Source organism: Anoplophora glabripennis, unplaced genomic scaffold, assembly GCF_000390285.2.
Source record: "Anoplophora glabripennis isolate ALB-LARVAE unplaced genomic scaffold, Agla_2.0 scaffold103, whole genome shotgun sequence".
NCBI classification, from domain to species: domain Eukaryota; kingdom Metazoa; phylum Arthropoda; class Insecta; order Coleoptera; family Cerambycidae; genus Anoplophora; species Anoplophora glabripennis.
The window spans coordinates 849,477-913,457 of NW_019416259.1; the positions used below are offsets into that span (position 1 = coordinate 849,477).

A 63,981-nucleotide genomic window follows, 5' to 3' on the forward strand; every position below is an offset into this window, starting at 1 on the left:
CTCCCACCAAATGGCTGTAATGAGCAGGGGCACCATCGTGCATGAACCACATTTGTCGTCTAGTATTAATGGGTACTTCTTGGATAGCCCAGGAAGTTTAGAAATAATTTTTGCCGTTCAATCTTGCAGGTAGAGCGATAGGCCCCAAATTAAAATTTCCTATAATTCAGTGACAGACGTTAACTGAACATTCGTTTTGGAAGTGATGCTCTTTCGTTGCGTGTGGATTTTCCTCACTCCACACGTGAGAGTTTTTCCAGGTAAAAATACCTCTACGGGTAAAAACAGCTTCATCTGTAAAGGCAATTCTCGCGAGAAAAGTGTGATCCCTGTTATGTAAGTGGAGAAATTGCTCGCAAAATGTTAATCTCAGAGTGAAAATGGAACCATTGTAACTGCTGCGTGTGGAGTATAGTTGAAACGGTTTTGCGGCTAACTTCTGTGACTGCTGACAAACGTCGAATACTAATTGCGGGATTTTCTTCTACTCTTTCTAGCATTTGTTCTTCGTTTTGTACCCTTCTTTGAACGTACCTTCCACTTCGTGAATTAGACCGAAACTTTCCAGTTTCTCCTAATTTGATGAATAGAAGTAAACAATGTATGTAAGTTCTTCATATGTTCTCTTAGCAGCGCATCCACTAAAATGTTGCTGTACATATGCCACTAGCATGCCTTTCATTCAGCGCCGGACTGGCCATAGGGAAAAAAGGGAAAACTCCCGATGGGCCGCGGTACGAAAGGGCCGCTTGTCCCAACATTTAATTAGATATAATTCAAAAATTTGAAACTTTTTTAAAATGGAAAGCAAAAAAAATTCAAAAATTTAGTCGTTTAGTTGTATACTCTTAGGTTAATAGGTACATATGATTTAAAAATACGCTTTCTTTGGTTTTATTTTCGTACAAATAATTGTGGTTTATTCTAGAATTAAGTTCTTAGATTACAGCTCTAATATTTTCATGTCTTATTTAATATAGAATATAAAAACGTATTCTGTGGTTCAAGCTTGATGGATTTAGAAAAGTCTCTAGTAAAAAGTTACCGAGTAAAGCGCTTAAAAGTAGTCAAATGTCGAATGCAAGGTAAACTTATCCACTGAAAAAAAATAAAAGAAATCTTAAACTAATTGATGGATAAAATAAATAATACATTTAAAAATTTTCAATCTTCTCAAATTTGGAAAACTCGACATAAATAACGACTATTTCAAATTGTATACTAGTAAAACCTGTTTACTTTTTACTATAGCGAGCCAAGTCAGTTTAGAATTTTTTAGGGCCGCTAGTTTGAAAAATTCCCGGCCGCTTTTTTCTCCCAGTCCGGCGCTACTTTCTTTCCATAATTCGTAAATTCATTGTGACGACACATTTTTAGAAACAAACTTTTGCAAAATACAAACTTGACAGTGACTTTTCGATATTGTCATGTTGTTATGGATACGTAGTTATTTCCAAACAAATGGATCACTGCATACTTCATGAAAAAAAAACTAAGCAACAGCAAATTTTGCTCAAATCGGTTAACTGGGTTCTGAGTTAAGGAGAAAACAAGAAATAAAAAAATAAACTTTAACACCCATCCACCATCACCCTTTTCAAACCACTACATCCATGGGCAAAATTCAGAGGGGCTAATTATCCAAACTTGTGGCGGACTTCGCTATATAACCACTGCGAACCCATCAAGCAATGAGATCAAACGTCGACCCTGGTTTGTAGCACTTCATTAACCAGGATCGGAACCTAGCCAGTACATGTTGTACGACTCAACATTTGAAGCTGCGTTTTATAAAGCTCTTAAGAATTATGTACTTATTTGTTATAATAAGAGATTTTCAATAAATCCATTTTTAATCATTCAAAACATAGTTAAAAAATTTCACTATTTTTTGCGAACATATTGCTCCCAGCCTAGATCCCAGTTCTAGAGCCTCACCACTCAGGCATTGTCCAGTCCTACAATGAAGATTCCACGGGATACAGCTTCCAAACTCATAGGTACTCACAGGAGGCCTACACGAGCTTATAGAAGCTTCAGGACACCTCAAAACTAGTGTTAGGTAAGGCAAAGCCAAAAAGACAGTGATATAAACAGAAGATTAACCATATCGAAGGTGTCTACAAAACATAATTAGTGCAACTAGGCTCAATTGAAAACCTCCAAATCATCTCAAGGATGTACAAGAGTGGAAAAAGACAAAAATAAATTAAATCGTTGACCACATTTCCAGGAATGTACCTCGCCGATGGAGAGCAACCGGCCAGCGCGACGTCCACAACCCTAAGTGTCTGGTGATAGTGAGGTTGGCATGAAGGCGTTCGGATATCCTCTTTGCCTTTTTGGAAAGTGGAAAACGTAGCTAATACGCAAGGAGCTCGGCAGAAATGCCTGTTCTCCCCATATTAGAGACAAACGCTGTAATAATGATGACGCGAAACAGCATGGCGCCCAACGTGGGACTCGATTTTCCGAAACCAACTGCCCTAATTTTTAGAAAATATTGTATCATCGTCGCTTGGTGGTCTGCCTACCCAATATATTGTTACGGGCTACGGCTGCATTAAATAGCCCTCTCCATGTTTGCAAACACCCTGTATAAACATTTAATTTAGTTATTTTTAATAGTTTAGAAACTATCTTTTCCGCTTTGTTCAAACTTTCCATTTTATTTTGCCTTCCCCTATACCTGAACTGATGGAATCGATATAAATAAATTATGTGTATGTTAGAGTTTAGTGTTGTATTCATTCATTTAAAAGCCGAGTTTTTTTCATAAACGACCTAACCGTATCAGTCTCCACAGCCGCCGCGATACTCGTAGTTGTTCATTAACGTTCGTTTCACAAGACGCTTTTTAATACCAGTCGTCAGTCGATCGCAGTTTATTTCGAAATGACATCGCTTTTGAGAAAAAGTAAAATTAAAATAATTATAGCTGTAAGAATCTGGAAAAATTTAATCACGGTTTAAGGAATTTTCTTTTTAGCATCATTAGCTCGTCGAACATATTTGGCGTTTTATTGGCACGGAGCCGCATCATTAGTTTCCAATTGAATGTATAAGAATGCCATAATAATACATGAGTTAACGAGAATTCCTTGTTTTCCAGAGCCACTGATTGATTTTGTCGTATAACTTGTGCCATATCGGAGTCTGATTTCAATAATTAATTGCGTTGTACGCAACTAATTAATCATTAATAAATTCCTGATGGTAAACAATTATAGATATATGAGGTAGTGAAAGCAGGGAAGTGGTTTAGTCTTATTATTACCACGGTGTACATAATAAATTAGTTCCTTTTAATGAATAATTATAAAACGATAGTGAGAATTTTATTTTTCAAATATGTTTTCGGTCCCAATGTTAAAAGTTAATTACAGCACTTCATTTAAAAAAAACTTGCTATATTTTCATAGCACATAGCTAAATAAATTGAAAATCACTACTATTCGTTTTATAAAAAAAAAACTTATGCATTTTTTGTTCCAAACAGGATTTTAAATACAAGATAATGCGAAGTTAGAAAAAGGCTTAGAAATTTTAAATCTTTTCAGAGGAAAACTAATTTTTTGATATATTTTATTTGTATTTAAAACAGTAATTGTAATTCCCATATATATTTTTTATAAAATGTGCAGTTTTAGAATTATTTTCGACTTATTCCGTGTGCAGTAACTTTTTTTTATATAAAAGTTTACATATACCTACCTATTTCAAATGGGAGCACCTTTGTAAAGAGATATTTATTGGCCCATGTAATTCGGATTTTTTTTACGAAATAGCTTTAATCATCATTCTACGTCAGACGTCCGCAGAGGATCCATATTTTTTTTATTTCAACACCCTGTATCTCAAAAACAAAACGTTCCACACGTTGATATGAAATTTTTCCCTTAAAATTGTAGTTTTTAATTTTTAAGTACCTACTGTCTTATTGCAGGTTAAGTTAGGTGAGATTCATTATTTTATTTTGTCAAAATGGCAGACAATTTTCTCATTAAATGTAAGCGTAAAGTACATAAAATATTTAAATTATGGGGTAATGGTTCCCATAAAATATGTTTCATATTCAGTTACTTTTAAATTTCATAACTTTCTGTCGATTCATTGGAAATAATCTGTTTATTGTTATTTAAGATAAAGTAAGCTGCTGCCAAATACGTAATAATAACTTATGGATAATTAAATATTTCTTATTTATAATCATCTCATACATATTAAATTATAGCGTGTTGAATTTAATCAGAAAATTTTCCGCCATTTTGAAAATAAACTGACTGTCTAGTATTAGTAAACTTACTAATATTGCATATCTTGTAAAAACTTATCAATATTCGCAATTTTAATAAAATCATTACTTTATTCTTATCGGACATTTTATTTTTTCGCTCTGGTGACGTCATAACTCCATCGAAACTACACACTATGGTACCTGAAAGTGCACAAAGATGGGCTTTAAACAACAGTCAAAATATTTTTTCTGTATCTCCCTTGTGAAGGAAGTTGCGGCTCTATATTAAGTTGAAATGGAACACACTGTATACTTTGTGCTTTCCATGAAATTATATTAAAGGTTAAAATGTTTTCAAGCATTTTTCATTGTTTTATAGTAAATTTCCTTTTTGTTTTTCTATGAATACTTAATATTTTTCTCTATTATTCTGCATTTTACAGACGAGCAGTTAATTTTTAGAAAATTTTTATCCAATTACACACAATTATCTTTCATTTTTTCCCTACATTTTTCATTTATTAATTTTCAGATAAGCACTCAATCATTTCACATTATTGGGTGAAACGACCAAAACGACTAATAAAAATCTCGATATTCGCCGCATATTCATCCACCACCGGTATCCGCAACACTCAGATTTTATTCATAAACTCGAACTTCATCTGTAACCAGTGATCCAAACCAGTCATCTTTTTATACGAATTTATTTCATCGAATGCTCATTTTAAATGCCGCCAGCTGTAAGACTTCATTAAGTGGTTTCTTAGAGCTGTATTTTAAACTGAATTAAAACTGGTATTGAGTGACAGCCAGCATTTTACTTCACTTGATGAAATATATTTTAATGAATATAATGGTCGCAATATAATACTTTTCTCACTTTGTAGCAGAAGTAGATTTTTAATATCAATCATGACAGTAATAAAAATATGTTATCCAAAATATGAAATCTAAAACGTTTCTCAAGTCCAGCAAAGCTGAGATTTGATTTTTACATTTTATACTTTTCTGGACGAAAACCGTAAAGTAAGATTTTTCTCTCAAAATTGTTTTCTTAAAATAAAATTGTATTCTCCTTGTTACCTAGAAGACTTTTATTTAAGAAATCTGACTACATTAGAAATATACAGGGTGTTAAAAATAAAGACAAAAAATATTGAAAGTAAAGAGTAGACAGGTACATACTTCAAAAAATAAGAATAGAAGGTCATATATGTCCGGAAAATCTTTATTTCCGAAACACAGGATACGTAAGTTTTCGTAAAAACGTTGTTTTTGTTTATAATTTCCCAACGGTGAGCAACTCATTTATGAATCACAAACCACTTCTCGTAAAACTTTTACCGAAACGTTTAAATTGATGAATCAAGTTTCTGGTGATGAAGAACCCCAAAATTCAATGCAATATTGAATTCTGGAGTATATCTGCATAATAATACAATAATAAAATTTCTTTACTACATATACATTTCAATCTACCCAAGCAGAAACACTTAGATGATAATTTTATACAAATACTGGCAACATGTGTCTCCCAAGCAACATTATTATCCAATTGTATCCCCAGAAACTTTAGGTTTGCTACCTGCTTAACTGATATTCCATTTACTTTGACAAGATATGACTTCTTTAGTCTTGGGTGTAAAATTAAAAAAACAGTTTTACTTATATTTAAAAATAACTTGTTATCCAAGAACCATTTACTAAATACATATAACATACTTTGCTTTCATTAATAACCTGTGTTATATCATTTCTAGCGCACAAATAACTGTTATCATCAGGGCTGGAAAATCCACATGGTCCATCTGCCTTTACATGAGAGCGACAAAGTAAAGTAATGAAATCCGTGCGATAGACAAGGATGGCTATAGTGAAGACGTTTCATAATCTGAATAGTTACCGCCTGTTTCGGGTTAGAAGTGGGAGTGACTATTCAAATTATGAAACGTCTTCAATGTAACCATCCTTGTATATCGCACGGATTTCTGTTTTACTTTATCGCTCTCACGTAACGGACGATGTACCATGGGGACTTTCCGAACCTGTATAATTAACTCACGATCACCCACAGTTATCGGTAAATCATTAACAAAAAGAATGAACAATAAAGGTCCTAAGACAGAGCCTTGAGGAACATCGCAATTAATTATTAATTTATCCGATTTGACGTTGTCTATTTAAACAAACTGAAACCTGTTATCAAGATAACTTCTAACGAAATCATTAACTGGTCCTCTTAAACTGTAAGCATTCAATTTTATTAATAAGAGTTACTTAAGTCAATGAAAAGACCAACAGTTTTTTTCCATTTTCCAAATTATTATACAAATGTTCTAAGAAGTTTTGTATGGTTGTCTCTGTCTCTGTACTTTTGGAACATCGAAATTCATGCTGAGCGTCATGTAAAGGCCCCCACAGACACACGTTCTTTTTGTCAGTTTTGCCCGTACAGTTTTATCTGTACGGGTAAACACGAACAACGGTAACAGCCACACACTAGACGTGTTTTTTTGTTCAGTTTTTTTGAAATCGTGGTGTCATTAACATAAACCGTTCTGTGATGGAATGTACGACAACACTGGCAGTGGCGGCGGCAATTGCTATAAAATTTAAATCTAAAAAACAAAAAAAAACGTTCAAAATGAGTTAAAGAATGGTTACTTAAAAGAAAACAATTTTCACACGTAAATATTTTGCATGAATTACGACTAGCGCTGGGAGATTGGTTTAATTATTTGTGAATGGACGAAGAAACTTATTTAGAGCTGTTTACTTTAGTAACACGTACTATTAATTCAAAAACAAAAAACCTAAATGAGGCAAAGTATTACACCGCATGAGCGTCTTACCGCTACACTTAGATTTCTTGCTATTGGCAGAAGTTACGAAGACCTAAAAAAAAGACCAAAAGTGAAGTCGCAAAATACAAAAAATGCACTGCAAAAGACTTCTAGCACTTTACTGAAAAAAAAAAACGTCCTTTTTAACCGCGTCGTCACACACACGTACCGACTTGAACGAACACGTTCGAACCGGACGGTTTTAATCAAGCTGGGACATATTTACATATTTGTAAACGCGGAGAAGAACGACGGTTTTTAACCACACACCGGCAGTTTTACCTGTACAGATAAAACTGTACGGGTAAAACAGCCAAAAAGAACGTGTGTCTGTGGGGGCCTTAACATGTAATATATTTAGTCCGGTCAAATTAGACCAAAAAATAAGAGTGAAGGTACATAAATTTACAACAAGCTGAAAGTGAGTAAAATTGTTTAAAACATAATTAAAAATAACATATTAAAATTCCTCATCGTTCCGGTACTCAGAAAAAAAATTACTCGAGGTCGAAGGTAAAAAAAATGGGTTTTTCGCGATTTTCAGCTAAACGGTAAGTTTTAGCATAAAATTATTTCTGATAAAAATTGTAGAACATAAAATTATCTATAAAAAATGTATCAATACTTTTTTCCTAAGAGTCACCGTTTCTGAGATATAACGATTCAAAAAGTTGTAAAAGTTGTAATCGTCATAATATGCATAAGTACGCCACATACATACGTATATAGATACATCTCTGAAGCTGTAATATAAGTAAAAATATTTTTCCATCGGTGATTGTAACTTACACTTAAAATATAAAATATACATAAGTATAACTATGAGAATATCAGGTAAAATGAAACCCGACCATTATATATTACCATATTACCAAGTTCAAGTGGGGCTTGGTTATCAGCTAGACCCAAAAGACTGGGGTTGGAAATTGGTAGACAATACATTAGAACCAATTCAGACTTTACTCCCACCTGCGCGGAAAAACTTCTAAACACAATTTTTTGCAACTGTAAAAAGTGATGCTGTGCTAAAGTGGTTGCAAAAAAGTTGGACTGTTTTGTTCTCTGGCATGTACAAATTGTCAAGGCCGGTCGTTTTCTAATGTTGAATCACCAACAGTAGAGGATTCGTTTGATACCAACGAGGAGACATGTAATACATCACTATTGACGCAATTTACTTACACCCAGAATGAAGAAGAAGAGCAAGAATAAGTATTTGAAGGTTATGAATCAGACGAATAAATTCCTCTACTTTTTTTTAATTTCCATCGCTTTTATCATTTCCAACCCTTGCTAATATCTGTTATTATGCAATAGTTTCAAACTAAACAGAATCACAATGGACCTGTGGAATAGGCCTACTGGGGAAACCATGTTAAAAAAAACGCGCTAAGTATACTACCTCATAGGTGGCGTGGAAACGTGTGCATATTATGACGATTACAACTTTTACAACTTTTTGAATCGTTATATCTCAGAAAAGGTGGCTCTTAGGAAAAAAGTATTATACATTTTTTATAGGCAATTTTATGATCTACAATTTTTGTCCGAGGTAATTTTATGATAAAACTTACCGTTTAGCTGAAAATCGCGAAAAACCCATTTTTTTACCTTGGACCTCGAGTAAATTTTTTTCCGAGTACCGGAACTATGAGAAATTTTAATATGTTATTTTTAATTATGTTTTGAACAACTTTACTCACTTTCAGCTTGTTGTAAATGTATGTATCTTTGAATGTCTAGATTGACCGGACTAATTATATTTTGACAAAAAAGATATAATTCTGTTGGAAACCTTTTCTAATATTTTAGAAAGTATAGATAAAAAAGGAACAGGTCTATAGTTCTCGATAGTTTTAGGATCATTCTTTTTATGAAGAGGTTTAATTTTAGAAGTTTTTAATACGCCCAGGAGACACACCTTTAGACAATGACAGATTTATTAGGTATGTCAATGGCGGCAATATATAATCAATGCAACATTTTAAAATATTAGAACTAATGCCTTCTTCGCCGGCAGAACTTATTTTTTTTTAGATTTTTTATTAAATTATATATTTCTGCTTCATTTGTGGGTTGAATAAATAGTGTAGGATACGTTGTATTTAGATTTAAAACTGTATATGCTATATTATCGCCTAAATTTATTTCTACTTTTTTGTACACCTCATTAAAATATCTGTTAAAATGAGATACAATTTCTTTTTTATTCCTTATAACTGTATCATAATAATTGATCTCTGCAATTGAATAATACGTCGTCTCATCGATCGATACTTGTGACCGATTTTTTGACTAAAAATCGCATTTTAACTGACAATCCGTATTCGTCTGATTTGTCACTGCGAAATGCAGAACCCATCCAAAAGGTTTATACCGACATCCTGAAGGACATCCCTGTCGACGATCTAAAACACTCATTCGACATGCTTTTAGAACGTGCAAATTGCTGTATTGAGTCGGAAGACGACTATTTTGAATAAAATAAATCAGTTTTGCCAAAAAAATTTTGTTGTTCTTATTTTTAAAAAGTCCTGTTTTCTTTGGAACGCATCTTTTACTTACTTAGGTAATACCCTGTAATAAATATAAATTGATTTGCTAAACCTATTTGGAATAGAACCAACAAGAAATACGTTTACGAAAACTTTATCCATCTGCATCTTTTTTCTTTTCTGCGGTGCTTTTTACCCTCAAAATTTGTTTGCCCTTTTTTAACACTCTATAATTCTAAACTGTGAAAAATAGGGCACGTTTAACCAGTATTTGTTGTTTCAGTGCTCTTGGATGGAGATTGGGACTGCAAGTCGTTACTGGTGCCATCTCGGTAACGTTCATACTAGGAACGTTCTACCGATCAGCCTCGCTGTATCACCCCCAAAGACGGGCGATACTGCACATAAAAAACCAAAAACGAAAAATTAAGGATAAGAATAAAATCGAAGACAAAGTGCCATTTTTTGATTTCAGTACTTTAAAGAGTAAAACCGTCCGGATACTGCTCATATCGACTGGAATAAGTGCTTTCGGTATTAACACTCCCCTGTTCTATTTAGCCTACCAAGCTGAAGAAGAGGGGCTTGGCGACTCCACCGTCTTTCTCCAGATGTACCTGGGGCTGGCGTGGACCGTAGGATGCGTGGTGTTCAGCACTCTCGTCTTGCATAATTCTACGGAGTGCAGGATAGCGAGGCAGTACCTTTGCCAGACCGCGGTGTTTATGTGTGGTTTGTCGATATTAGCTTTCACTGTGGTCAGTGGCAACTACCACGCTTACGTCATGTTTGCCTGGATATACGGTAGGTCAAAATGTTAGGTGGCACTGGTCTCGTTTTTTCGTTACTAATTGAACTGACTTACACAGAAAAAAATTAGGTGTGAAAAATGCATTGTGATAAAATATTGAAGTGCAAGATTTTATACACGTGAATAAAACTAACAACTGAAGCTATAATAGTCATCTTTATAAGCGAATTCTACAAAAAATAAACTGAAACGTAGTCTGTTGTGTACATTTTTTAATTTGGTATCATTTTCTGTCAAAGTCAAAGAATACTCAACATGTCCGGAAACGCTTTATTTCTGATACATATTATCAAAGTTTTCGTAAAACAAATCCGTTCCCCCCATTTGTACCGACCAAATCGCGCGAACCAAGAAAGACAACGTATCTAAAGGGCCTCGCAGACGTTCCATTCGTGTGAACAGAACCGTATGGACCAAATCACGTGAACCAACAAGGTAACGTATCAAACCAAAACAGATTTTGTAGCGCTTTTTTCACCACACACTTCGTGTCTGGCACGTTCGTGCAGGCCCTTGCGGCACAATTCGCGTGAATTGAACAAAGTATGTGGGGCCCTTTAGTAGATGACATTTGTATGTTCGCATTTAACATAAAAAAGGTATATGTAAATGCCTAATAAAGAATTTCTAATACTTTTATACCTACTTAACTAAATCTTTTTGTATTCTTGTTTAATTTGTTATGATAACCCACACATTAACCCAAACCCAAAACCCAAGGAACGTATTTTTATTTTATATTGTTTTATTTAAATTTTTAGAGTTTATTGCCTATTTCCTGGTAGCTGATTCTGATGATATGAATAACGAAAAAATTGACTCATGTTCGCACATAATGACATTTGTCAAGTAAAATATCACTTTATTTTATTTTTTAATATTTTTAGTGATGTACACAAAGCATGAACTTGTATAAAACATGTTCCGTTCAAATTAAATTAATAATTAAATTGATGTTTTAATTCAGAAAATCACATATATGACATTTTGATTTTCATCTCTTAAGACGAAAATAGAATTCTTGGCTTCAGAGAAAAGCATTGCCACTCTGTACTTTTCTTGCAGGTATCTTTTGTGGAGGATATCATTACTCGCTGAAGATGTACACTTATGAAAGGGTTCGTGCGAGAAACTTTGCTAGGACTTGGGGTTTTGTCCAGTGTTCACAAGCTATACCAATAGTCATTGGAGTGCCATTTTCAGGTAAATATTTGTTGCATAGATTTTGGACACTTCCATATTTTAAAACAATTCCTTAGAAATTTTTGACAAAAATATTTTTTTCTACGAAAAATCTGAAAAAAATGTGCTAGATGAATTCGACCCGCTTATATTAAACTTGTTAAGTTTATGACTGGTTATTTTGATTCACAATCAGTTAATAATATGTGCATTACTAACCTTTCAAAATGTAAAATCACTTCCCAATTGCTAAAATGCTGCACGCATTTTGACACATCAATTTGTTAAGTTAAGAAAGAACATTTTATTTAATACATAAATACTTATACAGGGTGATTTTGAATAGAGTAGCACAAACGCTGCCAGTGCAATTAGATGAAAAAATAAGGCGGATGAACTAAATATACCTTAGACAAAAGTTGCACTCCTGAGGCATTACAGGGTCTTGAATGTTGTAGAGCCAGCCAATATTTCCTTCAATTTATCTTGAACGATGTGGCGTAAATCATTTATATTTGGTACAGACATTTGTCCAGTGCGGACACATACTTTCTATTAATATTGTTTAAATATATCCACCAGAGGTGCTGCTGTCGACTACATGCAACATATTACTCCAAAGAATTTTTCACCCTGTACGAAAATACATATCTTATTTACATTTTCGGACGTAACAACTAAAAACAAACATTTTTTCTCTCTTGCATTTTTCGATAAACGCGATAGTTTTTTTAAGATAATTTACGAAAAACAAACTTCGGAAATTTTACAGCGCCAATGGTTGCAGTAACAAACACATCAACACACCATTCTGTAATAGCAAAAAAACGCCTTTTTCGTAAAGTAATTTTAATAAATTTATTTAGGAGTATTCTTTATGTAACAAATAAAATTATTTTAAGTCTAATCTAACACGATTTATTTGAGGATTTCCTGCTTAAATTGATAAGTATGGGAATACTTGCCAACATCATAGTTGCTCCTGGTAAATGGAAACAAATTTGCTGAGTAAACAATTTGCTATTTTTGTGTTGATGTGTCAGTGTCATCAACGGTTTCAAATAATAGTTGTTTAATTATGGCAAATTTTACTAACAATGAGTATGTTAATATTCTCCAAGTATTTTTTGAATGTCACAAAAATTGTGCTGTCGCAACAAGATTGTACCATGAGAGATATCCAAATCGCCGGGTTCCCCACAGGCAAACTTTTTCAGCTGTGGAAAGAAGGTTGCGAGAAACTGGCCAAATTCAACCTAAGCGTGAGGGTAAAGAACAAAGACGGTATATCAGAAATGTAAACCTTGAAGAAGCTATACTTATCAATTTAGAAGAAAATCCTCAAACAAGTGCAAGAAGACTGGCTACACACTGTACAACGTTTCGCAAAGCCTTGTTTGGAACTTGATTCATTATAACCTTTTACGCCCTTTTCACTACCAGCCAGTTCAAGAATTAACTGCAAGGATTGTTTTTTGCCAGTGGTATCTTAACATGTCCAAAAACGACTTAAATTTTTTATCTCATATTTAGTTCACCGATGAGGCATGTTTTCAAAGACGTGGCTTAGTTAACCATCGTAATAGTCATACATGGTCTGATGAAAACCCCCATGAAATATGTCCATCAAGATTTCAGCACAATTTTAGTGTAAATGTATGGTCAGGAATTGTTGGAGATGCTCTAATAGGTCCATTTATTCTTCCCCGTCGACTGACAGCTCTTGAATATATTCGATTTTTAAATTAAAATCTCCCAATATTATTGGAGGATATACCACTATGTGTACGACAAGTTATGTGGTACATGCATGACGGGGCTCCGGCAGATAGTACCTTAGCTGTCAGGCAATGGTTGAATTTAAATTTTTCGGGACGTTGGATAGGTCGTGGTGTCGATGTACCTACCCGTTAGTTGGCCTCCCGTTCACCGGACATTACCCCACTTGATTATTTCTTATGGGGACAACTGAAAAGTCTTTTTTATGCTACTCCTGTTAATACTGTTGAAGAATTGCGTCAAAAAATCTTTCTCGCAGCTGACGATATTCGTACCAACCCAGAAATATTTGCAAGAGTACGTCATAATTTTAATCGTCGTGTTAGATTGTGTTTACAGAAAAATGGGAACTACTTTGAAAATATTCTTTAGAAACTTTTTACTTTAAAATAACGTTATGTTCCTTAGTATTACATTCGAGATTACAGTAGGTAGTTTTAAATTAAAATTTATTATTTAAATTAGACACTTAAAATAACTTGATTTGTTACATAACGAATACTTACTGTTCCTTCAAAATAAATTTATTAAAATTACTTTACCAGAAAAGCGTTTTCCTTTAGCTATTAATGAGTGGTGTGTTGATGTTTTTGTATTACTGCAACCTGACTGCAACCATTGGCGCTGTAAAATTTCCGAAGTTTGTTTTTCGTAAATTATCTAAAAAAACTATCGCGTTTATCGAAAAAATGCAAGAGAGAAAAAATGTTTGTTTTTAGTTGTTACGTCCGAAAATGTAAATAAGATATGTATTTTCATACAGGGTGAAAAATTCTTTGGAGTAATATGTTGCATGTAGTCGACAGCAGCGCCTCTGGTGGATATATTTAAACAATATTAATAGAAAGTATGTGTCCGCACTGGACAAATGTCTGTACCAAATATAAATGATTTACGCCACATCGTTCAAGATAAATTGAAGGAAATATTGGTTGGCTCTACAACATTCAAGACCCTGTAATGCCTCAGGAGTGCAACTTTTGTCTAAGGTATATTTAGTTCATTCGCCTTATTTTTTCATCTAGATGCACTGGTAGCGTTTGTGCTACTCTATTCAAAATCACCCTGTATATGCTCTAACTATGCATTAACTAATTATTACATTTGGTTACTAATGGTTACATTTTAGTATTCGTGACTTACTTTAGATGTTCTTTGATTACCTACATACATTTTATTTTGTGATGCTAGCAATTTTAAATGCCCTTCCAAATAGGCATGGCTACAGTAGTACAGTTTCTATTCCCTCATACTGAAAAATATCTCCTTCAGTTTACTAGCAAAGTAGCTACTGTCTGTCTAAGGGAATAGTTTGGACAATTTCCAATGACATTATATCTAAATAGCCGCTTTGTAATTTTACCAAACCTGACTTGCAGTCTGCCAGAATTCTTATATTGGCTTAAGATTTTTATCCATTCTGGTTTAGTTATCATTATAGTCGATGTATCGTCGTTTAAATCGCAGCATCCCTGCTATTTCAAAGCCTATTGTGGTTTAGCTATGGTTTATGCTTTATGGTTATCATCATAGATCTATGGTTATCACAAACAAACGGCGAGAGTAAGTTTTTGTGTCAAGAATCACTGTCACTAGTCTATTTTCTAAAAAAAAATCAGTGTAGCCGATCTTCATTTTAACATATCTCACTACACCTGCAGGACAGAAATTTCAATAAATAATTAAAGCAGTTTAAAATATGAATAGTTACAACATTCAAATCTAATTAACATAGACGTCAATTTTACATTTTAAGATGTTGCAGATGCCTTCACGATAAAATACACTCGACATTTTAGCCTTGCAACTAACATATTTTTCCAATAATGCTTCAATCTATCAAAACTACTAATATTAGTTTTCTGTGTAAGATTTAACATAGTCCACAATATTGAATATATTATAACCATAATGTGAAAGATTTCTCTTTTTGAGTTAATTATTTGGAATTTTTTTACTGTTTTAGTGGCGCATCAATTATAATGTTTCGTAATTTTTTCGTACCGTGACCTAGCTGACTTCAGTACTTATTACGACTGGGTCGGCAAGCTCGGTGCTCATCTGTAAATCAAGCACTTTTTTTTCTTTTATTTGCCATAGTTAATAAATTTGTATTAGTGAAGCAGTTAATATTTTTTCTTGTTATTTCAGGTTATATGAACGAAAAATGTGGGGATCGTGCAGGGTACTACTTTAGTTCAACGTGCGTTTTAGTGGGAAGTCTAACTCTATTCCTAATAGACCTACACAGAAGAAAAATTTCACGCCACAAGCATACCAGAGAGAATGGCACACGCCATCTTTGCGTTTCGGAGACTTGTCCACAGAGAAGAAAACTTTCATTTTCCCAGGAACCCGATAACAAAGATGGAGGCGTCACTCCTGGGGCAGCCGCGGCTGCTCTGGTGCTTGGCACCGACTTGGGGGCAACCCAAGGTAGCGGACTCATAGACAATATTGTTGTATCCAATGACAAGCCTGAGTTAACTTGTATTTCAGAAGAAGGTATGATATCACAATTTTAATTCCATTCTATTTGAACTCAAAATAAAATGTTTCAGGTCAAATTTTTCAGGATGTTATGTCCCTCTTTACCCCAAAATTCCTCCTAAAACATATACTATAATTTTCCAGTAATTTTTTTAGAAAAAAACACCAAAATTAGGAAAAATACAGGATTTTGCGTGTATGGCTAACTTTTGTCTTTCTCTCAGCTAAATATTTTGACTATTATTACTACATTGTTGGAAATTATTACGAATTTTAGCGGACGGCCATGTTTTCCGTGAAATTTAAAAAATTTTCTAAATATTTTGGCAATAATGTCACAACCCATTCAAAATCTAAAAATATATAAGGCATCTCATTTAAAAAAAAACGTATGCTTTTTAACCGCTACACTTTCATACATCACACTGTACTGGGTGCAACTTTGAATGTGGATCATATTTATATAGAAACCATCTATAACCTCTAAAAACACATCAGTTTATCCTCAAGTTTCGTCATAAAAACTTATTTTTGATTTTTTGTAATTTACCCGTCCCTGGACTAGCTAATGTACCTAACCTCAAACAGTAGTATAGATAGATCAGTAGGGGCAGTTGTACTTTCGCGCCATGCTAATTTCAGAATTCATTCATGCTACTCTTGATATATAATATATTTAAACAACCAATTGAAGTTAGAAAGGGAAATACTAGATGAGGACTCTCCAGTCGCGGATTTACGCAGGTCAGTTATCTCTCTTTCGTCATAGCCCCACGTTGGGCGCCGAATTCGACTAGCCTGCGGTGGAGGTGACCTACTTTCATCTCCCCCTTATCATCAGAACGCATTAGGCGTTCGCGGTCCCGTCGCATCGCGGTCCGTTCTGGGTTGAGATGCTCCGCTCCTGCTCCTGCTCGCGCTCTACTTTAAATAGTTGAGATATTGTTTTAGTAGTTAAAAAAATGAGTTATATGGATGAGGAAGCTCATCTCGATCGCATCGCGGTCTCAAGATCGGTGGAGAACGCGATACGAGCGAGACGAGCTCGGGAACGTCTAGTGCGAATGCATACATGGGAAGTAACTCCACTGCGCGCGATCGAGACTAGCACGGTCCGCGATGCAACGGAACCGCGACCGCGTTCTCTCCTTAAGAGTATTGGAAACCCTCATAATGGATTTGGGTGGAACGTTTCTGTCTGGATCCATTTTCACCTGCCTACGGTGCTAGGACGTTAGTCGTCTCGTGCGTTTGCCTTTTGGCGTTTGCCACGAAAGGAATGACGCGGAGAGAATTCTTATTTCATGCATCGGGTTGATGTTCCACACTCTAATTTATGTTTTTTGTTTAACCTAAGAGACACTGTAGGTAATATTACTTGATATTATCGAATTTGTATTACTGAAAATGTTTGGTAAACAGGATTTTTTTATTGAACCCTGTATACAGGGTGTCCCGAAATTCATGCAACAAAATTTGGTCATAGATTCTTAAGACATATTTAGGGGACTCGTATTTTTTCTTTTTGCCAACTGGCCCCCTATTTCGGAGTTACAGCCCCCTGAAATCTTCCCCTAAGAAGTCTTTTTTATGTCTTAAAACCATGTTGTACGAGAAACACTAAATTTGGTATACAGGGGTTTTATGAGATGTGGAATCTCACAGTGCTACGCTTTTTGATGAGAAATCCCTTAAGACACCGTTTCGTGGGCTTCCTTGTTTTGGACCAGAAAAATTTGGTCGCAAATTTGATTTTTTTTTTAATTAATAGTTAGCTAGAAAGACATTCAATTTAGAAACTTTTTTGTCTCTTGATATTTGTTTCGTAAAACGCAATGTTTTTGAAGAAAATGGCGAATCACGATATGCATTCGATCACATTTTGACATTTTTCTCGAAAACATTGGGATTTACGAAAAAAGTATAAAGAGACAAAAAGTTTCTAAATTTAATGGCTTTCTAGTGGCCTGATAATTTTTAAGAAATTTAAATATGCGACCAAATTTTTTTGGCTCTAAAGACAAGAGGGCCCTCGAAAAATTGTCTTAAAGCAGTTCCCCGCCAAAAAACGTTGCACCATCAGATTCCACATGTCATAAAACCCCTGTGTACCAAATTTAGTGATTCTCGTACAAGACGGTTCTGAGATATAAAAAAAGATTATACTTAGGGGCGGACTTCAGGGGGCTGTAACTCCGAAAGAGGGGGCCACTTGGCAAAAATAAAAAATACGGGTCCCCTAAATTTGTCCTAAGAATCTGTGACCAAATTTTGTTGCATGAATTTCGGGACACCCTGTATATCACTGGCAGGTATGTTACCGTAATATCTGAAATTCACTGTCTTTGCACTGGTTGGAAGCACTGTATTGTGCGGCCTCCGTAGAGTACTGATAAGTAAAGCTTTTAGAAACTTGATAATATTGCAGTGTGGAAGCTATGTACAAGAGCGTTGCGATAGCTTATAATTTTTTTGCAGAATTATAACTCGATATGCGGTTTTAAAATTAATAAGCTTGCGATGTGAGTTCTGTCTATCTGGCCAGGCATACATGCGCTGGTTAAGTAACTGCGAAAATTCGGGGTTGAGGTTCTGAAACTAATTTGTATTAATCCCGACCCTAAGGTATTTTAAGGGTGCGAATTTGAAGTTCTCTGAATGTTGGAATTTTCGCCACTTTTTTGGAAAGTCGGGTGAACATTTTTTATGCCCCTGGCTCTCAGCAGCGACCTCGGGGAAGTGGCACACGTTGTCGTCATCGGTTGAGGGAACGGAGGACTTTCAACAGCAATTTTCTCATTCGAAACGTCGGTGATTTTTAATAGAATGATTATGTAGTCAAACAAAATGTCCGCGGATGTTAACTTTGTTAATTTAAATTGAACACCCTGTATAGTTTTACACATTTGGATAGAACGTTCCCTACGTAAACAACAGTTTAAGTACTGTTTAAAAAACAAATTTTACTCGACTCTATGAAAAAAATAAGAATAATTCCAGATTACTATTCTGGGGAACACATACTATTACCCCTAAAAACTGCTTCACACCCCCCCTCCACTCCCAGTTACACCCTGCGCGTTAGAAATTAATTTCAAAATGGTTTCTTTTATCAATTCCAAATATTTTCTTGATTTTTCTTAGACAGAGCTATTTCTATACAGGGTAGGAAAGTACCGATGGGCTATCTGAAGTTATGTGAGAGCGATAAAGTAAGCCATAGAAATCCATGCGATAGAGAAGGATGGCTATAATGAAGGCGTCTCATAGTCACCGCCCGTTTCGCCCTTCCACAAATAAGATCAACTTCTTATTTGTGGAAGGGCGAAATGGGCGGTGACTATTAGATGCCTTCACTATACCCTTCCTTGTCTATCACATGGATTTCTATGGCTTACTTTATCGCTCTCATGTAACTTCAGATAGACCATCGGTACTTTCCTACCCTGTATATCAATATTTATATTGATCATTGCCTCATTTAGAAAGTATTTTAAATATATGTTTATATTTTAGGTATAGCAGACATGGATCTTCCAGATAACCTTTTAGATGATTTAGATTACATAGGAGACTGCATCACGTCGTGTAATAAAGTAGAAAACTATTTAATGCTTAGTGAATTCGAAAATAATTTAATAGCGGAAATGCCTGTGATATTAGACAGGAGGGGTAGGCGCTGGTCCCTTGCGAGACCAAAGCTCTCGCAAAACGAAGACGCCCCAGCCGAAGAAGAAAATGGCGTATCTAAGGGTAACGGAAAGTGGAAAGTTTTTCCGAATCGTGTAATTACTGTAATAGATGAATCGTCCGTTTAGAATTTTTTCTATATTTTACTGTTGAATATACTGCCATTAGGAACGTAAAGACTCTACCTCATAGATAACGTCATAGAGAACAGAGTACGTAAGTGGAAAGTACAATAATGAATTTTTGGTTTGTGTAACATTTGTAGTGAAAATGCTGTGTAATTAAATTGTAGTAATTTATATATTCTAAATATATATTATTATCCATTGTATGTCTTTCATTTTAAATGTTTAATTTTAATCAACTTATTTTGTTTTATCGACGTTAATTCATCTTTGAAAAATGAAAAGTTCGATATTATGCCAAAAACACCATTGAGAAAATAAAATTTTCAATATTTTATTGAAGGGGTTGGTATACATACAGGGTGGCACAAAAGTATGGAAACCCCTGAATAACTCGTCAGGAGTGCATTTTCTTGAAAAATGATAAATACATGTTTTAGGATTTTCTCTGGCTATTCAATGGCGCCCTTGTATTCCACCTTGACCCTGACCTTCGAGGTAATTTCAAGGTCAAAGCTGTTTTTTCAAATTTTTTATTACGGATTTGGAGAGCAGGAAATTTTACGTCCAAAAATGGTCTTGACCACGACTGTGACAATGACCTTGCTCTTTCCAAATCCGCAATAAAAAATAGGGGTTCCAATCTAAAAAACTTGACCTTCAAATGACCTTGAAGGTCAAAGTCAAGGTCAAATCCAAGGTCACAATCAGATAGCAAGGGAAAAATCCTTACACTTTTGTCTGAAACATTTTTCCCAAAATGCATTCTTCGAAAGTTCTGCCGTACCAGGACTTTTGGAAGTCGACCCACATTTCACCTTGAAGGTCATTGTCAAAATCATGGTCAAGACCATATTTGGACGTAAAATTTCCTAATCTTTCCAAATTCTCAATAAAAAATAGGGGTTCCCGTTTGAAAAATCAATTTTGACCTTGAAATGACTGAAGGTCAAGGTCGAATACAAGGGCGCCATTGAATAGCCAGGGAAAAATCCTAAAACTTTTGTATCTATCATTTTTCAAGAAAATGCACTGCTGACAAGTTATTCAGGGGTTTCCATACTTTTGTGCCACCCTGTACATACTTTAACAAGGGCACCTGCAAGAAAAATATAAATAAAAAAAAATGAAGATTAGAAAATTGTCAGACAGCCAGTTATCAAATTTTAAACATTCGACTAGATACCAATAAAATAAAAAAATCTATATTTTGTTGAAAGCACTAAGCAATTTTTTAAAAATTTTATATATTTTGCAGCCAGATAATACAATGGCGCATATGATGACCTATTTTATTTGTAATATTATACAGGATGATATATTTTTTTGGCAAATAATTATCGATGATGCCCACACCTCTGCCACTGGTAAGTTTCTAAAGCTGGTAATTTTTACTTCATACCTACTGTCATACTAAATATGCACACCGATTTGGTTAAATTATCTCAAACGGTTTAGAAATTAAAAATTAAAAATTGATTTTTTTTTTAATTTTTGACACGCTGTAGCTGGACAATAGCTGTCCTAAGACCCTACTTTTATTTAACAATCCTTATTTTTGACCACAAAATACTCCCCCTGGATTTTTGACCTCTACTTAAAAAACACCCTGTATATATTACATTGAGAAGAACTTCAACCTGTAGGAGATACGAGGAAGGAGGTACCTTTAAAACAAAATATATTTAAAAAGTTTATTTTTAAAAACTACAATTTTTTTATTTCTAGACCTTAAACCTAACTGTATTTTCCTAATGTCTAAGTCAACTTTGTACAAATTACAATGACACAATATGAAAATACTTTATTTTTGGTGTAAATAGTTACTGTACAGAAATTGCACAATCGTTTTTGTCATGAGATCAAAACACTTTCAGTGCAAATATACCTCAGTACAGTCTCTTTATAAAAATATCTCTGAAGTGGCAAATTATAGAGAGCAGGATAATACTGCTATTTAACTGTAAATATAGTGTTTTTTTATGACACAAAATTAATTAACATGAAATTTGTACTCTACATTGATATGGTATAATGATCTATAAATGGCATGAAATACATATGATTAAAATTATTGAGAAAATGCGTATCTGCATTAAAATCAACTAAATTGAATCACTGAAGCAAACACCCAAATGTATATTTGCTTACTTACCTACTCTTCACTGTAAAAGCAAATAAAGAGGTCCATGATTTACTATAAATCATGGATCTCATTTTAGGACCAAAAATAATGGCAAACATTTTTTTCATTTGTTTTGAAAAATAATAGTTTTTTTTTATTACTTCATTGATTATTTAGCCACACTACGAGGAAACAGAAAATCAACATTTTTAACACTAAAGTATCACTTAAGAATTTGCTTTTTTATGTATGTGATGATACAATCGACAACTTTATAATAATAAAGCTTTTTTTGCGAGTGAAGTCGTATGTTGTAGTATATGTAGCATGAGTGAGTGAAGAGATTTAAACTACCATATGACAACAAGATCAAATGAGATAGAAATAGTAACTACAAGTCAGATATTCCCTCGCAAAAAAAGCCTATAAAGTACCTACATTTCTGCCACAATAATCAAAATTGTTTACCAAGTGTCAGAAAATTACATATGTTGAACACAAAAATTAAGTCATATAAAAATACCCAGTATGGTTGCACTAACAGTCTGTATCTTTTTTTTTTTTGGAATTCGAGTTTAAATATACAGGGTCCATGCATTCCTTACAGGAGGTTATAGTATGTTCCGTCATTTTTGTTTTTGGCAAAGTTGGCAAAACTGCATTCAAGGTCAAGGTGTTGGGAGCAGAACACGTGCTCATTTGTCTCAGTCAGTTGAGAACTGTTATTGTAGTGGCGTGTTAAAATGAGTGCCATTATCCCTAATTCCGCCAGTTGCGAAGTGAAGAGCATAATCCGGTTTCTTCTTACAAAAGGAAATTCAAAACAGTTTATGGGAATGGTGTAATGAATTGTACTAATGTGTACAAGTGATGTCGTGAGTATAAAGCTGGCAGAAAGAATGTTCATGATGAACAAATGAGTGGGCGTCTCTCAATTGTGACTGACGAGATGATGAACGAGATCGAAGGAATGCTTCGTGGCGACCGTTAATTGACTTTGGACGAGATAAACGCAGTGTTTCCACAAATTTACAGATCTCTTCTGTATGAAATCATTACTGAAATAGTTGGTTATCAAAGACTGTGTGCGAGGTGGATACCAAAAAAGCTCACGGATCAACACAAAACTTTATAGAATCGCATCTTCACAGGAATTTCTCGAGCGTTTCGAACTGAAAGGTAAACAATTCCTTGACTGTATTGTAACTGGCGATGAAACGTGGGTGACCCACTACACCTCTGAGACAAAAATACAATCAATGCAATGACGACCATCAGTGAAAAAATTCAAAACAATTTTGGGTTAGTAAAGGCTCGCCGACTTTTGGCCCCAGAACTGCGCAATACTGTGAAAAACTGAAAAAACTACGGAGGGCGATACAGAACAAGGAAGGGGGAATGTTAACAAAGGGAATGTGCTTGTTGCATGACAATACACAGTCCCATACAGCCAACTCCACAAAGCAACTCTCGGATTCATTCGGTTGGAACATTATTAAATGCCCCGCTCACAGCCCTGACCTGGATATGCCTCATTCATTTCGCTAATCTGCACTGGGATCGAACAGTAATAAAATGGATGTTCGTGAAACTATATTGTTGGTTTGAAGTTCTAAAAGTGTAAAAGATATATTCAAATTCAAATTCCAAAAAAAAAAAAGGGGGATTACTGCAACCATACTGAGTATTTTTATGACCCATATTTTTTTTAATTTCTTTAAATGTAGTGACCCATGACTCATCAACATGTGAAATACTCTAACAAAACAAGTGAAGCCATGGTCCACTCAGTGAAAATTTGGAACTCCACCTCTCCGCCTTATTTTCGCACCAAAATGTCGAGCTTTAGTAATTTTTATAAATTTTTTTCTAGTGTGGCAAAATATGCTATTAAATAAAAAAAATACCATGTAATGCCATAAACAATTACAGAAAAATATATTATCAAATTATTACTAGCATATTAAAGTATAACAAATTATCAATACAATACAATGCCTACAAGATTACAAAATTGATAATATAGGTAATCACAGTTATGATAAACATTTTCATTAATTTTGTTACCTTTAAAAAATTTATTATTAGTATAACGACATTGAGCAATTTTTAATTACTAAAATTTTGAATAGTCAACAAGTTATCACCCATCAAATATTAATTATTTTCTATCTTATTCTGTTGATTATTTAATTTTTTATATTACATTTTTTAAATATTCATAGTAAATTTACTTGTTAGAAATAACTTTTTTCCACAAATACAGAAAAAAAAATCATAGTGTCATATCTTTCTTCACTCAAATCATGTTATAAATATACGATAATACCACATTTTCGTTATTTATAATACTTTCTATAAATTAGTTGAGTTTATTCATATAATTAAATTAGTATGATTGTCAGAATAAATTAATAAGTGATGTAATAAATTCTTACAAATATTTAATACCGAAATTTTTACATAAATATCAGACCACATTTTCTCAAAAAAAATATATGTGTAAATATTACACAATTACATATTAGATCTACACAATAAAATTTTATAAATCTTTGAGATAAATCAATAAAATAAAATATTTCAAAACTGATTATACTTCAATATAATTAAACGCTACATAAACATATAAGGTAGTAAAACAATCCATCTAAAAAGAACACTCTAAATATCTTCAATCCGTTCGTAAAAAACAGATAAAACATGAAAAGATGAAAAAATTGTACTCAATATGCTCTCTTCTAAATATATAAATAATTATATACCCAAATGTACAAATCATCTTTAAATGTTAATTACTTCAAGCAGATGTATTACGAACTAAAAAACCTTAGGTATAAGTACATGTTTCACCCTGTTACAGTATCTGTCCCAGGCAGCCCCGTACTTTAGTCTACACCGTGCATTATCTCTTACCGAGCGATGGATCAGTAGTAAAATCACACCGACTGGGTACAAAATCGGTGGGGCACACCAGACAAATGGGACAAAAGACAAGTGCATTAAAATGTCACCCAAGTAGTTAGGATGCCTAACGATGCCCCAAAATCCAGATATGAGAAGTTTTTTTCCTTGTGTTGTTGGGATCGTTTCCAAATCTGAAAACAATTTGATCATATTGCAGATAACCTCAAAATTTAATTGTAATAAAATTAAGACTGATAGTGACGATACATTGAGAACATTTATCACGTATCAAAAAGGAAAAAAAAAACACTAAATACCTTTTAACTTCAGTTTGAGATAAATATTGAAATTAATTTGTTATTATTATTTCAGTCAAAAGGCAACAATCTTTTTTTCAATAACATCTAGAGAAAACCTATAATCAGGGTATCCCAAAAGTTAACATCATGCCAACAAGGGGTGATAGGCCGACCCATGTCTAGCCAAAACAACTAAATTCCGCCATAGTAAAAATTTTGTTATTGTTCTATTATTGTGAATAAATCAAATGGGACTTTATTTCTCATGTTTATGTTGTATATGTGTATACAATTCCGATTTAATATACTCCCTTGGAACATGTTAACTTTAGTGATTTTTAGTGACTGTAGTTAATGACTAATTATAGTCACTAAAATTTTGATAAAGTTAATTAGAGTTTAAAATATTACTGAGAATGTATGCGTTGTTTACGAGACATCCATCAATAAGTTTTGACATAAGCCTACTTTGAGAAAAGTCACTAATTTTCTACACCATAATATTGTAAGAGTTCAATTAAAAGTCATTTTTCCTGAAAACTGTCCACATTAGGAAGTTCTAACATTATTTTTGGAAAATAAAATTGTACATTAGAAATTGGAGCCCGAATGGTAAAAACCATAACCTTAAAAAAATTAGAACTTAAAATGTAATACGAGTGTAACATAACTAGCGCCCTCTATGAAATATCCAAAAAATAATTAGACCAGCGTATTTGGCGTCCTTAAAAACCCCGGAGTACCAAATTTCATAAAAATATTTTGCACCGTTTAGAAATTTTCATAAAAATTCTATTTAAAAAATTTTATTTTATCGCTCTGTATCTCAAAAACAAGAGGAGATAGACATATAGTTCATATGAAAAAAAATCTTATTTTTTGTCGTACTATCACCCCCTGTATTTACTGGAGGTCTTTCTGAAACACCCTGTATAAGAGGTGGTCCAGGTATTAACAGGAAAACTTTGCTAGACTAGAAAACAAATTGTTTTAAGAAAGTTTCGTATGAACGTAGATCATGTTTCATTTTGTTTTTGAGATACAAGATGCCGAAATTAGAAAATTGTCACATTTTCTGAAATATATCTGAAGATGTTTGACATAGACTGATGAAACTTGTGCCTCCGATTTACCAATCAGAAGTAAAAATATACTAAGTCAACTTACAAATATTTCAAGCAGTATGGCATTTCTAGGAAAAAAAGGGTTTGTCTAAAGAATCAATTGTTTTAGAATTCTGATATTTTAAATTCATTTACCGCATTCAGTTAAACTGCTTTTGTAAAATGAATAGCTCTAGGTTCATTTTTGATTTACTTATTACGCTTATTTTAACATTCAGAAATAAAAATTCCAAAAGATTTTGTTAATTTTAAAATTAAACAAGTACAGGGTATCCCAAATTCGACGCCCCAATATTACTAAATAGCAGTCAATTCTAAAATAATTATTATTAGTCGTTTGTAATAATTATTTTTACTTCTACTTTTTATTGAAAATATGATGGAGAAAAATTTTTTAAATAAGTTTATCGGAAAAATATATTCTTATTAAATGTGAAAAAATAGTTCCTGGGAAAGAAATATTTCATGATGTCATCAACACAAGTTTCGAAATATTTAAAACTTTAATTGTTGGTGCAAAATGCACTTCAATCCATTGTGCTTGAACCCTGTTACCCTGTAATATCATTAGGGCATCGAGTTTGGAACATCCTGTACAATACCGCACATCTTGCTTGCCTTTGTTATTTTGCAAAAACATTTAAATTATTATTAAATATTTTTATATGTAATATACAGGGTGTTATATTTTTCAACTGTGTGTGTGTATAGATATTGTTTTTGAAATTAATATGGTATATTTTTTTTAAAGTAGTGAAGGAACGAGTTTAGTCTACAAAAAAATATGACAACTCTGTACAAAAACTTTTTTCTACAAATGACTAAAAATTTACGTATCATTTCCCAAATGTGACTTCACCCAAAAACCTAATTTAAAAGGTGTCAAAATAGCATTTTCTTATTTTATTTTTTTTAGTTTGCTCCATTTATTTTATTTATTGCTGTAAGTTCTTCATAATTGTATATAAACCACTAAAACCTAAGTTCGATATTTAAATTGACTTACGAGACAATGCCGGGCTATATGGATTCTTCCTGAAAGCGTCCTTCTGATTGTTGCTGGCTCTGTATAAAATGTAACCCAAAGAAAAAGTGAGAGATATTAGCACCAGTTTCCAAGAAGCCAGTTCCACTCCGTGACTAATTATATGTTTTGGTATTAACGACGAAATAAAAGGATATGTTAAAAAACCCATTACTGTCAAGTATCCAAATGCTTCCTGCCCAGCTTCAAATGAACTGACCCAAACCGATTCAAAAATGAGTATGTCTAGACCGATAATAGAATGCAATAAAACGTATATCAGTAACGTTTGTTGTAAATGAAGGAGTTTCGGATCAAATGCCTTATTCTCCGATATTTTTGTTGCTGAAGAAATGTCCAAACTGTTGTACAAAAATGCGAAATCAATGAAAATCTGTAAAAAAAAATAAGCTAATTGTAAAATTTTTTTCGTGAAATGTTTTGAAGAAAAATCAATAAAACTAAATATTAAATAGCTGCCTTAGCAATATAGAAAATTTTGTCACTGTTTGCTGGTTTTTCTATTTTTATAAACGATTATATAGTGTCCATAAATTTGAAAAAAAATTGGCAAATATTTTGAGACAGGTCGATTTTTACTTTTAGCAAATTTTTTGATAACTTTACCTACACAGGAATATCTCTGTAAGAGATATGACGTCATTGACAATTTTTTTAAACAGAAAATATGAGTATGAGTGTTGTCTTTTATATTTTGGGAATACACAACGTAAAAAATAATCGCACGGAAATGTTCACGACAATTCAATTTTTTGGCCGAGATGAATTATTCAATTCAAAATCAAACTTTAAGATAGGAAACTCGGTTGTCAGATGGCAGCACCAGGATCGTCCATTCCCGAAATATAAAAGGCTGCCCTCATATCTATTCCTTCAAAAAAATGTTTACTATTCTTATTCAAACATTATGAAATCTATCCACATTGTTATAATAATTAAAATATCTAGACTGTTATATGATTAATATTGTGCCAAGGTAGATAATATACCTCCCAAGAAGTGGTATCAACCAGACATTTTTATCCTATAACACCCATGATGCGTTCAACATTTAATCCTACAAGTCTGTTATTTAACTTAAAACAAATTGATAATTTCAAGATGTTACTAATAATTTATTTTGGTGATAGAATGTGTAAGCAAGAAGTTTGTACACTTTCTGTTTGTAGACAAAAAGTCATTCTGATTTTAGTTGTCCCAAATAATTACAATGAACTTTTGCATGGCAACCAAAATGATAGAAAATGTATCTTCTGGATTTTTTTACATTTGCTTTAAATCATCCTGTATATTGAGAACAGGATACATTAAACAAAACTGAAATATTTTCACGAAGACACTCCCTATTTGATAATGAAAATGAGAATGAAATGCAAGAAAGTCCAAGAATGTTGTTGCATGTTGCATATTATTCTCGATTTTGTCTTTAAGGTAATTACATATTGATTCATTACACAGGGTATAGGAAAAGTACCGAAACGGCAGAATAACTCGGCGGGAGAACATTTTAAAGAAAAATGTTAAACACAAAAGTTTCAGGATTTCTCCCTGGCTATCCGATGGTGGCCTTAACATTGACCTTGAAGGTCATTTCAAGGTCAAATGTGATTTTTCAAATGACGACCCTATAATTTTGACCCCAGAAATGAAAAAAGCGGAAAATTTCATGGTCAGATACGACCATTTTGACCTTGGAACCCCCACAAGGTCAAACTAACAAAAGTACAGGAACGGCAGAATAACTCGACGAGAGAGCATTTTAGAAAAAAATGTTAAATACAAAAATTTCAGGATTTCTCCCTGGGGGCCCCAAGGTCAAAAGGAAGGGGTCACTCAAGGTCAAAAGGGAGAGGTCACTCAAGGTCATATCTGAACGTAAAATTTTCCTCATTTCTGGAGTCAAAAGTATAGGGTTCCATTTGAAAAATCATATTTGACCTTGAAATGTCTTCAAGGTCAATGTCAAGGTCACTATCGGATAGCTGAAACTTTTATATTTAACATTTTTCTCTAAAATTCTCTCCTGCCGAGTTATTCTGCCGTTCTGGTAATTTTGCTATACCCTGTATATGAATATACTCATGTGCATCTCATTTTCAGTTTTTTTCTTAGTGACAACTTTCCTATTATTTCGTTCCGTTTATGAATTGGATAAAAGTCCTACTTACAGTTCCAAAAATGCAGCTTCTGAAGAACAGTAACTTTAAGTCGATTGTAGAAAATATCCTGGGGTTCACTTCTCTCCCCAAAAAAAATCCATAAACTCCAGGTTTTCCAATGACATAGGCATTGAGGGCGCTAACAGGAGCATAGAAACTTCTGACATAAGCATATACAGAAACTACAATGCCGCAAAAAATAGAGGCAACCAGTAAAGGCAAAGTATGTACAATCATGAAATCAGCAATGGGAACACGCCTCAACTCTAACGCACCACCTATCAATAGCAAAACAATGCAACTAAATAGACCATTCATTACATAACAAAATTTGCCGTGTTTATTTGGTAAAGCAGCAACTTTTAGCCCTCCAAATGGCAAGGCAGATAGTAAGGCCACCAAAGTCAGATATGCTACGAAGCATAAACTTGCAGTGGCATTAAAATAAGTCGACAATGATTTAATCCCCTTTAGGTCAGGTAACTTTGTAAAAGAGCAATGTTCCTCGTTACAAATAACGTTTAAAGCTATAACAAAAACAGGCAACGCAACTATCGATATCAAGGCACCATAAAGACCACCAAACTCCACTAAATTTTTGGTGTCGCTGAACTCCTGAAGTTCTGTCTGGGATTTTTTTATTAAAACATCATCTTCGTCTGAAAATTCACCAAGCCGTTTAGTAATCGTTACCGAATCGAAATGTTTTAAATGTACAACGCGTTCGATTTCACGGTTTTGTGAAGCACGTGTGAAACGATGAACCAGGCCTATTGAGTCTGCACCTTCTGTTTCTACTGCCTTCAATTCACCCTATAAAAAAAATTAAAGTTAATCCATACATTTTGTATAAGAAACTGACTATTCTACATTTTTTAAATATTAGGTTAATTTAAACTAACCTTGTCTTCAGGTTCAATTTCAAAATCTTTCCGCCTCGATCTGCCTCTTACCATAGCTTTTGGTTTTTCTAACTTCTCAGGTACACTTTCAGCATTATCTGAATCGGTGTCCGTATCAACAATAATTTTTTTTCTAGGACGCACCAAAGGAATATCTAAAAAATTATACATAGCGTAAGTGATAAAAAAATATACGTATATCAAAATTATTTACGATGTTTTCTTTAATTTTGTGCCTGAAAGTTAAAAGTTAATGTGTGCACTCTTGAAAACAAAAGTAAAAAAGTTTAATAGCGAAAACTGCATCTTTTTTTAATTCTTTTAAGAAATTTCCTTCTTTGGCTATTTTTCTGTAACATTGATGACATTTTTCTATAGTTTCTCAGTTACAACCCAAACTTATATACATATTTAAAGAAACGCCAACGTGTTTTTCTAATTTTGAATTCTGCGTAAAATTTCTTTTCTAATGATGCACCCTGTAATAACTATGCAAGACTAGAAGTTATAGAAAAAGATATGAATTCTATTAAAAAAACTGAATAAATGAATTATACAATTTTCACAAATAAAAAAGACAATCGGCATTACAGAAAAACATCCAAAAGTGTACGTATGTCAAACGAATATAGATATCGAAATGCAGTTTTCCCCTATTAATTTTTTTCGGAAACCGAAAATATTACTTCTTCACAAAATTTTTCTAACTTTTTGGATCATGTGAGAAACCTCCCTCCAAGTGTCGATTTTGGTTCAGCTTGTATAGCATATTCAGGAAAGGAAAAATAAATTGACCATATTTTTAACGACATGAAAAGATGTTGAAGAAAGTTGTTTACAATAATTACAATTTCAATTTGTGGGTTAATCATTCTACTTCAATTTTTCTAAACTAAAAAAACGACATCGGATAAACACTAAAGAAAAGAAAAAACCAGTAAAAAGCTAGCTAGCTTGTGTAGCAACAGTAACAAATATCTTTGATTTATCATTCCACTATGCTATGCAACGAAATGGAATCTTAAATTATCGTCTAATGGATCAGACAGTTCTTAGTTATTAAAAAATCACAAATTCAAATTATCTTAAAAGGGAGTAAAGTAATTATAAATCAATTTCCAACTGTCCTCTAGACTTTTGTTTTTTGAGTGTAGGCATGGACAAAGCGCAACTTTATACAAATGAAAAAATATTCATGCAGACACTAGTTATTAAATCATCATAAAATAGACCATCAAAAAAAAAACAAAAATTAAGTGCTATGAATTTCTTTTTCATAATTTATAAAATAAAAATGTGTTTTTTGCCAACCATTTTACCAAATAATTTTGTTATTTCAGAACTTTTTACTGATTTATTTACAGATTGAAATTCTGACATCTCTAAATAATTTCTGTATCTGTCATAAAATGTCTTCATGTCGATAATAAATTAAAAGCAAAAAAAAAATAATTTTTAAAACAAGCTTTTATTAAAATGAACTAAAAAGAAAATAATAAACCAAGGAGTTTATAAAACCCATAATGTTGTGTAAACCCCAAACCCACAGAAGGGTTGAATATGTCGGCTCTATATAAGTGTCATGAGCAGAAATATAATAATTAGACAAATACTATCAAAAACCTGTATGTTCATATTCTTATCCGATTTAAAAGCTTCTCACGGGGTTTATTTTTAAATGGAATTTTTATTTTAAGGGGTAGGAAATAAGGAAGTTACGCTACACAAGCTCTTAAATTGCATAAGAACATGAACATACCTACTGATTATAGATAGTACGTGTCTATTTATCATACTTTTGTTGATCAGCCATATTCCACTCTTTTGTAGGTTTGAGGTTTACACAACGTTATGGATTGTATGAACTCCTTGATATATTTTTTCTTTTTAGTGCATTTTAATAAAAGCTTGTTTTTAAAATATATTTTTTTTACTTTCCATTTATTTACACCTTTTTAGTTAGAAATATTTCTCAATCTACCCATTTCAAGTAAAGCCTCTACTACTAATCATTGAGGAGTACCCTCGTGAGGAGACAATCCTGACTGAACATCAGGTTACTTCTATCATCTTAGTGTATTGTCACTGAATAAGCATTAAAAATTTCAAAGTCGTAGGTTTAAAGAAAGTTCAAATTAGGTTTGCAAGTCATGAGAACTGAACAAGCATGCAAAATTTCAAAGTTGTAAGTTTAGAGGAAGTGATTCAAATTTATCTTGCAAGATTGTAAAAACAAGGCCATTTACTTCTAGACCATTTTCACATTTCTTTATTTCCTGAACACCCTGTACAGGGAAACTTAAAATTCCCTATGGCAATGTTATTTTAAAAACCAGAAAATCAAACATTACTTTTCTGATAAAATGAAGAATAAACATGTTTTCCCTCTTAGCCACTATAGCCATGAACATACTGTATATTAAATACCAGGAATAAAATAAGTCCAATAGAAAAAAACATCATTAAAAGCATGTCTAACAGTCTGGTGAACATGTGCGCTTGGCTTTCACTTTTTTTTTTACTGAAGTGCTGTGCTCAGCAACTGCTATTAGATTTATTAATACCGATTAATACCAACTCTACAATATATTGTAATTAACTTAACCTAGTGGACAATAACACTAAAGCAATTTTTAAGAATTTGGTTTTTAGTGGAATATGAATTTTTTATTGCAAAAATAAAAAAAGTTTACTAGTTCCACAGAGACGTCAATATGTAGCTAATATAGGGAGTTACTAAACTGCTTGACCAAACTTTAATGGCCGATTCTACATCACACATCAACAAAAAAAGTTTGTACAAAAAAAATATGTCCAAAACCTCTTAATTTTCAAGAAAAATTCATTACTAATAAAAAATTTGGCATACATCGACTATTTTCACTTGCACACATATACGTTTTAACCATACCAGAAGGTTGCATTAGTTTCAATGCTCCAATTAAAAAATGCTTAATGAATCATAAGAACTTTATCAGGATTTTTGGAATTTTCACTTAACAACATTAGGAGGTTCAAAAAATTGGATAAATTATTATTAGAACTCTTCAAGAATACGCTGACAAAATTTCAAAACAAAATTCCTATTCGTTCCGATTTTATGAATCTAAAACAAAACGCCCATCGGGTCAGCACTCGGGCGCACAGCGGGTAGAACGGAGCGCTTGTTCAGGTAATCTAGTCTCTTAGAACAGATGCAAGCTCAGAATGATGCCTATGAGGAAGAAGAAGGAGGACTGTTATATGGTGCTGGAATCAATTCAAATGCGTTTCTCTCGAAACAAAATTTTTTGAGTCACGGAAACTCTAACTCAAAAAGTTATGAACCGATCGTTATGAAAATTGAAAGTATATTTTTTATGAAATTACAGAGAACATGATCCAACAATTAGGATGAAATAATATTAAGGCTAAGTTTTTATTCAAAATAAGTGAAAAAGATGGTAAAAATCAATACATTTTTCTCAAACGTGTCAAAACTTCAATTTTCACAATTTTTACCTACAATGAGGTTCAATAATGCTGGAAGACAACCATTTTGCTTTCAGATCCGAATTGCGACCTCCACATTTCCCGTGAACAACCAACTCGGACAACGAACTTCGGTGGACAACAGCCCATAACTTCGGCATTTTCAGCCACAAGTGACTTGAAAAAATTTGTAAATGGAGTTCAAAATATTAATAAAATAATGTCTAAGTTTCATCAAATTCCAATCAATTTGTCCAACTCAAAAAAATGTATGAGAAACGCCGGAAAATCAGCTTCCTAATATGGTTTCCCCCTTAAATCCGAATCGCAATTACTCTATAAGTGTCTTCTTTTAATCATGTTGCAGCCCACCTATGCCTCGAAAACTAATTGCTTTCAATATAGACTATTTTATAAAACATATGGAGTATTTTACGTCATTTAAATCAAACTGTAGTTTTAAAGGTGGGATGCAAACACATACTGTAAGAATACTGTAGGCGAATGTATTCAAATTATCCGAAAAATGCCCTATAAAAATTAGCCACAAATTTATCTGTGATAACCAGTTAAGATATTATAAGGTTTTCATAGTCTATAACAAAAAGTAGATGTGACAAAATTTCATGTTTATTTTAAATTCAGATTCAAACTTCTACTTCAAATAAAATGTATTAGGCCTTCGTCATTTTCAACTTTAGAATTAAAAGTTAGTGCAACTTCAGTTCACCTTATGTACTTTTATATAGTTATCTAAAAATAGCACAAACTTACCTCTTTCTTTATCTTCAGAAGGTTCCTTCACAAGCCTTGCTGGAGATCTTCGAATGGGGCTCCTCCTGGATGGGGTAAGAATTGGGGTAGATCTTGGAGTGGATGTTGTTGGTGATGTATTTCTAAGTCTAGCTGGGCTTCTGGTTCTAGTGCTCGATCTTGTAGGGGTTTCAGAAGTTGCTTTTACAGTTTCGGGCCTAGTTCTACTAGGACTAGTCCTTGCTGGACTTTTCGTTCTCCCTGGGCTCTTCGGTCTGCCAGGACTTTTCGATCTTCCAGGACTTTTCGGTCTCCCAGGACTTTTCTTCGATTTTGCCACAGGATTGTCTTGGTCAGGGGAAGCCTTAGAGGTTGTTTTAGTTTTTCCCACCATTCTTTAAAGTAAAGTAGTAAACATAGATTAATATTTATTTACTTCTTCCCGATCACATTTTAAAATGTAAACAGACAGGTCAACAAAAGTTCACGAGGTTATTTTTTACTATTTACTTAACAAATGGCGCCAAAGCACATTCCCACATGCAAATGAAATATGAATTTGTTTATTTAAAACGCAAAATTGCACCAATTTCACTTACTTTTGGAAATTTAATTAAAATAGACTTTTCCGTCAAAAATAATTATAACAATCCACGCTCTCTTTTCTTTTACTAACGAAGCGACGCCGTCAACGACGTAGGTGGGGGGGATTGAAACGCCAGAAATAATTATCGTTTAAAATTCCTTTACGTGATTGGATAATTAGCACCACACAAATCGAAAAAGAAATAATAAAATTATATAGATACGTTCAAGAATAATTTAAATATACATATATTAGCTGGAAAATAATAAGTTTTTCCTTTAAAAAATTCTAATTCGTCTATGTTTTTCACAGTTGCTGATGAAGAGACTAAAAATACGTAGAAATGAAAATAGAAGGTCTGTACACTAGCACGTGGTAATATGTCAACAAAAATAATAATTTCAGAAATTTTTATCTTAATTTTGTAGTGGTTAAAATGGCACTGATTTTTAGGTAATGATAGTTATGTTAAAAAAAACAGTAACTAAAAAATAAACTGATTATCAATGTACAAATACGTAAATAATTTCATTATGTAATATTTTTAGGTTAGCTGGTAAAAGATGTGGATCCCAAATCTTAAATGCTGAAAAAACTGGTTTGTATAGTTTTATACGCCCTGTAGGGCTAAAGGCTCAACCAGCTACAACTGAACGAGAAGAAAGTCACGATGAAAGGAATATGAGATTGAAAAGACCTCAGTCCCCGCACCTGACTATTTATGCTCCTCAACTGACAAGCATGTTGTCAATTACTCACAGATTTACAGGTCTAATTTTTTTTGTATTTTGAAAATGAATTCAGTTCATTATACGATGATAGCATAGCTTATATAACCAACAGTAAATCTAAAATGAGTGGTGCCATTCCTAATTGAACCATTTTCAAATTTTGAAATTTGTTTAGTATCTCTGTTAAACATAGGAATAATTTTATAAATGAACAAAATTTTGTAGTCTTACTCTAGATGATTGACCATTGGGTGCCGGATACTAGTGGTGCATTTCTTATTAAAAATTTTTGTACCTTTTTAGGTATGACCCTTGCTAGCTATGCAATTGCTCTTGGATTGGGTGCTGTTGTTCTCCCAGAATCTATTCCATATTACATTGAAGAACTAGAGTGTGCTCAGTTGGGTTCAGCTTTCATATCTACTCTTAAATTTCTCTTAGCGTTTCCCTTAACCTACCATTTTTGGAATGGGATTAGACATCTTTTGTGGGACACTGGTAAATTTCTTACCATCAAAGAAGTATACATTACAGGATATGTAATGTTGGCTCTGGCCCTCTCATCGGCTATCGCACTTTCTGTTATGTAATTCATAATTTTTTTCTTTGTTAATTTATAAATTTATTTATTTTAATTTAAATTAAATTCTAGAAACAATATGTCTTTTATTTCATACTGAAATTTGAAATATTAGCTTTTTCAGCATATTTTATACCCTATCCTATTGTACCCATTTTATTGACAAATTCTCTAGTCAAAATTTGGAGAAATAAGTTAAATTTATCATAACAGGATAATAAAATTATTGAAATAAAACTACCCACAGTTCATACCACGATATTGCACCAACAAAATTGTGTGGGTAATGTTTATTTTTGTTATTAGTACACTTTTCCCAAATATTTAATATTAAATAACACGTGTCCCACAAAAATTATCAATCTGCCAAGGTCCACAAAATTTCAAGCAGTGTGATGTACATGAAAAATTTGTCAGCTTTAAAACGTAAAAAAAGAAAACAGTGAATTTTAAGGTATTCTTAACATAATGACGGATTAAATTAAATTTGGTGATGAATTTGTGGTTGCCATGCAAGCAGAAAAAATTTTCTTTTAATATTTATATGTGATTTGTTAATTTACATCACACTAATTGAAAAGAAAGTTAGCAAATCACACACAGGTTGTTTCTGAAATAAATGCATTGAGACAGTTGAATTGGGAAGGAGGCGAACACACAAATTCGCCTACCTTTCCAATCCAAACCGAAAACCCGCCACGGTTGCAAAATTAATCGCCGTCGGCCGGGTAAATCAAAAAAGCCTCCACGGTATCATTTCAGACATCGAACTCGATACCGTCTGAGAGCGATTTCCGCGACTCTGCATCCTAGTGCGGACGTCGCCCCATCACATGACATCAATCCTCCCGGCGATAGCGTCTCCGAAGACCAATTTCACCGATGTTTCTAATATTCCCACATCGCGGCCGATCTCCTGGGTCTGCCATCCCGGCGCTCATCAGTATTCACTGCAGCGACTCTCGCAACCTGCAGACGACCCCCCGGCGCGCTTCAGGGCGATATTTGGAAACAACCATCTAAATTTTTACTAACCTTTCGAATTGGTCCAAAGACGCTATCGTCAATAACTCGAAAAATTATTGAGCGATCGGTGCCAAAATTTAACGCAGCACTCCTCAAGTCCCTGGCATTATCTCCCTAAAATTCCGTTCGAATCGGATGAGCCAAAACGCCGTTATTAGTGATGGGCGGGTCGGGTCTGACCCGGATCAAAGATTCGGATCTTTACGATGATCTGACTGACCCGAATCCCGATATAAGTTCTGTCGGATCACTCGGGTCGCGGACCTCAGCTAATCTCGTATGGCCGTGCTGTGGCACTATGTAATGAAATTGATCGCAGAGGTTTACGGAGTACGCCGCCGCTCCCGAGACCCGTATGTAGTGATGGGAAGACTCGTGTATTTTAGTGACCCGGGTCATCTAGATCAATCATTATGATGACCCGTTCTGCCCATTCATGCGGCTGAGCCACCTGCAGTAGCGAGAGCGGTGACATCAGATGATTATGATATATTTTATTGGCTCGTTATTTCCATCAGCTGCTCGATTTTGTTTAGTAAAATAAAAACAGTTTTATTCTCTCATGTCAAGTGAATTATTATGTGAAAAATAATGTAGACTATAGGATTTAGTAGATATTTAGATACCTATCTTTCTACTAACTTACCTTGCAACCTTTAAGGATATATTTTATTTATTTAAATCGTTTTTTTATTTTTTGATAAGTGGATATAATAGCTATTTATGATATAATTTTGGATATATATTTTTCCTTTCATACCACCACAGCAATGGATCTTCATGTCTAACAACAACAACAACAATTTTTTTAGATTCAAAAGGTTCAAGAAAACATAAAATATACCTATATAACGGCCTTATGCTTATCTATAATGTAATATACTATTATATTTGATTTGTGTCAATTGTGTCAAATAAAATATTACTACTACTAAAGAACTGCTCTTTTTTGCGATGTATGCAAGTAACATCGAAAGGCAAACATCGATATTGGAATCGATGTTTCGAACTTTCTAACATCGATGACAATTGACAAACCATCGACAGAAAAACATCGATGCTTTCCAAACATCGGATATTATTGCCCAGCACTAATACCCCAGATTCTAATACAGTCCCACAACCAGAACCGTTCAGTCAACGTCGGATCCAGAACGAAGCGACCGACCCGACGACCCGGGATCCGGATCATAGATTCGGCTCATTGAAGAGACCCGGATCCGGTGACCCGAATCCTAAAAATGACCCGTTTTGCCCTTCACTAGCCGTTATACGGGGAAACGCGGATTTTACGTTTTCCGCGTTTTTAGCCGTTCTGCTAATTCGATCTCGGCCGAACCTCAAAATCACACTAGAGCATCCCTAGGTGGTTATCATATCCAAATTCGAGCCGAATCGTGCGACTACTAACGGCCAGCTAAAAGCCATAATAGAATTTCACGTTTTCCTAGCTGCCGCCGGAAGTGTCCGCGCGATCTCGGCCGAACCCTCCAACACGGTACTACTCCGTACCGTGCATCTACATACCACTTCTGAACCAGATCCATCCAGTATTAAGACCTCCGTAAGACCTTTTACGAAGACGGGGAAAATTTCACCGATGTTTCCAATTTCCCCGTCTTTGGGCCGAAAGAACCGTCTTCCGAGTGTTCCACCGCTCTAGTGGTCGAATGCGATGCTCGGTAGCCTTAAGCCGAGACCACAGGTAGATTTTTTTCAAAATGGGAAAAAGCTCCAAAATCTCCGATACCGACATCAACTATCCGAAGAGGCCAGAGTGGAACGAGATCTGACGTCGACGGCGACGAAGGGCGCTTTTTGCTGGAGATTTTAGAGGAAAGCGGTCGACCGTCTACTTGCGACATCTACAGTACTTTAGTGGGAGTGCATAGTGCGAAGAACGACATAAAGCGATATTGTAACAAGTATTATTCTATGGTAAATAACTTGTATATGTTAAGTTATAGCATTTATTGTCCGTTTTGACTATTCAATAAAACTTTTAACATATCTTCCACGGTTTGATTGAAAAAACCCTGTCATCAAACTCAAGAACTTTTGGAGCTCACAGCTCACAGGCTCGCTTCACGAGGCTCCCGTCAAGGCTGCCATTCCTTGACGCGGCCATTAATAGTGCTTAAGCGCCCCACACACTTTCGGGCTTCGTGACAGTTATATCCGAACTTGATTACACCGTACGGGTAAACATGAAAGTGTATGTGCATCCCGAATAAAATTGTCCTGAACGGGTAATCCCGAATAACATCAGGCGTCATTTGAAATTCGTCTGGACCGGACGCCGTGATTAACCGGCCTAACTTAACCTTAAAGCTGTACTACTACATATTTTTTGATATAGATACTCGCCAACTATCTAAAGATTTTGTATTGGAATTTTTGGAGATATATCGTTTCTAACCGCCGCCATTATTCCATGGCTAGAAATTGGCCTCAATGATTTGGGATCGAGGGGGATTATCCCTCTTTATCCTGCCTCATCTCGTGTAGGCCTGGACAGCCTTCGTAGGTGGGCCCCANTTCATTTCTATAGTATATAAGTACATTATTATGTAACAAATTACATAGTGTTATATTTTATAGGATGGTTTGCAGAATCTAGATTCTCTGCAAAACATGTCTGTGGCGACCCACCAATAACATCTGAAAAATCAATATTGCTGTCAATATGGTACCTGGCAAATAATGAAACATTCAGGCAAATATGTGATCGATTTGGAGTTAGCATAAGTTCTGCACATCGAGTACTTATTCGAGTCTTATATTTTTTATTAAGTTTAAAGCAAGAATATATAGTGTGGCCAAATAATGCTAGAAAAATAATTGTTTCGGAGAATTTCAAAAGTAAACAAAACATTAAAAATATCATTGGAACTATTGATGGCTGTCATATCAAGATTAATAGGCCTCTTGAACATGAAGAGGCTTATGTCAATAGAAAGCAGTATCACAGCTTGATACTTCAGGCTGTTTCAGATCACACAAAATTATTTATTGATGTCTGTTGTGGTGAACCCGGCTCACTACACGATGCTCGTGTTTTAAGAAGATCTAGTCTTTATAGAAGAGCACAAGTACCTAATTATTTTGGACAATATTTTCTAATAGGAGATTCAGCATATCCTGCACTAACCTGGCTTGTAACACCATTCAAAGATAATGGAAATTTAACTGAAAATCAAAGGTTATTTAATTACAAATTATCATCAACAAGAATGATAATAGAACATGCTTTTGGCTTGTTAAAAGGCCGATTTAGAAGACTAAACCATATAGCCAACTTGGATATTCGGACTAGTGTCAAAATAATAATGTCCTGTTGCATTCTACATAATATATGCATAATGCACAAAGACCGCACTGAAATTGTACATAATGGGGATACTGATTTACACTGTAATATTAATTACACAGAAACAATTACACTGGGTCATGAAACGGGTATCAATAGAAGAAATGACATTTTTCAAGAAATATTTCAAAATTAATAAAATGGTTTAGTATTGTTAATCTTTTCCCAGAACTATTTCTATTGTTTTATTGTTTATATTGTCTGTGTTTAAGATATTCTAAGTAAATTTTTGTGAAATGGTGAAATAAAGGAAACAAAATTCTTTTTAACAAAGTCTGAGGCTATACAACCGTCATTATCAAATTCTAGTAGTAGCTTCACAGCAGATGAAAATTCTCAAAGTTTATGGGATCATCATAAAAAACTTGCGGAAAGTTTTAACAATCGGGGTATCCACGATAGTAGTCATGAAGACCAAAATCTAATTATAAGTGCTGAAATTAGTCAATATTTGAATGCTCCTGTCAATAATTTGCATGAAGATCCGTTTGTTGTGTGGGAAAAATATAAAATGGTGTATCCCAAACTTTATTTCTTAGCAAGAAAATTTTTGCAAATAACAGCAACAAGTGTTCCTTCAGAACGTCTCTTTTCAGAAACTGGAAATATCTTGACAGACCAAAGAAGCAGATTAACTCCTGAAAGACTTAATAAATTATTATTTTTAAGTTCGTTAGACTACGAAGACTGGCATTACATGAATTTATGTTAAAGTTGCATTTGTGTTGTATAATATTCTAATATTTTTTTTATTGATCTCAAAAGATACCTATCAAAATTCAAGACAACAAAATTACTTTCTATTTTTAAATGCAAAAGCTAAATTGTATGACAAAAAATCAGAAAATCATAGGCATTTTTTATAAGAAAAATTGTATTAACTTTGCAAATATTAAAACTTCATTCAAAAACCCTGACTTGAATTTTACTTGGATAATTTTGAACATATTTTGTGAATTTAAAGTTTATTTAAAAAAAAACTTATTTTTACATTTTTTAAATGTATTATAAATTTTTTTGAATATTTATTTTTATATTTTTTAAACACCCTTAATAAAAAAATTTTATACTAGTCCCTAGGGTTAATTTTTGTTTCGATATTCGAAAAAAATCGATGTTTTACTCCGATATATCGAGCATCGATAATAAATTATTTTATAATCGATATAACATAACATCGATGTTTTTCATTAAATCTGCCCATCCCTAGATTACACTATTACACATTAACATTAACTACTTAACCTAAGAAATCATAGATTATGGATAAAATTTGAGACTGTGCTTCAAACACAAAATAAAAGGTAGATGCTTCAGGGGATAGCGGAAATCACAATCATGCGCATCAAACGCAGATAAATAATAGGAGCTGGAACATGCGTTTCAAGCTTTTGCGTACCCAAATGCTTGTTTGCGTGCACAAAAGTGCCAGCTGGAAAGCGACTCAGCTTACAGCTGTCAACTAACTGTCAAAATGCAATAATAAAGTCAAAAAGTTACTTTTTTTAAAAAGCTTTAAGTTCTTAGATCACCGAGTTCAAAAGTGATGTCATAAACTTATATCATGTTTGATTTCTTATCCACAAAGTTAAGCACAAAAAATAAGTTACTTGCTCTATTATTGCATTTTGACAGTTAGTTGACAGCTTGTTGACAGCTGTAAGCTGATGACTACATAATTTTATATCATATTTATATTCACTTATCTAAAAAACTTGAAGTTATAAACAAAAAATAATTTTTTGACTTTATTACCGGACTTTGAAGAATTGTTGACAGCTAAATGACAGCTGCCGATAGTCATTGTTATTGATTTGATATCGTCTTTGAACTTATCGAACTAAAAAAAAAGAAAGATAAAACATAAAAAAACAAGTTTTTGGCTTTATTATAGCACATTGACAGCTATTTGACAGCTGCCAACTGTCAATTTTGAAAATCTAACAACAGATCTGAATTCAGCAACCTCAAAAATATAAACCTAGATAATAAAAAAAATGAAATAGGCTATTTCAAAAGTCTATACACACTGCGCATATACATAAATCCGTGGAGGATATTCGGAGCTTTAAAGCTCTGTACCGGCCAAACTATCCATTTTTGAGCTTTGTGGCCATTGAGACAATTGACCAGTATGATGAACTCTATCAAATATCAAAAATTCAAAGAATTTGACCGGGACCCAATTTCCATAAGATTTGTGCGGGGTCCTTTAGAAACAGGATCGATCAGGATAACAGAAGGTATTTTACACGTGTTGCACTTCATGGTCTTCCGATACCAAGATTTTTTTTTTTAACCGAATATATTTAGTAAAATTATATTTTCATAATTTGGGGGTTCTCCATATATGTACAGAGCCACCCTTAAATCGCTACTCGCATTCCTGAATAATTTTCAAGGAATTTGAGGAATAATAAAAAAGAAGTCTAACATTTAATACATTTATTACTTAAAATTTTCATACACGACATACATTTGTTCTATAACCATGCGACGATCAATAAAAAATACCATTTACAAATAGATCAAACCTCCGGATTTATAAATAAAAGGTACAATCGATAATAAAGAGCCTAACAATAAAAAACTGCTGAACTTAGTACACCTAGCGATATATACATAAAATTATGTGTTTCACAATTTAATTTGGATGTTTCCCCGAGGTAAACGCTCGGCTCTAAAACGCTAAAGATTTAGTGTGCGTGCGTGCGCCGCCGATCCCGCTCCTAATAAGCGTGATTCTTGACGAAGAGTCCAGCATCTCCGGCCTTTCCTTCGACGCTGCCCGCCGCGTACGTCCCCAAAGACGCCTGGCTGTTGGCCTGCAAAACAAAAACAACACGTGCGATATGAAGTAGGGGGATTTAAAAAAATTTGGGATTATTAAGGTTGGAGACATTGAGGCAAAATTTCACTCACCTTTGCACGTTTCAGCAGTTCCTGCTGGGCGGCGGCCACGTTCTCGTCCTTGCCTTGCCAGGCGCGGAGGACGGACGCTTGGAGGGCGCGGCCGTAGCTGAAGGTGAGGGCCCACGGTTTCTTCACCTGCAATCTGGGAAACGAAGAAAGAATAATAAAATAATCATTGGAACCTTTATTTATTTAAAAATTTAATTGAAAAATTCAATCGGAATCATCAAGTATAAAATATTTTAAAATTCCGAGAAAAAAATGTTTGACATTACAATGTTTACTAAAGTTTGTCAACAAATCCTAAGAGGGCAAATTAATAAAATATTTGAGACAACTTAACAAAATTCAAGACATATGGTGAATTTGGAAGAGGCGAACAGGCAGCATGGCCAGCGAACTGCCCTGATTTAAATCCTCTCGACTTTTTTGCCGGGACATTTAAAAAGAAACTTCCCGACGATTTAGGCGAATGCACCACAGCTGTCGGCAATACATTTATAAAATGTATTGCCATCTAGTAATTTCATCCCTAACTTCAACTAGTTGTCTAAGTTATAAATACACACAGATAGAAAAACATTTTTTTTTTAATTATTTGTGAATCGCCCCGTTTCGTTAGACAAACGTCAAACTTAGGGATAAAAGCCTTAGAAGGCACAGAAAAAACATTTTTTTCTTTTCCGCTAAACAACTCGCTACTTACTTATTCATAGCGTCCAAGTTGACAGACGCCTCCTCCTCGGACTGACCCCCGGACAGGAAGGTGATGCCGGGCACTGCAGCTGGCACCCTGCGCTGGAGAGCGGTGACAGTGGCGATGGCGATTTCGGCGGGGCTCGCCCTGGCGGCGGCTCCCTGACCCGGCGTCACCATGTTGGGCTTGAGGAGGGTGCCCTCCAAGAAGACGTTGTGGTCGGCCAGGGCCTGGAGTAAGAAGCACGTATGTTTAAATTTTGTGACCTCGTCAACACATTCACAGCAGTACGGGGTATACCCTGTAACGCCTGTATATAACGGGGCATTGGATTCGATGTGGAATATAACTGTGAAATTCTAGTGCATCGTACGATTTCGATAACAATTTATTACAAGGTTCATAGTTCAAAAGTAGTATGGAATTCCCCAACGTATGAAAAAAAAAAAAATCCAAGTCACTTGTAGTTCATTTTTACTAAGTCTTTATGCATTAAACTTTTTCTAGAATGGACTCCGTAATATTTTTTTAAACCCAAAGAATCTCTTATAAAGGTTTTAAAACTGTAAATAGTTTTCTTTTTCAAGAGCCCAGGGCCTGCTTTTACAAAATTTCCAGTTGCAAATATCAAATTCCCCGACTTTCAGCAATACTTTTAAAATCTCCTGATAGACCAGGGCGGATCTGTCGACAAATCTCTCTTCTTGAATGTAAAAGGGAGGTCCGGAGTATTTTCAAAATTGCAAAAATGTTTAAAAAATTTTAAAAAATACTTATTTTATCTGAGTTTTTTACTTATATCCTTTGCTCCGAGGGCATTCTAATTTTGGTAAAAAAAAACTTTAGAGTATAATAAAACAGCACATCAAATTTCGTTAAAATCGGTTAGTTTTCGCAAAATAATTTTTTGAAAATTTCGTAAAAATTTTTCGAGTTTTCAAGATGTTGCACAGTCTCAAATAAAGCATCTAGATACTTGAAAATGTTTTCACATAGAAAAGATCGCCCAACCTTTCAAATGGTTTTTGAAAATTTGAAATCGGTTGATTAGGACGGCCACAGTAGATTTTTAAAGTTAACACACTTTTTTTTATTTTTAAACAATTAGATTACATTTATCAATTTGCAATTTAGTTTTTCAAAAATTATAATTTTAAAGTACTCGGAAAGACGCTTCTTTAAAAAAAAAGTTAAATTCCGTTTATTGGTTCTTCAGATATTAGCGGTCAAAGTTTGTCGGCATTTACCGTAAATTTATAAACAATTTAGCAATGATCCAGTGGCTGTTTTTCCGAATTCTAAGCTGGAAAAAATTTTCATGTCCATAAGGTATCGGCAACATAGATAAATCAGCGGAAAAGCAGTCGCTCGCGCGAAAAGAGACTCAAAACACGAAAAGTGAGGGAGGGGGCTTTCGCTTCGAGACTGAATTTGGAAGTTCAAAATGCAAAGGTACGAAAAAAATTGCATTATCTCGGCTTCTAATGGACCAATTTCGATCTTTTTTTTTCAATCCGATGTATTAAAAAAAAATTATTTGGAAATTAATTTTTTTGTTAAATACAGATAAAATTAAGAAAAGTCCTTTAAAATTATAATTTTTGAAAAAAACTAAATTACGAATTGATAAATAAATAAAAATAAAAAAGTGGTAATTTTAAAAATTTACTGGGCCGTCCTAATCAACCGATTTCAATTTTTCAAAAACCATTTGAAAGGTTGGGCCGTATTTTCTATGTGAAAAAATGTTCAAGCATCTAGATGTTTTATTTGAGTCTGTTCCACATTTTGAAAATTCGAAAATTTTTTTCAAAAAATTATTTTGCGAAAACTACCAAACCGATTTTAATGAAGTTTAGTGTGCTGTTTTATTATACTCTTAAAGTTTTTTTTACCAAAATTAGAATGCCCTCAGAGCAATTAAAATATTTTTTAAAAATCCAAAAAAACTAGATTATTTTGCCTTTTCTTCATCAATTATTGCCATTTTGCAACATCGGTAATAAATTTAAGCATTTTTAACTTGCAGTATATTGTGCAAAATTCAATTCTAAAACTTTTTTCCTCTTCAATATTCTTCCAAAGCGCATAGGTTCCAAGATATAAGTAAAAAACTCGGATAAAACAGGTATTTTTTGAATTTTTTTAAACATTTTTTCAATTTTGAAAATGTTCCGGACCACGCCCAGATCTAGGGATCTACACTTCTATTATGCGAGTTGTACTGAAGGTCAGATCCAGAAAAAATTTGCTTGCCCCCACTAACAACCACCTCAGAACAGATCCGTCCTGGTCTATGATTTTTCCTGTATTTTTTATGAAAAATAATTAATTCCCTGACTATTCCCGATTTTCCAGGCCACTACGAACCCTGTTAGGGCTTCATTTGTTTTTTTTATTAAAAAAAAAACTATATTTTAGAAAAAAATATTTAAACTAAAGTTGTAGAACTTTTTATAACAAAAATATTGGGCCAAGCCCGATGCCATTTGATCAGTTATTGAAAAAAAAAAAGCTAAAAATCGCATTTTTTTTAAACTTCTGTATCTTTAAAACAAGATGGATTTTTTTACGAAACTTTCAGAATTTGTAGTCCTTGGCAAGTAGAATAAGCGCATTTTTGTAAAATTGCATAATATTTGATAGTTTTTTCAAAAATTTAGTTTTTGGAAAAAAATACATTTCTTTCAAGTTTCAATAAATCATACAGTAATGCACTTACGTGACTCATCTTGGGCTTAAAATTTTCTCTAAAAGTTGTAATTTTCCTGTGCAAATTGCAAAATAATTGGAAATACATATACGAAAAATCTACCAAAACTGACTTATTTTTTTGGTCGAAAATTGCAGATGTTTTTCTTATCGTTAATCGGATTGGCATTATTGCCATTTGAAAGCCGATATTTTTCGCGAATTAAAAAAAAAAAAATGTCCTACGATCAGCAGGAACCAAGAAATGTTTTAAATAAAAAAAATAGTCCACAATGATCGACCCCCATTCTTATAAACTTAATTTTGTTGGGCCCCGTAAAATGCTTGCGAGGTGGTGAGGAGACTTGTTTTTTTTTTTTGTGTGCTGGTGTTATTAATTCGCTACCTATTGCATACTTTTTCGCACAAAATCATCAACTGACACCAAAAAAAAAAATATATATATAAATATGTTTAGGAGACGTATATCATAAAAACCATTTTTTTTTTATTTGTCTACTTCAAGCTTTAAAAGCTTCCGATTACCCCCCGCTCACTCCCCCTTACCTTATACACGTAGGCGAGCACCGTCTCGGTGACCTTCTGGCACCGCTCGGTGTTATGGTTGCCGTCGGGTAGGATCTCGGGCTCGACGATGGGCACGATCCTGTTGGCCTGGCAGATTGACGCGTAACGGGCCAGCACGTTGGCGTTCTCGATCAGGGCCTGCACGGAGGGGGTGTGCTCGTTGATCTTGAGCACGCAACGCCACTTGGCGAAGTGGCACCCGTCCTTCTTGTACTGGGCGCAGCGTTTTCCCAGATCGTCCAAACCTGAAAAGGGGGAGGCCGTCGGAAAAGAGAAAATTGTAAACGAAATTTAATAATTAAGGAAGCAGAAACCGATAGTTATCGAAAAGGATAATTATTTCTGCTTTATTCAAAAGTTTGTGAGAAAAAAAAATGAATTAATGTAAATATCAAAATTTTTTTTTTTAGTGAGGCTATAAAACAATGCAATGCTATAAGTTGCTTCTAAGTTTTCTGTTTATTCAAAATTTTTTTGTTTTTTTTTTTATTGTAAATTACTGCGATACAAAATGAAATAAACATTATTACGTAATTAAAGATCGATATGTGGTGGTTATTCCTTTACAAATATTATGTAGTGTATTCAAATTTTTTTGTAAATGCACAAATATTTTTAAAAATTCAAGTTTTTAACAAATATAATTGTTATATACAGGGTGATTCACAACTTATCCAAAAAAATTGGGGAAAAGATGCAGCATGAGAAACTGAGTCAATATCATAAAAAAAAATTTTGTAAAATCCTTGTAGTTTCCGAGAAAAAAAATTATTGAAGTTGTAGTACTTTCAACCACTACATAGCTGGACAACTGTAGTCTCTAGCGTAATTCACAATATGCGTGGAGAGCCACGTAGCGTCAGTGACTCCGAATACTGAAATTCGAATTTACAATCGTTGTTGCGATAGTGTTTACAATAGTTTTTTAGTAGTTAGTGCCAAAAATGGCTTGCTTGTATAGCAACTCGGAGTTGATGGATATCGTTTTAATTTATGGTGAAGCAAGACAACATTTGTATTATGGTGAAGTAAGACAACATTTGTGTTAGTTCGTAGAAGCTGAGTAAGACAAACCCAATTTACACGTCAGTGGACAAAATTTGGAACAGTTGTAACATCAGGTATGTCAAATTATTTTACTATTTAAAACCACAAATTAATTTAATTAATAATAACAATAGCGGCAAAAGCAGTTAGTTGAATTTGCCGATATAAAATAGGTGCTATAAAATTCTATTTATTTATTTCCTTGCGAAATTCTTTCAAGGTTTTGTCCGTTCTTATCACACTTTGCCGCCATGCCGGTCGCATTGTACGTGGTCAGGTTTTACAGTGAAACAGTTTCCATTGCCGTGTCGAAGTGTATTTTAAATCATTTTCGAATTGCCCTTTTTGACTCTTTCTTTACAAAATTGTATTTGTAAGAGTCTCCTTGTACATCATATTTTTTTTTGGATAAGTTTTGAATCACCCTGTATATAACAATTTAAGTTATATTTGAAATCGTTTGAACCGTGTCTGAATCAATACAGTTTAGGTGCGGTGACTATCATAACGATAGCAACCTAATAAACAATTAAAATTAGTTGTTTGAAAAAGTAGTGTCAGAATTATACAGGGTAGGAAAGTACCGATGGTCTATCTGAAGTTACGTGAGAGCGATAAAGTAAGCCATAGTAATCCATGCGATAGAGAAGGATGGCTATAATGAAGGATTCTCTTTGTCACCGCCCGTTTCGCCCTTCCACAAATAAGATCCACTTCTTATTTGTGGAAGGGCGAAATGGGCGTCGATTATTAGACACCTTCATTATAGCCATCCTTGTCTATCACATGGATTTCTATGGCTTACTTTATCGCTCTCACGTAACTTCTGATAGACCATCGGTACTTTCCTACACTGTATATTGTAATTCATATTCTGAGTGTTTAATTCAAAATGAGCTCGAAAAGTGAAGACGAGCATTTACCAGGGGAAGTATTGGAAGCGGCACAAAGTGCTGTTTAACAATTAATCACCAAAAAATTGTCGAGACAGTACAAAATTGCCTACAATGAATTCAGAGGGTGACGTAGTTCGAAAATTCAAAAACTGTTCGAAACGTACTGGCATATTTCGAATATAAAATTAAAAAAATTAAACCTTCGATGTTATAGTCAGCATATTCCATGTTAAAAAGTACTCCGCCAAAAAAAAATGTAAATATCAGAAAATTTCCAAATCCTTATTTGAAAAGCAAATCAATTGGATACTGTCCGAAAAGGTCTAGAATTCTAACAAAAGAGGAAATTACGAAATTTTTACAAGAGGCGCCTGATAATAGATTTCTGCTAGAAATGGTAATTCAAATTAATATAAATCGATCGATTTAACTAATGTAAGCAAAAACCAAATGGCCAGCATTAATTTCTTGATTTTTTTGTGTTAAATACAATTTAAAGTGGTATTTAATGATATGTTCTGTATAGTACAAGTGTTATAAAATTATTTATTTGAGGGTAACGAGTGTTTGTGTGTCTTCATCGTAAATTTCTGTGTGACATTATGAAAAAAGATGTATAGGAGTAAAGAATGATGCCGTGTCCAATGGGAGTGTATGAAAATATGAAGTACCACATAAAAAATGTCGTATATCTAGTAAACGCACCTTGAGTGGTACACTCGTCATTGCTTCCGAGAAGCGGGACGACTCCGGTATCAACTTTAATGCCGGGAATGATTCCCCTCTCCTTCAACAGCTCGGTGAAGGGGGTGCCATCGTCGGCCTTCTGGTAGAGGGTCTCGTGGAACAGGATGACGCCCGAGATGTAGTCGCCGATGGTGGGGCAAGTGGTGAACAGCAGTTGCCTGGGAATGATAATACTCAGCTAGTGTGTACGGTACGGAAGAAAGCAAAGATTTCCGTGATCGAATCCCGACCTACCTGTACTTGCGCCTGTTCTCGTCGGTGTTCTCCTGGCCGATATCGGCTAGACGTTTGCCCATGGTAGAGACGGACTCGTCGGCGGCCAGGATGCCCTTGCCGGGTGCCACGATGGCGTTGGCGATCTTGCGGAGCTCATCCTGCAGGGCGGGATCGGGGTAGTTCCAGTGGGTGGTCATTTTCTTTTTAGTAGGACTGGGAAAAGATTTTCTTTATAAACATACAAAATCAAGATGATCCATATTCTTATTCTAAAAAAGTATTTTACATACACAGGCTGTTACAAATTTGCTTCTCACTACAGGGATCTCGGAAACGGTAAGAGGTACGAAGTAGCTTAAATGGGGGCAAAGTTGCGTAATCAGGGGACCAACATTATGCCTGTAAAAAATCAAAGCTAAATTTCGAAATATTTGAAAAAACCGAAATTTTGGAAACCGTTTTTGTTTCATTTCAGCCTTGTTTGAAGTGATATTGAAAAAAGAAGAACACTTTCTCATGGCCACTTTTTGCCTTCTATCGAATGGCATAATCAATTTTTATATGTGACGTTTCGTCTCTCCAGGACCATCAACTTAATTTTTTTAAATACGACCCTAGAAATCTTATTACATTTTTGGCAAGCCTTCATGACTCCCAATACTGTATTGCCTCAGCCCGAACCAGATTCAGACGTTTTATCTCCAAATATTTATCTTCAGTGTATTCGTTTCAAATTTATCTAAATTTTTTAATTAGATTTCTTTGTTTATTGAATTACCGTACACCGTAAGTGTCGTTAGACCCTGTGAAATCCATCTAGTTATTTAAACTATTACCGCCACGCATTAAAATAAAAAATTATTAGTTTTATTCCCATGTCCATAGTTATTTCTAGGCTTCTCGAGTGCTCAAAATTCAAACAAATTCCGATCTATTTTTTTATTTTTTCAGGAAATTCATACAAATACATCTGACATGCTCTTTCACCGTTGCGGTTACAGGTATAATAAATTCCGATAATATTACGCTGATATTCATTTTCAGCTTTTGCCAAAATGAAAATGTTTTTGAACATTTACTGAATTTTTTTAAAGAACAATATTCAGTTGGCGTTTTGGTTGTTCATATGCATTTTTCAGAATTAATTTGTCATAATAAAATTAAAATTAATTTTTAATTTTGACGCAACAACTTATTGAGTTATGTATGACTAAGTGATGGTATAATAGTTAATAATAATATATGTGTTATTGTAACGCGTGTTGGTAATAGTTTAAATAAATAGATGGATTTCACAGGGTCTAACGACACTTACAGTGTACGATAATTCAGTAAACAAAGAAATAAAAAATTTAGATAAATTTGGAACGAATACACTGAAGATGAATTTTCGAGACGAAACGTCTGAATCTGGTTCGGACTGAAGCAGTATAGTACTGCAGATCATGAAGGCTGGCTAAAACTGTAATAAAATTTCTACGGTCGTATTTAAAAAAATGAAGTTGATGATGGTCCTGGAGAGACAAAACGTTACATATAAAAATTGATTATGCCATTCGATAGAGGGCAAAAAGTTCCCACGAGAAAGTGTTGTTCTTTTTTCAATATCACCTCAAACAAAGCTAAAATCAAACAAAAACGGATTTCCAAAATTTCGGTTTTTTTCAAATATTTCGAAAACTAATCATGTTAGCCTTGATTTTTTAGAGGTATAATGTTGGTCCCCTGATTACACAAAATTGCCCCCATTTAAGCTATTTCGTACCTCTTAGCGTTTCTGAGATCCTTGTAGTGAGAAGCAAATTTGTAACAACCTGTATAATTCCATTTCAATTCGAGTTTTTTTTTAAAGGATGGAGCTGAAAAAAGTCTATTAAATCATATTATGTGATTTGAATTTATTTTCAGTTATCGAAGCCCACTTCTATTTTTCTTTTTTTTTTCAATGCCAAAGACAAAAATTTGTTAGTAATTTTTTTATTTAAAATTTGACTACACGACTGGATTTTGTACACCCCTAATGTAATTTATACCACTTTGCATAGTCATATTTTCCTGGGACAACAACAAAAAACTTAAAACTACAAAACTATCAAAAACTGGGGTGTACCTGTTATTTTTTCTGTCTATTTTACTCTTAGAAAATTGTTATAAAAATTAATGCTATCTAAAAAAAACTTTTGTTTTATTAATTATTAAAAAATGTTTTTTTGTTGTCCATACACATGCAATAAAATGACTTTTGTTTCTCCAAAAAAGGAAGCACGATACGAAGAAAATTCAAACGACAAAAAAGTTGTATTTTTAATTGCTTAATGAAAAAAATATATAAAAGTTTGGTAATTATTTACTTTAGTGGCACCACCTCCAATTTTCACAAAATTTCGTCTACCCCCCTATTTTCGATGATGCTGAACACGAATCTGAAGTTTTTTTTTGTGCGGTCCAACCCAGTTTTTGAGAACAAAATTTTTCAAAATTCTAACCTGAATATTTCAGATAACACTACGTAGAACTCTGTATATTTTATGTAGCTTTCAGAACATCTGCAATAAACAATCAACATTGTTTAAGAAACACATTTTCCCAAATTTGAACTAAAGAAAATATGTATTTAATAAATAAAATAATAGTAACTTTATGTGGGATGAACAGAGTTGAATGAGAGTGGGGGAACTCAATGTTGTCATCAGTCATCACGAATTACAAATGGCGGATTCAAACTACAAAATGTTTATTTATTTAAATACATATCTTTTTACTTGAAATTTACGAAAATGTATTTCGTAAACAGTGTTAATTGTTCATAACAGATGTTCTGGAAAGCTACATAAAATATACAGAGTTCTACGTAGTGTTATATGAAATATCCAGGTTAGAATTTTGAAAAATTTTTTCTCGAAAACTAGGTTCGACCGCACAAAAAAAACTGCAGATTCGTGTTCGGCACCATCGAAAATAGGGGGGTAGACAAAATTTCGTGGAAATTGGAGGTGGTGCCACTAAAGTAAATAATTACCAATAATTTTAATCTAGTTAGGGCTAAATTAGCCCCTTTCTACGATAAATAACACTACCAAATTTCAACAAAATCGGCTAAACTAAAAAGTTTGACATACTGTATCTTGAAAACGAAGCGTTATCGGATATATTTATAAAACTGATCGTCTTAGGATCACCCATTGAAGTTTGGCCACATACTTAAAAACACCCTGTATATCGAAGAGCATTTAAAAAAAATTTTCATATAAAAAACTACACATTTTCCCGAAATTTTTTTCTAGAATCACACAAAGTTAATCAATTTCTATTTAAACATTAAAAACGATATCATCCATAAATAATTATGAATACTTAATGTACAAACGTTTATTTCAAGTCTAATTTATAAAAGAATTAATAGGAATAGTACTTCATCGTCATCTTAGGTTGTTTTCAGTGAATTTATTAAAAATAATACATAGTATTTATTTCTCTTACCTAAGTGAATAAAACACAAACGCCCCAATCCAGCCGAGTTTCTAGATACTACTACAAAACAAGTGCACGGTCCCTCAATATTTATTACAAAACAATTACGCCCGAGTGCCTTGTAAAGAAAAACACGATAATCTTTGAACTGTGACGCCGGTAACCTCTACTAATTTTAGGTTAGGTTAGGTTTTAGGTAACCTCTACTGATTAGGGGCTCGCCCTGCTATTTTTGTATTAAAATAATCTAAAGCACTTGAATAAGACAACACCGTTTTACTGTAATCTTATCTGTATGGGTTTAAAGTACCACATAGGTACACCGAAAAACAAATATATACATAAATAACGTGATAATGTAAAAAAAACTGATACCAAACGAAAAAATAACCTTATAAATTTGTTAAGTAATTGTAATTGCAAACGGCCCCGACGTCAGAATGAATATTTTAAATATGTATTCGAAAAAAATTCGTATTCAGCACGACTGATAAATTGAATTTTGCCCGCCACCAACAGATGGCGCGATCATAAGATTCAAATTAGGTAACCTAAGCGAATAAAAAAAAAATCAATATTTTCCAAGCCGCTATGTTAGCAAATACGCCACTTTTGGCAAAATATTTACACGATTTTCAATAGCACTCCCGATGAATATGAATATTATCTCGATTTTGATAAAATCACTTCATTTTAATGACGATAGTTGAACATCCGACAATTCTCGATCAACTGATAAGATATCGAACAAATTACGTTGAAAACAACAATTTTTCTACGAAATCGCGGAAGATTATCAACACGTGCTAAAAATACATTATAACGCGCATATTTTTTTAAAACAAAATCGGTTGCAATTTTGAAAAAAAAATGGATAATTTTTTTCAAAATGATGGCCCAGTTTTTTTGCAACACCCCATACACAAAAAATTTAAAGTAAATTTTCGTGCAACACCGTTGGCTTGAAGACAATGGAAACATACAAGAAAAGTACCTAATCGTTCCTTGTGACCTATTTCTTGGCAAACGAAACAGAATACATTAAATTTATGCGAAATAAATTTTTGATCGTCTTGTGGACGGCGTGCTTTTTCGCTTATTAATTTATAAACAATTCCCCGCGGGCGACAGTGCCAACATTGTAAAAATAGACGTATCTGTAGAAAATCCCTGGCACATGATTACCGAGTGATTTGGAAAGGTCTGGATTTTTTTTAATTCGGCGTACCTGATTTTTTTAGCGTGTTTTTCTTAAAAATTACATAAACAATGTGATAACTTCATCAAATAACAATTGAATTTGCTGGCTGGTATTGACTATATAATATTTAAGTTATAACGACACCGGTAACTTGTGGTTATTATGTTTCCTATTAAATCTCGTTCATAATTAACTTCAGATTATTCCAGAAATGCGTACAATAAAACCAAAACAATTCAATTACAATAAAAAAAATTAATTAAGGTCTAAAGTCAATTAAAGACAATAACTTTGGTCATTCCCTTTTCAATAGATTAGAACAAAATCAACAAATTAATCTGAAACAATTAATCTTAAATAAGATACATATTGACGCTTTAGTACGAAAACATACTATCCCAGATTTCGGTTGGAAAACAATTTCGGTTGGAAAACATGCTATCTCAGTTTGACTAGAAATTTAAGTTAGCACATTGAATGATTGAAACACACTGTTTATTTTATTTTTTTTATTCAACATTTTTCAATTCATTTTGTTAAGTTACTGTTATAAAAGACAAAATTTTTAATTAAAAAAAAAAACAGAATAATATGCAGTATGCTTCAACACGTACATTACTCGACATTTTGCATGTATGAAAAAAATCGAATAATTTTTAGTAATAACAAACATTTTTATAAAGCGAGTCCCGCTGTAATGTTCGGAAGAGGGAAAAGTTTTTTATTTGTAGGTTTACGACAGTCACTCTTTGTAAAAACTCCTGCTTGTTCCAAAACGGTCAAAACTGTTAAAATACTTGTCATTTTTTATACAGGGTGTTCAGTATTTAGAAAAACATTGTTAGAAGCCAAGAATAAAGTACCGTTATTTTTGACAATATCGAAAAATATTATCAGGGATGTCATTTAGGATCCACGGAGGATTAAAAATTTGAGGTTTCACTCGTTTCATTGTGCGGTTATAATAGAGGAATGACAAATGCTGTGGCTATAACAACCAAATAAATAATGTTTACTATCTTTTGTCAAAGTCACTTCGTGATTAATTAGGTAATATTTTATGAGATTACAATAATGCTCACTCGAACAAAAAGTATTTATTGTTCAGTGCTATTGTTTGGTTGAACAAGCAGGAGTTTTTACAAAGAGTGACTTTTTGTCGTAAACCCACAAATAAAAACCTTTTCCCTCTTCCGGACATTACAGCGGGACACGCTGTATACCAAGATATACACTATTTTCTTATAATTTGTTATTTGAAAACACGTCGTGTTGCAGCATACTGCATATTATTATTCTATTTTTAATTAACAATTTTGTCGTTTATAGTAACTTAACAAAATTAATTGAAAAATGTTGAATAAAAAAAATAAAATAAACGGTGTACAGGGTGATTCACTATATTTTGACCCGCCTCTAACTTTTTTGTTTTAAGAGTTATAAAAAAATGTGAAATACAATAGTTGCACGATTTTTTATGATTTTTGAAAATGATGGTTGAAAAACAATTGAAGTCCAAACAAAATGGCCGCTGATCTTAACTTTGTTAATTTAAATGGAACACCCTGTATATTTTCACATATTTGGATAGAACGTTTCCTGTGGAGCATAGTCATACGTATAAGGTTTGTTGGGGCCATCTCTAAGAATAAGCGAGATACTATTAAAAACGAAAAGAAGGTGTTTTATTAAGAAAATAATACATCTTGTAATTGTTAGGCCTGCATTTTTTCTATTTATATAAGAATTTACAGATTTAGTTATAATATATTCTGACATATCGGACATTGATATAGTCCAAAATGCGTACCTATAGGTATTTTAACTAAATCGCACTAATTAGGCTAATTAGGTGACACGTAGTAATGTCATGATAACTTTGTTATTGATTGACAGTGTATTATTTAATTAAAATGGGTTACACAGAAGTAGAATATTGAAATATAATTTGGAATTAAAATATAGATTATAGACTAAAGAGCATCGAGAAGAACGATATTACAATTTTTTATTTCTGTATAAACCATTTTAATTAAATAATAATACAAACTGTCAAATAATAGCAATGTTATGACATTACCTGTCACTGTCACTGCCTAATTAGTAAGATTTAGTTAAAATACCTATATTAGAGATGGACCCAACAAATCCTATATGACTATACTCGATAGGGAACGTTCTATCTAAATATGTAAAAATATACAGGGTGTTCCATTTAAATTAACAAAGTTAGCATTAGCCGCCATTTTGTTTGGACTTCATTTGTTTTTCAACTATCATTTTCGAAAAATTCATAAAAAATCGTGCAACTTTTGTATCTCACATATTTGTATAACTCTTAAAACAAAAAAGTTAAAGGGGGGGTCAAAATACAGTGAATCACCCTGTACCTAAACATAAATATTCCTTACTTTTTGAAAAATACATTATATAAGTTTATTATAAATATTCTAGTCAAACCGAGATAGCATGTTTTTACTTAAAAATCTGAGTTAGCATGTTTTCCAAGCTTAATTTGAGATAGTATGTTTTCCAACCGAAATTTGAGATAGCATTGTTTTCCAAACGAAATCTGAGATAGCATGTTTTCGTACTAAAGCGTCGATATACAGTAGAATAATACGAGCAATTAAATAAATAATTTACCAAACACAAACAAATTCATTAGACTTTGCCCTTGGCACTGACCTCTAACATCGGACAGATGCAAAAGAAGCTACCATCATAATATACACTTAAATAAAAACACACAGGGTGCTTTTCATTCAGAATTGTGGATAAACTGTATGGAATTAAAAAAAATTGCACTAGATTAAAGAAAAACACCAGCAAGTTCATCAAACAAATTGAATGGGTAATTTTTTAAATTTTAAATTACTCATCAAAGGTACTTCAAAATTAATTGATATCTAGAAGGTATATTTTGCCCTACAATAATTATTTAATAATAGCTATATTGTTGATTGCTAAACCATTGGCTGATACGAATCTAGGTCGAAAAATTTAATACTCGGTTTGAGAAAAAAAATCCATATAGGTACTTGTAAATTTACTTTTTATATTTATCATCAGTTATTTACCGTTTATGTACAATATAAAGCAGGTAATTACACATAATCTGAATGATAACAACTTTCAAAATAATTATCCTCCAGAATTAATCTATAAATAAAACGTCAAATATTTATAACATTATTAACAAAATTACTTAGAGATCTGTCTTGCAACAGGCACAATTAAGTGGAAAACACAGTCAGAACTCGAATATACCCAAAAAGACTCACCTTTCCGCACAAAAATTCGAAAAACTCTTCCTGCACAGAGACTTGGGGTGGAACTAACGGAACAGAGGACAATTTGAGGTCGTACAAGTCAGAACAACTCAAACAACTCGCAGAATACTACGCCCCATTCGCCGTCTTTATTTATGTAAGGGGAATTCTGGGTGTAGAAGGCAAACGGAGATGTCTCACGGTGGAAAAACCTTACGCGGCAAGAGGCACGTCACAATTCCACGACAATCAAGAAAACGAATGTCGCCTTTACGTAAGGTACACTTAAAGCTTAGATTGCCGTGGATTGCGCAAAGTTACGAAACGATTCTGCGACATCTGCCGGAAAATTTGGGAAGTAATGAATGTGACAAATGCTGTAATCTGTATGAAGTTCTAAAGACATCGACGACATCTGTTGGGCAGATACAAATTCGACTATATTATAGGAGAAAATTTTACAGGTTTCTGAACTGACTCAAAGATGGCGGTAATGTATTTGTTCAAAAATTCATTGTAATTTATAGATACAAATGTTCATTTCATAAAAATAACTACATATTTGAAAAACATCATATTCAATTTAAGTTGTTGCAGTAAGTAATTAAACTTTTCCGGAAAACTACCTTTTCACAGACTTTTAAAGGATTTTGTTTTGTGAGATAAATCAATTAAAATAAGTGAATCTATAAATAACCGGATTTCACTTTTCAGTGCCGTCATGTTACAAAAAACCTTTATGCAGAATGCAGAATGGGGGAGGGGGAGATTTTCGACTCTTCAGATATTTTTGTTTTATTTTGTGTCATTTTTTAATAAAACTTTGGGGATTTTAGACTTCTGAAACTTTTGAAATACTTCTATTAGCATCACTTATGACTTATCACAGGTTGCGTAAAGTGTTTATTTTATAAAATCTTGGTTGTCATAATTAACGATTGCAAGTGAAATTAATAATACAGAACGTTATTCAGATATTTAATGGTAAGTTTGGCAATAAAGAGAAACTTTGTTCTCTCATGTTTATTTAAATGTTTCCGTCGAAGACGATCAAAACAAACCGGCGTACGAATTGCATTGCATAGACTTAGAGAAAGCATGTTCGGAAATCGACATATGGTTTTTGAAAAATTTGGTTCCGACATATCAAAAAAAGAGCTTTCAAATTAGTAATCGGAGTGGACCGAATTAGTTATATAAATGGTACGCTGACGCTAGTCATAACCTCAATGTGATTCGAAAAGTGACGTTTTATTTCTGTTATACGACTTTCATCATTGTTTATCACCTTCAGATTGTTTTACAGTTGTCAATGGTTGATGTGGTTACCAAGTCGTTGATTTGGGCTTCTCGATGTTCGACGGACATATCGCTCTCTTCTTCAGAAAAAAAAACTACGAATCAGATTAGAAGAAGCCTAAATCGAAGCAGGAGAAATGTTCAACCTTCTAGGTACTATCTTTGTTAAAAATTGTTTCATTTGTCATTATTTTACAAACACAAGAAAAAAGAAGCATCTACACGAACACACGATATTATTAAATGTTACGTAACCGCCTACAGATGAAGCTTGAACGACTTGGAAGAAAAAAGCGTGGCTTCCCAGCATTAGATCATCCTCATATGCAAACATTCACATTTTCGAATACGAATGGCAACGGTCAAAGTCCTGAGGTGCGGATGTGATTTCAGAACGATCTTCCATTGCTATTTGACCGATATCGAAGAAGAGAGTGCCTTCTTGGAAGCTGCACACACACACACACACACACACACCGGTCTGGGTCAAAGTTCTTGTCAAGCGTTGCTAACTTGTTATTATACGCTCGCGTCCGTAGGTGTGGAAAAATCACTGTCACTGAACCTAGTACGGGTGGAAAGTCTAACTTCTAGAAAGACGTAATCGGTTTTGTATTGTCTTTATCAATTCTGTAAATTTTTCGATTTAATTTACTGAAAAAAAAAATATCTTTTACTGGAAATTTATCGATTTTGTCTGACTCTGTGACAATTTGTTTATAACGCTGTTTTGCGCGTCCTACTTTTTTAGTTGTAAAGGGCAACTTAATTTCAACTTTTTGAAATTTTTCTTTTTCGATACGTTTTTTGGACCAATAAGAACCTATATTTAGGATATACAGGCCGAGTATGTATCCCATTTTATTATAATAACAGTTACGTTATTTCAGGGTTAAACGTTAAGGTTAACGTTAACTGTTGTTACGTATTGCAATTTTGTTGTTTTTTGAAGACGCTTTTGTGTTGACATTTTTAATAATAATTATGTAAAATTATTATAAACAAGAGTCAGTATTAGACAAAGACACATATAACTGACAGATGTCTTTTAGGTTATGAAACATGAAACAAATGCAAACTCGTAAATAACGGGTAAGTACGACATAAAATAGTTTATCTTTAATTATAACAGAGTTTCTTAAAGGCAAGGAATTTGGTATCGCTATAGTTTAACGTACATGTTATTTGTTTAATGAAAATGAATGGCTTGTTAAATTTACATTTACTTGCGGTTTTATAAACGCACATCGAAGGTAAGTTGTAAAATTTAAGTAACGTATTTACCTTAAAATTATTGTTAGGTTAAATCAAACGAAGATGGATCTAACAAAGAAACTACCCCAACCCGAACCCTCCGATTTCCAATATTTTTATATATACTGTAGACTCGGTTGTAGAATATAAAAAATTATATGACATATTTTTTTTTTATCGGCGGAAAAACATATTTAAGGGGTGAAATACATCCTCAAAGTTCGGCCCCCAAAACAGTTTTCTCTAAATATCTGGGGTTCTAATCAATATTTTGGAATGAAAAAAATGTAAATTGCTTCTTATAAAAAAACAAATGTTTCACATTAGATTCCGTGTTTGGAGGCTGCTACCCTTATTTTTAATTTCAGAAAAATTATATTTTTCAAACATTTTTTATACAGGGTGGTCGCGATGTAATGGGCCAAAATTCATGACTAGATTCCTGACGTGAAAATATTGCGATTTAGACAAACTCACCTNTCGTATTGCAATTTTGTTGTTTTTTGAAGACGCTTTTGTGTCGACATTTTTAATAATAATTATGCAAAATTATTATAAACAAGAGTCAGTATTAGACAAAAACACATACAACTGACAGATGTCTTTTAGGTTATGAAACATGAAACAAATGCAAACTCGTAAATAACGGGTAACTACAACATAAAATAGTTTGTAACACGTTATCTTTAATTATAACAGAGTTTCTTAAAGGCAAGGGATTTGGTGTCGCTATAGTTTAACGTACGTGTTATTTGTCTAATGAAAATGAACGGCTTGTTAATTTTACATTTACTTGCGGTTTTATAAACGCACATCGAAGGTAAGTTGTAAAATGTAAGTAACTTAGGTAAGTATTTACCCTAAAATTATTGTTAGGTTAAATCAAACGAAGAAGGATCTAACAAGGAAACTACCCCAACCCGAACTCTCTGATTTCCAATATTTTTATATATGTTGTAGACTCGGTTGTAGAATATAAAAAATTAAATGACATATTTTTTTTATCGGCGGAAAAACATATTTAGGGGGTGGGTGAAATACATCCTCAAAGTTCGCCCCCCAAAACAGTTTTTTCTAAATATCTAGGGTTCTAATCAATATTTAGGATTGAAAAAAAAATGGAAATTGCTTCTTATAAAAAAAACAAATGTTTCACATTAGATTCCGTGTTTGGAGGTTGCTACCCTTATTTTTTATTTCAGAAAAACTATATTTTTCAAACATTTTTTATATACAAGAAAATTCATGTTAACAAAATAAAAAATATGATTAATTAACAAAATTAAATTCTCTTTTTAGGGAGTGAACAACCCTCTAGTGTGCTAAAAATGTACGATTAGAATTAACATTGCAAAATAAAAAGTTTTTACTTTTTCTCTAATCATATGAATAATTTGTTCTATTAGCCGCAAACAGATTTAAACGGATGCAAACTACCCCTCATGTTCACCCCCAAAAACAGTATTTCTGTGACATCTCAATATTTTGAAATGAAATAAAATGGAAATTACTTCTTTTAAAAAAATAAAATGTTTCACAAGTGATTCCGTGTTTGGNACTGTAACAGTACGCCCTGCGTTGTCTCTTTTAGGACGAAAACTACCAGTTTCTCCAAGTCTATTAAAAAGTTCTTGAAATAGTTTCCGATTTGGTTGCCTTCTATTCGGATACAACTCTGAATACCGACGAAGCGCTCGACGTCCAACATAATCTGATTGCGCATAAACGCAAACCATATCGCGCATTTCTCCATTTGAAAATAAATTATGGCGTGGCATGTTATCTCGCACTACGATTTAGATCATAAAGTAAAGAATACTTTTAATAAGGCACGAATAATACTGTAATATTACTGACAGCACTAAGATAAGTGGAAAATGTCAAAATTGGATTTTAACATAAGCCTACTTGAAAATTTTTGCCGATTTGTAATTGAATGCAAATACATTGGAATTTTCAATGGCAAATTTTACGAGAACGGTGCCAGATAGCGACTATCAAAAAGTATAGCTTTTTTGTGTAAAAGAAGTTGTAAAATCAGAATTTGCTACCTGAGAATTAGATTTTTGAAAGATAAAAAAGTTCTGTCGTTTTCAACGCATTCGACCTAGCGCAGGTGGCGCTCTCTATGAGCTACAAGCAAACCATGGATATATTTCAATCTCTCGCCCCAGAAAACCCCTAACACCAAAATTTCATCTCGATATGAGCATTTATTATGAAATAAATAAGAAAAAACTAAAATAATATTTTGCATTAAACACCCTGTATCTCTGTAAGTATCAACATTTGGACTAAGGTGAGTTTGTCTAAATCGCAATATTTTCACGTCAGGAATCTAGTCATGAATTTTGGCCCATTACATCGTGACCACCCTGTATATAAAAATTCATATTTGTTAAAAAAAAAATAAAAAATATGAAAAAAATAATAATTTCTCATTTTAGGGGGCGAACAACCCCCTAGTAATCCACTAGTGTGCGAAAAATGTCTTCACTTTTTCTCTAATCATAGGAATAATTTTTTCTCTTGGTCTAAAACGGATTTAAACTGATGCAAACTACCCCTGATATTCACCCCCAAAAACAGTATATCCGTGATATCTCGGGTTCTAATAAATATTTTGGAATGAAACAAAATGGAAAATACCGAACCCGTTTTTGAGGGATGAACATCAGGGGTAGTTTGCATCAGTTTAAATCCGTTTTAGACCAATAGAAAAAATTATTTGTGAAATATCTGTTTTTTTTTATAAGAAGTAATTGCCATTTCGTTTCATTCCAAAATATTGATTAGAACCCGAGATGTCACAGAAATACTGTTTTTGGGGGTGAACATGAGGGGTAGTTTGCATCCGTTTAAATCCGTTTGAGGCTAATAGAACAAATTATTCGTATGATTAGAGAAAAAGTAAAAACTTTTTATTTTGTAATGTTAATTCTAATCGTATAGACAT

General features: G+C 33.4%; 4 protein-coding genes across 5 annotated transcripts in view; 2 read left to right on the forward strand and 2 right to left on the reverse strand.

The window, feature by feature from the left end:
• LOC108903313 (monocarboxylate transporter 12-like) overlaps positions 1 to 19,857 on the forward strand; it is a 208,588-nt gene extending 188,731 nt beyond the window's left edge. The window contains exons 6-9 of the mRNA XM_018705441.1: positions 9,862 to 10,382; positions 11,455 to 11,592; positions 15,502 to 15,855; positions 19,357 to 19,857. Coding sequence (XP_018560957.1) covers positions 9,862 to 10,382; positions 11,455 to 11,592; positions 15,502 to 15,855; positions 19,357 to 19,658 — 1,315 coding nt within the window. The 3' untranslated portion in view covers positions 19,659 to 19,857. The remainder of the gene's footprint in view (positions 1 to 9,861; positions 10,383 to 11,454; positions 11,593 to 15,501; positions 15,856 to 19,356) is intronic.
• Positions 19,858 to 24,007: 4,150 nt separating this feature from the next.
• LOC108903317 (lamin-B receptor) lies at positions 24,008 to 35,131 on the reverse strand. The gene is made up of 6 exons (XM_018705447.1): positions 35,040 to 35,131; positions 34,462 to 34,835; positions 30,217 to 30,371; positions 29,324 to 30,127; positions 27,117 to 27,528; positions 24,008 to 24,878 (listed from the first exon to the last, which is right to left on the reverse strand). The coding sequence occupies exons 2-6, from the start codon at positions 34,832 to 34,834 to the stop codon at positions 24,601 to 24,603; spliced, it is 2,022 nt and encodes a 673-aa protein (XP_018560963.1). The 5' UTR covers position 34,835; positions 35,040 to 35,131; the 3' UTR covers positions 24,008 to 24,600.
• Positions 35,132 to 35,367: 236 nt separating this feature from the next.
• On the forward strand, positions 35,368 to 36,415 carry LOC108903319 (succinate dehydrogenase cytochrome b560 subunit, mitochondrial). Its single transcript, XM_018705449.1, has 3 exons — positions 35,368 to 35,479; positions 35,575 to 35,795; positions 36,061 to 36,415. The coding sequence occupies exons 1-3, from the start codon at positions 35,463 to 35,465 to the stop codon at positions 36,345 to 36,347; spliced, it is 525 nt and encodes a 174-aa protein (XP_018560965.1). The 5' UTR covers positions 35,368 to 35,462; the 3' UTR covers positions 36,348 to 36,415.
• Positions 36,416 to 43,163: 6,748 nt separating this feature from the next.
• On the reverse strand, positions 43,164 to 58,615 carry LOC108903336 (fructose-bisphosphate aldolase). 2 transcript variants are annotated; one of them, XM_018705475.1, is made up of 7 exons: positions 58,485 to 58,615; positions 50,547 to 50,741; positions 50,271 to 50,470; positions 47,602 to 47,867; positions 44,353 to 44,573; positions 43,656 to 43,788; positions 43,164 to 43,558 (listed from the first exon to the last, which is right to left on the reverse strand). In XM_018705475.1, the coding sequence occupies exons 2-7, from the start codon at positions 50,723 to 50,725 to the stop codon at positions 43,463 to 43,465; spliced, it is 1,095 nt and encodes a 364-aa protein (XP_018560991.1). In that variant the 5' UTR covers positions 50,726 to 50,741; positions 58,485 to 58,615; the 3' UTR covers positions 43,164 to 43,462. The 2 variants fall into 2 exon arrangements, with proteins under 2 accessions (XP_018560991.1, XP_018560992.1); XM_018705476.1 differs by lacking the exon at positions 58,485 to 58,615 and adding an exon at positions 54,009 to 54,206.
• Between the last annotated feature and the right edge of the window lie 5,366 nt (positions 58,616 to 63,981).

What these genes read in the sequence shown, in the direction of transcription:
- LOC108903317 (XM_018705447.1), bottom strand. Translation starts at nt 34,834, where the DNA reads ATGGTGGGAAAAACTAAAACAACCTCTAAGGCTTCCCCTGACCAAGAC. An exon ending in GAAGCTGCATTTTTGGAACT is followed by an intron (nt 27,529 to 29,323) that starts GTAAGTAGGACT and finishes TTTTTTTTACAG; the next exon opens with ATTTTCATTGATTTCGCATT. An exon ending in ATATAGCCCGGCATTGTCTC is followed by an intron (nt 24,879 to 27,116) that starts GTAAGTCAATTT and finishes AATTGTTTTCAG; the next exon opens with ATTTGGAAACGATCCCAACA.
- LOC108903319 (XM_018705449.1), top strand. An exon ending in AATTACTCACAGATTTACAG is followed by an intron (nt 35,796 to 36,060) that starts GTCTAATTTTTT and finishes GTACCTTTTTAG; the next exon opens with GTATGACCCTTGCTAGCTAT.
- LOC108903336 (XM_018705475.1), bottom strand. Translation starts at nt 50,725, where the DNA reads ATGACCACCCACTGGAACTACCCCGATCCCGCCCTGCAGGATGAGCTC. An exon ending in AACTTGGACGCTATGAATAA is followed by an intron (nt 43,789 to 44,352) that starts GTAAGTAGCGAG and finishes TTCGTTTCCCAG; the next exon opens with ATTGCAGGTGAAGAAACCGT. An exon ending in AACTGCTGAAACGTGCAAAG is followed by an intron (nt 43,559 to 43,655) that starts GTGAGTGAAATT and finishes TTTGTTTTGCAG; the next exon opens with GCCAACAGCCAGGCGTCTTT.